The sequence below is a fragment of the Theobroma cacao genome, chromosome 7, assembly GCF_053813885.1.
Source record: "Theobroma cacao isolate CCN51 chromosome 7, ASM5381388v1, whole genome shotgun sequence".
Lineage (NCBI taxonomy): Eukaryota > Viridiplantae > Streptophyta > Magnoliopsida > Malvales > Malvaceae > Theobroma > Theobroma cacao.
In genome coordinates, this window is record NC_142645.1 from 11,818,302 (window position 1) to 11,887,161 (window position 68,860).

Genomic DNA, 68,860 nt, shown 5'->3' on the forward strand with positions numbered 1-68,860 from the left:
CTTATCCAGAAGATTTAGATAAGTGTAAAGGTGAGTCCCCAATAATGTTGGATTTTAGGGATAATCTATGTCCAGCAAATACCTTGGAGAAATTCATGACTATAAAGACTTGCCAAGGGTTGGGAAATTTTGTCTTAGGTATTATGACTTGTCAAATTTGTTAATTTATCTTGTATTTATTTATATATATATATATATATATTTGGTAAAATACCTTCATTTTTTTAAATTTTAATTAAAATTTCAAACGGATCCATTAATTTTTAAAATATATCTTTGAATTTTTTTTATTAATTTTAAAAAATTATTATTATATTTTTTGTGAACAAATAAAAAAATAGGCTCCTAAGAAAGGGGAGCACTAATCTCCCTCTATTTTTTTAAATTAATAAAAAAATTAATAAAAGTATATAATTTTAATTTTTAAAATTAATAAAAGGTAAAATTATTATTTCAATATTATCACGTTATCATATTAACGATTGAATAACGACTGAATTTATGTGTTTAACAGAAGATATTTTTTTTAGATGGAGTATCTATTTCAAAAACTAATAAATTTATTTAAAATTTCGATTAAAAGAGAGTATTTCAACCTATTCTCTTTCGTATCAAACACTACTAAGGTAAAGACCCTCAAGCTTGCAATAAAATAATAAAAGAAAAAAGTATCAACAAAACATAGTAAGGTAAAGCAGGTGGATGTGAGTCCTTTCTCGTCCTCTATCACATGCTCTTTCTCTTTTTAAGATTAGTTGGAATTAATTATTCTATTGCTTTCCTTTTTATCATTTCATTTATTTTTTTCTTTTATAATTTTTCTTTGGTTCTCTCTTTTTTACCCATATTTTTTGAATTACTTACTCATATTAATTATTATTCCACCTATTTCCACCGACAAATTAAAGATGAAGGCATGATTGGGCAGAATGCAGGCAAATTGAGGACGACAACGTTCGGATCCATTATCTATCTGTTGCAATTATATATTTATTTAGTATTTAAGATCTCCCATGCAAGATTGATGCATCTTAAATTTATCATAAACATATTTCCTCTTGATAATTAATACTCCCATCTTTCCTAGTAAATACTTGTGTCAAAATTCAATGAAAGAAACCTTAGCAGCCATTATTCAAAAGCTTTTAATTTGAGATGATTAATTCTCTTTTTTGCATTTTTAACACTTTGCTAAACACTATTATTTTTCTATTTCTCTATTTGGGTGATCATTTCTTCATTTTTTTTTTATCAATAATATCCTTTGTCTTGTGGCAAATCCCAAATCCTATATTATACTGCAAACTCTTACATTCAAAGCCCTTTTGAGACTAGTGGCTTTGCACAAAGTTTTAACTTAGATTTTTATCCATTGCCCATAAATTGCAATAAATCTTCTTTGGCACCAGAATCAAGCCTTATGCTTACCAAGTCTAGTTTAACATGAAGAATCTAATCTAAATCATAGAATATATCTAAAGAAGGTTAGACACTGCATGTCTTCTTTATCCATTATTGTCAATGTACCCGTCTACATTTGTTAGTGCTTTTTTCCCCCTATATTTGAGTACTTCATGCGTGATTATTATACTTAAGAAGTTTTAGTTGAACTAACACTGACTAAATATATTGATCAGGTAAATAGTCCATGTGGTGGGAAATTTACAAATATAATTGTTTATGTGAATATTAAATATAAAATCACTCTTTATAAAATTATAATTCATAATTTATTTATATTTATTAATAAATATAAGTTTATTAAGAAAAAAAATTATGCTCATTAAATTCTTGAATGTCTCCCGTTGGGGTTGTACAGGTGGTCTAGGAAATCAGTTGTGCTTTCATTATTTGTTTAATTTAATTTTTTTTTGGGAATATTTGATAATGGGTATCTTTCAAATATGTACTTGTGAATATTCGATCTAGTTATATAAAGCATGAGTACCTTATATCTCAGATTGAGACAAATTCAAATAGCAAGTTTAGTATTCCTTTTGAGTTTGAGTAGGGTATAAGTATAAACCCTTATAGTTTGTTCCTTTCTAATTTTGTGCTTCACATAAAGGAAATAACTTACTGTATTCTTATTCTAATTACTTACCAAACTAAACAAACCTTAATTATTGAATCATTGTTTTAATTGGGGGAAAAGAAGGAGGAATGCTTGATGGCACATTGGTGGCTTATGAAGAGACCATGTCATGCTTGTAATTGATGATGTTAGCAATGTTAGCAAGACCCCTTTAAAACAAGTGGGTCCTAAAGCCCTGTGGATCATCATCTTTCATCACCAACTCTCCCCATCATCATCATCTAACATTCCATAAAGCCATAAATATACTTTGAAAATGTACCCAAACGGTTCAAGATACTTTGATCTGTAATTAGTCAGAGTATTGGTGTGTAATTTTGATGTAAACAATGGCAAAACAATACTTGTGAAAAGAAAAAGGAAAACAAAAATTAATAAAATATGTGACTCCAAACTTGGCTTTGTCTAACGTCTCTGGCTTTCCAAGTTCGGTCAGTAAGAGGAGTAAGCTCACTCTCTCTTTTTGTCTTTAGAATAACTTTTTCAAACTTTCTTCAACTCAGTCATCTTTTTCACGAGTACTCGCTCAAAAAACCTAATAATTACTATTAAAAAAAAAAACCCAGAAAAGCTGTTTAGATTATTAGGGTTTTGTACTACCATTCCAAAAAAAAACCCAAAATTTTCAAACCGAAAATTTATCCCTTTTTTAATTTAGCTTTCACTCACCCGACCCAACTCAACTGACCTTATCATCTACTTTGCTTTGCTCTTTAGTCCTTTGGGTTTAGTTTCCGATTTTCAGAGTAAAAAAAGGGGAATAATTGGCTTCCATCTTTTTTTTTTGGCTTTTTTTTTTGGTTGGGTTTTAAACCTTTTTGGAAGCTTACATGTGAAGCAACATTTTAGCGTTGAACGAACCCAGCGTGATCGAATTTACTCTCTTAATTGCAATGCCTCAAATGGGTATTTTTTATTTTTCATAAATAAGCAAATGGGTATTTATTTTTTTCGATAAATGAGCAAATGGCATGTTTTAGTTCCTGTAAGCTTCAATTCTTGAAATGGGTATTTTTCTTTTCTCCATTTTCTTAGCGAAAAAATTTGATCTTTTTTGAGCTGGATCCAAGGCTAAAAGGGTGATGGAGGATATAGGGCTTGTTAAGCAAGGTTGGAAATGGTTACAATCTCAGAAACATGTTTATTCCAAGGCGAAAACGGCGGTTGGTTGTTGTAGGGATAAAATGGGGTTGTTAATTGAGAGGCATTGGCCTATGGTTTGTAGTGGATGTGCTAAATTCTGGAAGTTTTCGAGGTTGCTTTTGGTTTATTGGAAAGATTGTATGGTGAGAGGGTTTCAGTCATGTATCAGATTGGGTTCAGCTTCGTTGCTTGTTATAATGTGGAGTTGTTTCCTTAGCTTGACTTCCATGTCCTGCTTGCTTTATGTACTTCTAAGTATGGTAGGTCTTGTTTCGTGTTCTTATTAAAATCTGTTTGGCTTGTTTTTATATTTTGATTATGTGAGTTGTTGGACAATTTTCATGCTCATTGTAGATTTTATATGGCTTTGATTAGGCAGATGGACTTGGTAAATTTGGTTGGAATGAACTAAAACAAAGTTGGGATGATTGATTGCTTCGATTATATATATGTCAACCTTGTGATAGCTTTGAAATTGTCTTCGAGAAGAAAAATGAATTGGGATATCTTTGGAAAAATTTCCTGGCTTGATTGATCGAGTTGGAGTTTCGAAAATGAGAATGAATTTAATAACTTTGTTTCTCAGTTAATGCACTAGAGTCTAGATTGTGGCCTTTGGGCAAGAATATTTGCTTTTAGCTAAAAGTTTTAATTTTAGAAAGCTTATGGTTGTGCTGAATGGTGACTGTTGATTGGAGATCATATCTTGAAGTTCTTGTTGTAGATGTCAAAATGCTTTTTCTTGATGATATTGTTGATTCAAAAGATCCTTCGGCATCATGCTTATGCTGTTGTCAAGGAATTGCTGCCCTTGGTTTTTTGCCTTAATCTCCGTATGTAAACTGTCTGCCTACAAATTTGAGTGTTAGCGTCATTGAAGTTTTTCCGAACACTCAGTCTTGAATGAGCCATATCTGCACTACATCTCCCACGATTGTGATGTCAAAGGTTTAAATTTTGTCTTTTTCTAACTTATAATATATCTGTCTGATAGCATTTGCTCTCTACTGATGACTGTGGACATGAGATTAGAGGAGCAAAAGTTTCTAAGGGGTGTCAACGGTGGATTTGTTTATTTAGTTAAACAAAACTTAGTGAGGTTTTGTTTTACTGGGAGTTTTGGTGGATTTTGACTTTCTTAAACTAGCTTAAGGGTATGTTAGTTTTACTGAGTGGAATCAATTCTATTAACTTATAATTTGCAACTAGAAATTTGAGAATGATAATGACAATCTGGTCTCATATGTTTCAGGGAGCTGCTGGAGCTGCAGTTCAGTACTTAGGTTACACTCCTGGACTCTTTATTGTAGGACTCTTTGGCATTTTGATATTATGGATGTATGCTAACTTTTGGATAACGGGAACATTGTTTATAGTTGGAGGTACAGTTTGATTCTTGCCCTCTGACTATGAATTTTTCTTGTCAGTAACATTATGTTTGTGCTTTTTGTTTATTTCATGTTCTATCTGTAATGACACATCAGATAGGTCTATCAATGTTGTTGATTACACACATGACCTGTCATACATTTTCTGTTTGAGAAACAGTTGCAGAAACCAATGATGAGAAAGTTTATTTTTAAAAAATTATCTACCTTATTCTGTGTTAAAATTGATTATGGCTGTATTTTTCGAGTTTGTACATATTCATATTTACTAGAAAATCTATAGGAAGATGTAAGGAAAGCACATATAAAATAGTTTGTTTTTGTCAATTGGTCTGGTTGTTTATGAAGTAAAGCTTGTCATGTTGGCTTTGGCAATGGAAACTGAAATGAAAAGTGTCAGATTGTGACAAGAGGAGTAAGACCAAGAAATTATGAAAGGAGTTTTGTCTCTTAATCTCTAACTGACACATTAAATTATGTTATAAGCTATGCAGCACTTCGTAGGCTCTCATGCTCCCTGCTTAAGAATGCAGAGAATTTGCATGCCTAGCAAGTGCAAACACAATTGATTGTGGGATTAATTCTATCAGACATAATAGGATTCTACATGATTAGGAGCAGACCCAAAAGGAAAAAAATGTGGAATCCTTTGACAGTATTTGTTTTTAATGTTATTAATTGTTTCAAATATAAAGGTTCTGTTTTTTTGGTTAAATTATTAGCATCATCTTTAGGCTGAGTTCAATCTATCTGTAGTTATTTCCCTCAATACCAGTGCTTGACTAGTCGTGTCACTGTCCTATCAAATGCCTTGTCCAAACTGAGTGCCGGCAATCAGTACGCTAACCTTTGGTGATTGATTGAAATGACTTTGATGTTATCAAGTTTTATCATGCCTTTAATTATTTACTTCAGCCACTACCAGCCAAACAATTAACCTTCTGGAATATGAAGTTCCATGATAAATGATTTTGAGGAATTTCCATGACTTTTTATTTGAAAATTTGAGTGATCAACCAAAGCCCTTATCCAGCTTTTACTATATGTGAAGAAGTGTTACTTTATAAAAGTCCTCTGCATCATCTGAAACCTGGCTAGCATGTGAATTTACTCTCTAAACTTGTGCATGTTTCCTCTTTGTTGTCAATGTTGCATTATTAATTTGTTTGCCATGATAAACAAGGTATGAATTATATCTAATTTTGGATGGAAGATTTTTTTCTCTGAAACTTGTTTGATGGACTTAAATGTGTTTGCATTTCATCTTTTTTAACTATTCTGTATGTGTGTTTTTCTTCTTCTTTTTTTATTTTGAGGTCTCCATGTTGTTATCTCTCTCTGCAGGTTATTTGTTCTCCTTAAGTCATGCACGGTTGATAGTCTTGATAGCGACTACATACTCTGTTTATTGTGTCAAAGTTCGTGTTGGGTGGCTTGGTGTTTTTCTATCAATAAACCTTGCATTTTTCTCGAATGATGTATTGAATTATTTGCTCCAATGTATTGATAATGCGAGTGAAAACACACATTACGAAGAGCAGAAGGAATCCAAACCAGTTATGGAAGATGATTTATCTGGAGAATGTGATTACTCCATTCCCACTGATGAACCTGAGAAGGTGCAGTCATGCAAGTCATCCAGTAAATATTCTACTACGTCAGTTATTAGCCAAAAAGAGTTTTCTGCTAAAAGGGTGGTCAAAGAAGAAACGAGTTCGGCTGATGAAATGAAAAGAATATTGAATAGCACAGATCATTATGAAGCATTGGGGTTTCCTCGTCACATAAAAATTGACACTGCACTCTTGAAAAAGGAATATCGAAAGAAGGTAGATGCTATCCTGAAGGAAGGCATAATCATTTTTTTGCCTAAACATCTAACTTAGTCACTGGTTTTTGTTTCTGTAAAAGTGTAACTAGACCTTAGGAAGATTTCTCCATTTCTATTAAAGTGATATTGGGCCATGTTTCATTATTTTAGCCTTTGTTTCTTATAGATTATTTCCTTAATTCATAATTAAGGAAAGGGAAAAGATTTTAGGATTTGTGTAAAGGTAATGGATGGATTGGAGTTCAAGAGAAACATGGTAGGTGAGATAATGTTTTAGGATGCAAGGGAAGATAGCCTTCTTTCATATTCTTTTTCATAAGTTCCCTTCATTTAGCCATCTTTTGTTTTCCACTCTTTTTTTTTTTTGGCACATCAACTAATTTGTTGACTTATTTTCGCTCAATTCTTCTTTCAACAGGCCATGCTTGTACATCCTGATAAAAATATGGGAAGTCCTTTAGCAAGTGAATCATTTAAGAAAATTCAGTGTGCATATGAGGTGAGCAACTGTTTTCTTATTGCCATTTACTCCTAATATAATTTTTATTTTGAGTTCCTATTTTAGGTATATCTGAAATGAAAGTTGAACAATGTCAACGACTCGAGAACATTTTGGCTTTGTCTTTATGCAGCTTGAATTGGCATGGATTTGTAGGTTCTTTCTGATTCAATGAAAAAGAGGGACTATGACGAGCAATTGAAGAAGGAAGAATCCAGAACTAGGAGTGTCTGTCAAAAGTCTCATAGCTCTTCACGGCAGGTAGTTTTGATTTCCATAGCTCCTTTTTGTTTTGCTGGCATTATTATTTCTTTAGAGTGTGTTCTTGTAGTTCTTTTTTTGATGGAATTTATAGTAAACAGGCATGAAATGCAAAATTACTTTTGTGTAAGAGAGATAATGTGCAACTCTTAGAATTTGGAAATCTAGATTCAGGGTTCTCATTACTTGGTTTTGCTTATCTAGGAGTTTCTTACAGATAATATTGTAGAAAGCTCTGGAATTTTAGGCAAATTGGAAAAATTTTCAATCTATTTCTCCAATAACTTTGTCCTCTTGAGTGAAGATCAATTTGAGTTATGGTGTTGAGATTTCCTGATCTCACTATTGGCTAATGAGGGTAAGGTTTGTCCAACATGACTGCAATATTTGCCTCTGGCAATCAATTTTCAGTCATTTATGGTCTTATGGTTAGTGGCTGCATGTGCAAACTTTTTTTTTTCGTGCTGATTCATGTGATTTTGAGTCAGTTCATTCATGCGGAGTGATAATATGAAAAAATAATATCTTTCAACCGTTTTCTCCTTTCAGCAGGCTAGTCCAGATAATTGCTCTGAAGAATCAAGGCGTATCCAGTGCACTAAGTGTGGTAATTCACATATATGGGTGTGCACAAATAGGAACAAGGCCAAGGCGAGATGGTGTCAGGTCAGGCTTCGTTTCTTTCTGTTTGAAAAAAATTCAATGTAATAAAAGGTCTAGCATTTTACATTTATTATAAAATGAGGCTTAACCATGAAATGTTGAGGCATAAGCCTTTTGAAGTGAAGAGTTTAATTGAAATTATAATAACTATTTCAATGAATTTAAACTTTAAAAAGCTAGAAAAGAATGATAAAATAGATGTGCAATATCTGTAACATAAATATTACTAACTAATGATATTTTAATGTGTTATTTCCCTTTTCTTTTTTGGGTCAAAGTATTGACGTGTTGATGGCTTGAAATGCGATTACACAAGTGGATGCATAAAAGGAAAAAGATGCCTGTCCATGGTGGGTCACCAATTATTCTATCATTAAGAAAATGATGTGAAACTGTTCAATCTAATGCTTGCAGCTCAAAACGCAAAAGCTACTTGTCAACAACAAAAAAAAAAAAGTAATAATGGCTGCAAACCTCTTAAGAAAATTGAAAATGTCAAAGCAAACAAATAGAGTGAGGAGAAATTCTTCCAAGTTGTGCCTAAGGCGATTTTATGATTCCTCATCCTAGAGTGTCTCTCAAGGCAGGATTCAATAATGCTTTTTAAAGCACTAGTCAATGTTTGTTCTCGTGCACACACACACACACACACACTTGCATGCTGGTGTGAGCATACACACAGACATGCACACATTTACAAACTCATAAAGAATTCATTTGCCCTAAATGCATTTCATAAATTTCTTATATTAGCTCTGACTACAGGATTGCTGTCAATATCATCAAGCCAAGGATGGAGATGGATGGGTTGAGTACAAAGGTTCATTGGTGTTTGATAGGCCTCAAAAGGTAGGTTACTTCTGACAAAAAGGTTCAGTCCATTTGATTTACAGCATTGATTGTTTCAACTGATATTGGTATGACCATCAAGTTGTGAGTGTCTTTTGTCAACAGTTTTTTATTATCAAATTAGCAATTTGCTTAGTCATATTGTTCTTGCTGTGGTGTGTGAAGTTAAAAACAGGAAATAATGTTTATCAGATGCAAAACTTAAGATTGGAGCTGGAACAAGATAGTAGATTTGAGTTTTAAATCTCTAATGTTTTATTTTGGAATAAGAAAGGTGCTTACAATTGATCTAAAGGATTATTTGGATGAAGGTTATGAGAGCACTCTTATTCTAGCCTTTCATTACAAATAAACCCATCTAATCATAGCCATGTTAATAGTCACAACTCACATGCTAGTTAAATGGCTACTTCATTAATGGAAGACTACTGAAAATGGCATGTTGATTCTTTGTAAAGAAGCAACTCGACTTATTAGTTTCTGAGTTGCTCTTAACCAAAGCACTTCGTGCACTTAGGTATTTGCAACTTTATCAGCAATATGGAAAGCAAAACACTTATCAAATTAGATGATATTGCGGGAGAATAGTGATGTCTTGCAACTATTTTATTTATTCTTGTGTATGAAAACAAAGCAGTGTTGTTCATGAAAATCTATAAGAATTTAAAACAAAATGCGAGGAAAAACAGAAAAGAGATGATATTTGAAAATTTTTGGGAGGATATTGGTTTTCCAGGGCCTTTTTCATAAGTACTTTATATGCAATAACAAAAAATTATGAAGATGTACAGGAGGCTAAAATACCATTTAAAGGATGTAAGCCTTGGATAGCATCTTTTCTCCCTTTTCATGCAGTTTGCTTGATTATATGTGTGATTTAGTTATTCAAGTAAACATCTGCTATTGTTCTTTGTCTGCTTATCAGAAATTTTAGTCCCCTTCTTTCAATTTTATGCTGTTTAAAAGGCTTAAGTATTTATTACACTTAGCAGTTTGGTACTGTACCTGTTTTTTAGGTGGAAATACCACGTGCTTTTGTTTGTGCTGAGAGCAAGATCTTTGATGTTTCAGAATGGGCTATTTGCCAGGTCAGTGGTTCATGTTTTGTGCACACATGCATGTACATGTATTTGTTTGGGTGTGTGTGTGTGTGTTAGCTTTATTGGTTAATTTCATCGTAGGAATAAGTGACAGAAACAAATAAGAAGATAAAACAGAATCTTAAATACTCAAATTAAAAGCAATAGGGTGTTCATTATTTGGTTCAAACTGAAAAACAAAGTACAATTGATTTGATGTTCTTGTAAAAGTCTTGGTTCAGTTTGAGTTTGATATCCAAATCAACATAATTATTTTGTTAATTTGGCTATCCTTTGTTCCTAATGATTTGACAAAGTTTTAAATCGGCTTCCTGCCTTTCTTTTATGAATCTTACCTAGAAAAATTGTCTTGAATAGAGTATAATGACAAAAATAGATCCATGTAGCTGACCTTATAGAGTTGGAAATGGCTTTCTTTTCTTGTTATCATTGTTGGTTCAGTTTCCTTTGGTCTAAAGACCAAATCAAACCAAAGGTGTAAGCCACAAATGCTCTGTATATGGTAAGTACAAGCATAATCATATGTGTGTTTCATTTGAATTATCTAGTTTTTTGCTGTAAAAAAACATTTTTACACTTATATTGGATATTTTACGTAAAAAATATATAAAAAAACATTTTTTATTGCTGGGTTCTACTGTACCCGTGTTCTAATTTATTAGAAATTGCCATGTTGTTGTGTCCGTATCATGTCGTACATGTATTGCTTGTCTGTGTCTGTGCTTCATGGTAATGCACCAACTACTGGATGAGATCCAAGAGAAGATTACCAGAACCCTTTTAGTTTGTATGAACAGAACTCTTACTCCACATAATTATAAAAAATATACACTTTCTTTATGACACTAAGAATCCTTGTCATATCTCTTAAGCAAAGAGCCTGTTTGGTCTGGTTTTTTTCTAGTTTAAAAGCTATTATGAAGCTCTTGTGAAAAATAATAGCTTTTAAAAATAAGCTAAAGTTGTTTGGTAAATTTCTTTTTATAAGTTCTTTTTTATAAGTTATAATTTTGGTTAAAATTATCATAAAAGGTATTTCCTTTTTCGAGAGGGTAATATTGTAATTATATTTAACAGATAAGGATATTTTTGAAACAAAAATAAAAATTCTCTTGCATTTTTAAAAGAAGAGAAGAAAAATCTCCTCACAGGAGCTTTTCCAAAAGCTCTGTTTTTGAAAATTTTATTTTTTTAAAAAAAAGCTACTTTTTTTTTTAAGAGCTTTTCAAAATTTATGTTTGACTTGGCTTTTGCTTTTAAGAGGTAGATAAGCTGAAAAAAAGTCAGGCCAAACAAGCACTAAATCTCTTTTGCACACTTATTTCCCTACTAATTTAGGTTGTTGAGGGACAGATGGATTTAAAGTGGGGGCAACTGTCCCCACTCAAATTCTGCATATAAAATATTAGTATGAAAGTTGAAAAATGTTGAGGGGAATCCTTTCTTGCCTCTATTCTATTGGAGAAATGTAGATAAGTCAACCATAAATTGCATGAATTATGAAGTGTGTAAGTCAACCATACATGTCAAATTTCTTTGAAGAAAGAAAAGAAGTTAGGTTAATCAAAATTTAAAACCATTTGAGGATCAGGAATTTGGAAAGCAGAATTTGGTTGTGCAGGGTTTTGAAATTCCAAAATTCCAATTACACCATTTGTGTAAATATTGAGGGATATAAACGAGTTAATCTAACAATCTAAAATCAGGGACTGAAAATAATGGCTAAACAGATTTTTTTTTTTTACAATTTCTTCTGTTTGTTGAAAGCACACTCTCTAAAGTCTGAACTAGATAACTTTTCTCACTCAACCATTCTGCTATTAATTCTTGTGATGGTGAAAAGCATCAGCTTTTACTAGGTCATGCCACATCCCCACCCCCCTTCCTCTCTCCAATTCTTCCTTTCTTTTTCTTGTTCTTTTGTTCTTGTTCCTCTCTGATTGTTATTTTTCTTTTAACATGAGATAAAAATTTTGATTTACTAATAGAAATGGCAAATGAATTTTTTTAATCTCAAGAAACATAAAAATTTTACTCTCAACCAAATAAAATTATTATTGTTACTTACATTCAAATGTGTAACTTCCAATTACAGATTAAAGCAAAAATGATAAAATGAAGTGAAATAAATGAAAGAAGATATGAAAATTGGAAGATGTGAAATTTTGTTGAAACTTTTTGGTTTCTTACAGAAGAATCAATATGGATGGTAAAAAAAAAAAAAAAAGGTGGAAATCCCTTCTTATTTATGGAGGAATAAAGATAAAATTATTTGATTTTCATTTAAAAATCAAATTTGTATCTTTATCACTGGACTCCATTTGAATTTCCATACTTTCTATTAGATATCCCTTTTTATCAGATATAATCATTTGAACTTTATTTATTTATTTTTTGAGATAATGACCAGAGAAAATTATTTTAAATTACTTTTTTAATTTTTTAAGCCAAATTTTGAAATGGCTCAAAATGTTATGTTTGGACTTGATTTACCATATTTAAATAGTCCAAACCCATACTCACTTAATTGGTCTTAACACCAAAATTACATTTGTCATAAGCATTTATATAATTACCCATAAATAAATTTTGTTGTGAAAATGATGTTAACTTTCTCACTGTCTTCTTGGATGTTTCCCGCCTCTCTGAGTTGCTGTTGCTGACAAAGAACTAATTAAGGTGGTTTTTCATGTTTTTCTTTTATCCTTTTATTATCCAGTCTTCCCTGCCACTTCAGATCTAGCCAACTCCTGATTCCTAGAGGCTAGAAAAATAGCTGTTAGATCTCATAGCACGTCTTTGAGGAGGGATGTGATATGAAATGAAGGATTTCAGCTTAGCAATGTACTTAGAAATTGAAGAGGAATCCTATCAAAAAAAAAAAAAAAAACCCCAAAGAAATAAAGAAATAAATAATTGAAGAGGTATACTGGTACACACAATAGTATTGCAGGTAGTAATCTAGTAAAGTTTTTATGTGTAAGTTGGGGTTTTCTTTGCTTGGAAGATTGGCTTAACTTTCTAATGGTGTGTAGGCTCTTTCTAGTGAGTGGTTTCTGATTTGTACTTAGGTGAATTTCACAGACAAATTTCCTCTTTCAAGGACAATGTCCGATGTCCCACGTATCTAGAAATTTATTTTGGACACTTGACACTACACAGGAAATTTTTAAATTTTTAAAATTTTAAATTACTTCATTTTGTAATTCTAGAATTTCAATTGCATCATTTTCAGATGATGTGTTGTTAAACTTCATAGTCTTGTAATACCCTATAGAAGCCTATATTTTCAATTATTATATGAAGAAGAAAACCTTCTTACTGGCAATATTACAGTGTTTGGAATGTTTTGTGATCAAACTGGTCAAAGGTATTTTCTTATTTTTATGAAATTTAATATTATTTAATAAATCCGATCAGATTGACCGCATTGAACAAAAAGCTTCCGTTTGTCCCTGTCAAGGGATATCCGTATAGTTTTGAAATGCAAGGGAAAAATATCGTATTTGATTTGATCTCGAAGACGAGGGGAACCTTATTTTCTAACCAAAAATTATTTACCCTCTGCTTTTTCACTTTAGGGAGCTTCCCTTGAGATAAGACATGTTCAAGCTGCACTTTTGGTATCGCTTATGACAGTTTTAAGGGTTGTGTAAAAGAGAGACAGATTGTTGTCAATATCCAAAGTGAACCTAATTGAATGCACTTCTACTAGTTTCTGTCCAATGATCCATTCCAATAATTTGAAAAGAGAATGCTTCCCTGCTTGGTTGATGACTCATCTGGTTCTGAATCCTATCTTCCTCTTTAAAAGGAATTCTGAAGACCAGGTGGGTTTTGAAATTTAACTTTTAAAACAATTAAAAAACCTTTTTTTTTATCCCGTAAAAATCTTCTTAAAATTTTGTGATTGTTGGATTGCAAGCTTTCATCTGTTGGATTCAGAGCACTTTAATGGGTATGATGTTGCTTACTTTTAAGTTTTAAATATTATTATCATAAATAACTATATTTTTTTGGCCAAAAAAATAAATATCTATATTTTTAGCAATTTTACTTATTCATTATGAATTAAAAAATGACAAATTAAGTTGAGCTCATTTTCATGAAACTCTAAATGCTATGTAATTGGTAATCAGTACCATACAACCATGATTTATCAAGTAGTACTCAAATGATTTGGCAGCCTACCACAATTAGCACTTGGAAGCTGATTAATCCTGGTGATAGTGATGCATTTTCTAGCGCTAACTTTACAGATTTTGTATTGCATACTTCATTTTCTATTACTAACTTTACAAATTTTGTATTGTATTGATGCATTTTCTAGTGCTAACTTTACAGATTTTGTATTGCATTGATGCATTTTCTAGTGCTAACTTTACAGATTTTGTATTGCACACTTCATTTTCTATCGCTAACTTTACAGATTTTGTATTGCATACTTCTACACGGTAATTTACTGCCTGAAAATGATTCTTGTAGGGAATGGCATGTCGGCCAAACACCCATCGACCTAGCTTCCATGTAAACATGGTTGGATTGGAGAAGACACAAAGATCCAACTCAAGCAGATTTCCTTGGGATTTGGATGCTGAAATGATTGATGAAGATGAAGAAGAATTCGAGTTATGGCTTCAGCAGGCCTTGGCCTCTGGCCTCTTTTGTGAAACCTCTAAACGCAGAAAGAGCTGGAGTCCATTTAAATTGCCTCAGAAGAAAAGTAAAAAGCAATGGAGAAGATCTTCCACCTGAATTCTTGATGAAAGGCATCTGTGAAGAGTTTCTGCTTTCCAACCAAAGAGAAGAATGATCATTCTTCAACAAAGGGGGAGACAGCGTATGAGGGGGGAAGCAAAAGAAAATGAAGAGGAAAGGCAAGGAGGGGAAAGCTTTAAAAAAAAAATGGAAAAGAAAAGATGGGGTTCTGGTACGGGATATTGTCACCGAAGAGCAGAGATGCATACATCTCATCAAATTTTTTTCAAGATGAAAGCAAGGAAAAGAAAGTGAGGAGATACATGGATGACTTTGTCTTTTCTGGCAATAGATCGAGGCTGCTTCTGGTACAAATCAGTTTCTCTTAAAGCTCCTTTTCCGGGCATTTTTCATTTCGAAATCAGGGATCAAAATTGATCTCATTGTATATTTGTCCCAATGTCGGAAACATTCTACTGCTATGTAGTTGTAATGAAATTAATCTCTTCTTTTCGGTTCCCTGTTTCTTCTCACTCTTTTTTTTGTGGTCTAGTAAATTTCTGGTGTAGTGCAGCAGTTACTATTCACTCAACCCAGGATGGTATGATCCTTGAACCAGCAAAAAGAAAAGAGTTAAAATAGTGAAGTATCCAGTTTATGATGAACTAGGTACTCTTATTTGGAATATATAAATGCAGTTGAAGTTTGGTTCAGAGGGGATTTATCACTAGTCAAACTTTGCAGTTTGCAGTATACCCTGGAAATACCATAATGTGCTTTTATTACGAATAAATGAGATTGTTTAGGGGATGATTGAAAGCTAAAAACTTCCACAAGTTATATCTGAAACATGGGAATGGTACAAGATGAGCCTGGCCACTTTGAATTTCTTAGTAGGTTCAATATGTGCAACCATGAATCAGAGAAGTTGAACTAGGTCCAAAATCCTAAACGCTAAAATCTCATATAGGGCTGAAGATGCAACCTTCCTCTTGTGCATGTCTGTCAATGGAGTCCAATAGAAATTGGCCTTCTTTAACTCAACTTAAACCCGAGTTAATACTAACCAACATTTTCCTCATGAAGATGTCTATGAATGTTTTAATGGGGTTGGAATCAAATGATCCTACCTATATTCCAACACCAAGAAAAAGGGAGGGTGGGGGGATGGTAGGGGCTGCTCAAGTCCCAGCCCCCAGGTGGCATTATCCTTGATAAAAGAAAAAAGAGAAGGAACAAATTTGTTTTTGAATATTCCAGGTGGCATCTCAACTAGCTAATCAAGTTACATTTTAAGCAGCCAAAAATGGAGGAACATTACAGCTGAGCTGGGCTTTAACTTTGTTATTATTCCATGATAAGGAGGTTGTGCTTTTTTTTCTTCCTTGTTTATTCTGAAAATGCTCTCTTCTGCTGCTGCTGCTGCAACTGAAAATAACTATAATTAACCAAGTTGGGGGCATCCAGTTCTATATAAAATCCTTGTACTTATGCTAATTCAACGCCCTCAGACATCTTCCTCTTTCTCATTTTGACATTTCAACCAATTCCCATTTTTGGTGGGCCACCACTCACCGGACACATACAACAGAAGCCAGAGCCACAGGCATATTTTATAGTTGAATTTTTTAAACTTGATAAATTATTTTTAATTATAAAAATGTTGCTGATTGGTTCCATGTATTTGCACCACTGCTTCTTCCCCTCTAATTATTTACAATTTATGGGATCTAAGTTAATGATTAGGAGTCTCTGACTAGGATGCTTAAAACTTTGGAAGTTAATTGCATGTGACACTATGACAATGTGGTGAGCCACTAGAAAAGACCTTGATATATAGCTAAATAAACATTGAATATAAAAAAAATATGCTAGGGTATTATTATTTGATTTAATGTTAGGCTTACATAAAGTATGGGATTATATAGTCTTAGGAATGGATAGATACATTGTACCTATTAAAGAGAGATGAAGGTTGGGTGTCTGCCCTTTATTGTTATTTTTGTCCTTGCTTGCAACAAACCGTCCCTTAATAAATGAATGTTGAGACGTTTGTGGTTTCTACAAGCTATTTATGGGTGAATGAATGAATGGTATAGCCAAGTGGGAACAATAGACTTTCTTGTGCTTTGGACTGGATCAAAGTTCAATGCCCATTTTGCAATCCTTATCTAGTTTTCATTTTACATATTTAATTAATTTTAAAATAAATCATAAAAATAATTTTTCTCGTTTTATAAATCATATCTTTATCGAATTATGTATTTTAAAATTACGCGTATAAGAATAATAGAATTAAACCTAGCTTCGGGATTTGATAGTAATGGAATTCTCAAGATTTCGCTTTAAAAGTCATATTCTAAAAATGAAGGTACAAAAATGGTTCAGGTGTAAATGTCGTTATAGGCAAGATATGTAGGTAATTTTGTGTAGAATGTTATGAAATCCGATATGTTGGTGATGGAGACAGCCAGTCCAATTGGGTCACATGGCTCAGTCTTTAAACAAAGGGGAACACCAATGACTCTCACTCTCACTCTCACCATCATTCATCTTTGATATTTTCTCCAACAGCTTTCTTCTACCTTTTGAAGCCAGAATATCCCATTCATGTCTTCATCATAACAGATTCCCCATGTTGCCAATATCCCTTTTTGCAAATAACTTTGTTGTCAAATAAGTTCCTTCAACCCTGCAATTTTCTTACTCATAGCATTCGAGCATTTAACTCATTAATTAATGTGTAATCTTTTTATCTAAAGAGCAGAGTTTAAATCCTCACTCCTTCAATTATAAAAAAAAAAAAAAAATCTTACAACTTTCTTACTGCATCCGAATATTTGACTCATTGATTGATGTATGATTTCAAATTTAAATAATAAACTTTAAATCTCTTTCTCCTAAATTCTAAAAAAAAAAAAAAATACCCTGCAACTTTCTTACTCATATCGTGCCAATGAATTTACATTATGGTCCATAATACCAATGGAAGCTGTCAGGTTTGAATGGAGATCACAACCCTTTTGTTGATGCAAATAATCAAATTTTGATGAGCATAAAATGAAAAATTTAGGTCTACCCACCATAATAAAATGAAAGGGCCCAGAAATTGGTTGCTTGCAAAACGGTGGGCCTCACTCCTTAATATGGACCCACTCATATGCAGAAGCAGCAGCAGAACATTACACATTTCAAAGCCAACATCCCATTTTCTATGGACATACGCTAACAATTTGCCATTTCTTAACTTATAATCCTATCATATTAGTACTAAACATAAGCAGGCTGGAGGCACATGCACTTGCCATCTCGCCCTACCATGACCATCTCTCTATGAACAATGAAGAAGAACCTTAATCTAGGCTTATTTCTTGACAACTATTATCACTATTTTGACTAGATCATCAGTTATCACCATTTTGGTTGTGGTGAGATGAGTCAATCATGTTTCTCGAGAGTTTTCTGTATATGGGATTCTACATTTGATTGTGTATTCTGTGTTGTGGTGTCTGATTCCATTGCGATTGAAATAGTTTGTTTCTACTTTTATTTAACACGTTAAGAAAAAAGAAAGATTTTATTCTCTTTCTTATACTATCTTGATAAGGTATCGTTTTATATAATAGTTTCGTAATTTTTTTAAATAAATGAAAATTCTAATTTATCTTAAAAAAAAATCAAGAATGTAACATGTCATAAAAGAACAATTTTATTTATTGACGTATGTAAAGATTTGAATGTCGACAATTGATTCGAGTGATATATTATTCGGCTCTTTTTACGTGATCAAAGGTGTTAAAAGTTATACAAAATGCATTGCGATTGAGTGGGCATAGGAGGAGTTGTGATAGAATTAGTCAGGATATAACATGTTGGTGAAATTAGAAGGGTCATATGGCATTGGTGGAGGACATCAACTTGGCTGATTATTACACAAGTACATATGATAAAGATCACCTGATGATCCAAGTTGGGCATATTGCACGACCTGTCCACATTAATTTTTTTTTATGGTTATGAAATTTGATTCAATTTTGATTATGAAATGCAACTTCTTCCCTTCTTTAATTTATTCTCTAATTGAAAGTTCCAAAATTAAACCATTGAAGTTTCCTGTTTAAGAAAAAGAGGGTTAATTATAACATGGTCATTGAGCAATTCCAACATGCATTAATTAATATATATGCACCATTAGTATTAACCTTTTTACTCTCATTGGGGAAATGTTGTTAGGGTTGGCACATCTTGGACAGCTCATCTATTCATTATTTTTCTTTTATTATTGTCATTGATCCTCACAATATTACACTATTATTATTATCATAGATAAATTTTTTGAGATGTTTTATTTTGATAATTTAATTTTAAAAAATTAACATTTTGTTCACTAATATTTATAAGTGTTACTCTTTTAATTACTTAATCATTAAAAAATAACGATTTTTCAGGTGACATTTCATATCAGTATTCACATTAATTACTTTTTGTTACATGAACTTACCCATTTGATAATTAAAAATAAAAATTATTAAATTTTTTTTGGAATTAAAAAAAGTTTAAATATTAAATTCTATTATTATGTGGACATGATTAGTGTGGATGGTTATATGAAATGTCACTTGGAAATTAATCTATTATCTTTTAACGATTGAGTAATTAAAAATAATAGCATATAGACTTATAATCAGTCATTCTCATAAATATGAAAAAATGGTAGTAAGTTTATTAAATGGGAAGGATAATGAAAATAGGGATATCTGAACCTAGTGTTATCTGTTCTTGCTGTCATGAGCTGCTTCAGCTTATTCTTAGTTTAGTTGTGGTGTTGTTGTTGTTGGAGGTGAAGTTGTATTCTTTTTGTATATTAAATTCATTCTCTTCTTGGAGAAGAAAAAGGAAGAATAATCTTGAGATACATAGTTTATGCCATTAATATAAAATCAGGCTTCATGGTTTCATGTAAGTGAAAACCTTGCACAATAACTATCATATAGAAGTAGAAGTAGAAGCAATTTAAAAAAAAAAAAAAACTATCATATAGAAGATTTTGTAGTCCAAGAAACAATATGGACAGCAATTAAAGCAATGGGTATTATGAGCACTTGAGCAATGAATTTAATGATGGGTGTGTACCTCCTTTATTTGTGTTCCAATCTTTCCTTTCCCTTCTCAAAAAATAAAAATATATAAACAATATTTATATTTTGAATATACATGATTTTTGGATTGTATGACCGACAGTAAATTCTCTTATATTTTATTATAATCTTACATTTTTTCACAAGAACATACAAATTTGATATTTTAACAATTAAGATATCTTTTTGAAGCAAATAAGCATTCTAATAAGTATATAATTATCTTATTATTATTATTTTTTCTTTTATATTTGAGGAGAGAAATTCAAACCCTACTCTCTTTAAGAGAGATCATGTATTAATCAATGAATTGAGATATTATTTTTCTTTTTGAATTGGAATAATATAATTTAAGCTTAAATTTCTTTTTTAAGTGATAAATTGTGACGTCACTAAAAAAACCTCCCGAAAGCTCTCGTTCTCTTTTTCTCTTTTTTATGATTTCATAACACCTTTTTAATTTGGGAACTGTTCTATCCCTCAAATCTTAAGTAAATATATTTTAATTGACAAATAGATAAGTAAATATAATTGGAAGTTGGAAGTAAAGAGAGCCAATTGAATAGACAAGTGCAAGAAATAGATACGCCTTTGGGAGCAGGAGGAAAAGGACATGCTCATAATTTCTTTGCCTGCATTATTAGTGTGGACTTGGCTACTTAGGAAGTTGAGATGATGATAATTATTGATGAATTATTATTATTAAAGATTAGAGATTTTTTTTGGGGGTTCAAATTAATAGTTTATTCAATATATTCATAAATGAATGAATTATTCATTTTGAATGAGTTAAGGGTGGCGGCATGGAGGGCCCACTGGTTGATCACGGGGCAGACAGCATCCTGTGGCCTCTTTTTTACGTGGGTCCCAACCCTAGCGAGATGCGGTAATGTTGGCGCCTCCACATGCCCTCCACCGTCGCTCTTCATCATTTCTAAATTGCTTTTCATTTTTTATTCTCTCCTGTCTTAACATAACGTTTTTCTTTTTTTTTGAAATTTTACCAAAACTAAGGTAAAAAGTTTTTATTATGTTGTATTTAATATTAAAATTTGAAAAAAATGTATATAATAGATTTTCAATGTTTTTATGTAAAGAAGTAAAAAAAAAAAGAAAAATATATATTAGATGTTAGTTTCTAAGTTTCTTTGTCAATATTATTAATGGTAAAAAAAAAGGTATTTGTATGTAAATAGGTGTTTGGCCCAATATATGCAAGAGTTATTATTCTACTCTAAAACCGAAAGTAAGGCATTGGACTCTTATAATTTTAAACTTATGGAGGAAGCTCACCTGGGTTTTTAGAGGAAACTACAAATACAATTTTTATTTTGTCCTTCAATAATCCCTAAAATTTTAGTTAGACACATTTATCTTTTTAATTTGGTTCAAATATTCAATCTTTGTTTAATTGTTTTATTATTTTTAATTAATACAAAATTATACTATTTATTTCATTTTGAATTTCATGATTTAATTTAATAAAGTTGAGTCTTTTTATTTTTTATTTATTAAATTACCATATTTTCAAATATTTTTTTTATATATTTTACATCACTTCTGTATTAAGTTTGTCAACTGCTATTTTAATTTTTTTATAACACTTTTAGAACAACTCTACTCACTCAACACTTCCTACAGGAATGATTTTAGTTATGTACTAGATTGTATGCTATTTTATCAAATGTTATATATGTATTTATATATATATATATATAGTTTAATGTATATGGATATATCAAGTGTTACAAATCGATATTGAACAAAATAAATGAAGTTTATTCTACACTAAAATCAAAATTTTTATGTAATGTGTGAAGAAGTATACTTGAATTCAATACATATACATAGATAGAGTTAATGTAGAAAAGGGATAAGCTATGAAAGAGTTGCATGTGGCCATTAATTGTCATGGAAAGTAAATCCGTCCTTTAAAGGCTTTAGCTGGAGGTAGCTGCCTTGGTTTACAAGCTACAACAACATCAATTCCTTGTATATGTTTCCTCTCTCACATTGCCAAGATACAATGAATGTTGGGAAAGCAAAAATCAAACGAAAACCCCATTTTTATTTACATTTTTTGACACATAATCCAACTATTTATAATAATATTTGCTTTCACTTGGTTATGCTTATTGCAAAGCTGATGTCTATATATCAAAATCGACCTTCAATGTAATTTTCATAGTCGGTAAGTATAATGAATTTGCCGACTTTGTGCTAGTTGTTATACCATTGATTCCGACATAGAGTTATTAATTACTAATATGAAAAGAAACTTAAATGTAGAGTCAAATTGTAGGTGGTAGCTATGCCGCACCGCCGCACACTGAATTCTTAATTTCTCATCCATTTTTAACTACCATAATCGAACTTCTTGTCTTGGGATTAATGTAAACTGCTTGATACACAGCTTTGTCTGCACACAACTGTGGATAATAAAAAGGCCATGAGCTGCGCATACAGGCGGCCGACTAGCCGTTGCCTCTCTCATTTATTTTGGACGCTAACTCTCGCAGCTAATGAGCTCCTAGTCCTAGAGGTTAAACAAATGAAGGGGTTGCTTCCTTTTTGGAGCTCACTCAACTGCCCCTCTCTCTCATATTCTATTCATTTATTCCTTGCATTCCTCCATCTCCCATGCAATTCTTTTCTTTTATTACGTAGAAAAACCCTAAACCCAATACCTTCCTTTGTCTCCTCTCTCTTTCTTTCTGTTTATACAAATTTTTTAGAGTATAGTTGGGTCAACCAAACGGCTTCTAATCAATTCCTTTGTACCCCACAGGTTCTCTCTCAGTTTCCTTTTTCGCTTTTATATATAGGGAATCAGACCCGAAAACTCTTTTAACTCTCGACTCTAAACGAATTAGTTATGGACGAAGAAACCTATTTCCCAGACACCGATCTGGACTTCAGCTTCACCTCCACCACCACCGACAGGACCGTCCCTTCCTCTAGTGCTCGTTCCAGTTTAGCGCGCTCTAGCCTTACCCTCAGCTTCAACGAATCCCGCCTTTCCTGTTCCACTACCACCACCACCCCCAGTAATATCACCACCCTCCACCACCGCAAATGGGATCCACGATGGTCAGCCATCAAGGCAGCCACCAACCTCTCCTCCGACAGGAACCTCCACCTTCGTCACCTCAAGCTCATTCGCCATTTGGGAACCGGGAACCTTGGAAGAGTCTTCCTCTGTCAGCTTACGGACTGCAACAGCGCCACCTTCGCTCTAAAAGTAATCGACAGGGATACATTAAGCAACAAGAAACTCTCCCACGTTCAAATGGAAGCAGAAATCTTATCCATGCTGGACCATCCTTTTCTTCCAACGCTTTACGCCCACATTCAAGCTTCTCATTACACCTGTCTCCTCATTGACTTTTGCCCTAACGGGGACCTCCATTCTCTTCTACGTAAACAACCAGGAAATCGCTTCCCTTTAGCGGCGGTCCGGTTTTTTGCGGCGGAAGTGTTAGTTGCCTTAGAGTATTTACATGCTTTAGGGATAGTTTACAGGGATCTTAAGCCTGAAAACATTTTGTTACGTGAAGATGGGCATATTATGTTGTCGGATTTCGATTTGTGTTTCAAGGCTGATGTGGTCCCCACCTTTAAATTCCAGAGCCGCAAAAGTCGAAAGTCAAGGCAGAACTGTTTCACCGGCGGTTGTTTTGGTTCCGTCGCCGATTCAGTAGAAGAAGAAGAAGTTGATCCAGAGTTCGTAGCTGAACCGGTAACGGCGTTTTCCCGGTCATGCGTCGGGACCCACGAGTATTTAGCACCGGAGCTCGTTTCCGGAAACGGCCACGGTAACGGCGTTGACTGGTGGGCGTTTGGGGTGTTCGTTTACGAGTTATTATACGGAACGACACCGTTCAAGGGAGGCAGTAAGGACAGCACACTTCGTAACATAGCTTCTAGCAGGCAAGTAAGATTCCTCCACGTGACGGAGACAGAAGAGGCGGGAACTGCGGAGGCAAACGATTTGATCGGGAAATTGTTGGTAAAAGACCCGAGGAGGAGGCTAGGGTGCACCAGGGGTGCGCAGGATATAAAACGACACCCGTTCTTTGATGGGATCAAATGGCCCTTGATCAGGCACTACAAGCCGCCGGAGGTGGTGGGTGGGGTGGCGAGGAAGAGGGGGCACGTGGGCCATGTGAAGAGGAGGCGTTGGCTTTGGAAAGGACTTGATTATTTGATGACGAGAAATAGGAATAATAAAAATAGTAATGGCAATTACTATGATTATGTTCATAATAGTAACAATAATAAACCTAGGAAGCATGCTTAGTGTTGTTTTGTCAAACGTTTTTGTTAGGAGTATATTGTCAAATTAAAGAGGAGAGAGATGATGAGGTTTTGATATTAGTAGTTTTATGGAGTTTGTCATTTAGTTTTCATACACATGATTTGCTGTACATGAATCCAATTAGTATAAATCAAAAGATTCACAACTTTTCCCTTTCTTTTCTTTTTCTTTTTAATAAAAGTTTTTAATATAATAATCAATCAACCCATTTACGATTAGCAAGCAAAAGAGTCAAGGCAGATGATTAGCATCATCCAGGAAGATACACACACTTGTTTTTGTTTTTGTTGTTTTTCTTTTTACCTGTTGCCTGTGCAACAAAAGGAGTACATCCTACTACTGTACATGGAAAGATATAAAGAAGAGTCTTGAGCTGTTAGATTGCAGTCCTCCCAACTGTTCCAATATTCCACCCTCTCTCCTTTTCTTTGTGGTTTTGTTTGTGCTGAATTTCCTTGGTTCCTGCTCCTCTTCTACCATTGCCTAGCAGTACTCTACTGGCCATCCTCCCTCGACTTCCGATTGAAACTCTAACCCTGTCCATCCCCACGTTAACACCTCTTCTCAGATGTTGCTGCATTGGGGACTTTAGCTGAACTTTCTTCTGAAGGCTTCGTCTCAAAATGCTGCTCAGCTTCTTACTCGCGCTTTTCATTCCTTTGGGACTGTTGCATACCGTTTGTTCAGGAATAAACTCATCTTCCTCTTCCTTTATATCTGGTTGGGGTGGCAATGGTAGAAATGGTGGTGCCAGCTGCGCTAAGCTAGGTGCACTTGGCAGTGGTATTAAAGAGTTGCGCCTTGGAGCTGAGGATACTGACATTCGTCTTGCGGTTGGGCAGATTGAGGCTCTTCCTGTCTTCTTTGGTAGTAGTCGCAGTTGTTCAGCCGCCTCAGGATTGTTTTCTTTTTCTGCTGCATCAATGTGCTGGATGCAGCCATCTGTTAAAGAAAGAGGTAAAGGCCTGAAGCTATTTTCCATAAGCGGACGAGTGAGATTTACTTGCTCTTTCATCAATGCTCCATTTGAAACTTCATTCAAATTCTTGTTAGCTCCCAAGAGTCGAAGTGCCAGTGGTGGCCTCATTGCTGAATTACTGAGCTCCTCATTCTGCTGTTTAATTTGTTGCTGTTGCTGCTGCTGCTCAGCTATCTTTGTATCGACATGCTGACGTGCTAGCTTCCTCTCAATGAGTAGCTGCGACTCCAGTTCTTTCACCTGGAGAAATGAAACCTGTTAGGACTATAATGTCAAGTAAAAGGGAATTTGGAATTACAAATCAATTGCAGACTTGCAGCTCCACGAGCAAAAAGATATTGAATAATTTCAAGATTGTTTGATAAGTTTACACTATGCAATACCTTGTCTTGCAGGTTCTTGTTTTTTAGGTCTTTATCCTTCATCTTCAAGTCTAAACAATGAATTGTTTCCTCCATCTTCCTGATTTGCAAATCTTTGATCTTCATTTCTTGCTTTGATTTCTCAACCTTTTAGGTCCAGAAGAGAATTGTCATTGGTAACATCAAAATGATAAATTAGGCTTAAGAAATGTTGCCAATAAGTTGCTGGTTGTACCATCTGTTTGCATCTCAGAAGTTCTGAGCAGTCCATTTGCTTCTTTGCCGGACCCAACTCTATCCCTCTCACTCTACTTGCAAAGTTCAGAGAGCATAGAGTCTCACCAAGGTCATTCTCCTGAGGACTGATTTGTACAAACATGAGTGTCTTTGAATCTCCTCCTAACAAACATAAACCTAATTATCAGGCTTTTTACTTCTATCTCTGTGGAAATCCAATGAAAGAAATAGCAGAAGTTTAACCATGAAAGTAAAAAATAAAGGAAATTTAAACTTGACTTGTTTTTATCATTTATGTCAGAGTAATTTCCTTGTTAGGGGGTATAAAGATAAAAATGTACCGAGAGAGTCTTGAAGCAAGTGTGTCAGCTTTGAATTCCTGCATGATTAAAGTACAGTTAAGTTTAAAACCTATGAAACACTACTGATTTCTACGCTCTTAATTATTTAGAAGTACTCATCTCTGTATTTTTATGACCTGAAAGGAATGTGAGGGCTTTTTGTAGCAAGAGCAGATATGACATCACCGAGTGCAGACAAAGATCTGTTAATATTTTGAGTTTCCTTAAGTCTTTCTCCATGCACTTCTGTTTTTGCTACTCGTTCACTTCCAGCTAGGTCCACCAACCATAGCTTGCTTTTTGTGCATTCCCCATTCAACAAATTCTCTCCCTTAACCATCACACAATGTATGCTGCATCAAGAGTGACCCATAAGCTGGCATTTAGCTGTGTTTAAACACACTTTGTGCAACGAGTACTGAATTTAAAATCAACTTTGACAGACAGACCAGTGGGATCTACTGCTATGCTCGTTGGCATTGGTTGAGCCAACAGCCCTTGCATTACTGCCAGTCTGTAGGACTTCCCAGACCTCATTCATGTTGTTTACATGTGCTTCAACGAGCCCTGGGACATGATGCATTCCTTCACCCACTTGCCTTATTTCAAGCCTACAAGTAGCCACATTGATATGAAAAGTGTTAGCTATTTGAAATTTCATAAGAATAGATAATCGTTTATCAATGCTGAAGTCTCAGTCAACAAAAGTTGCAAAGTTTAGATCACCAATATTACAGACTGAATTTTGCTAGGGACAAGCACAAAATTTTATAGTTTATGATTGAGTGTTCATGGAAAATTCCTCCTCTAACACCTGAAATAAATCCAAAAAGAAAACTCTGTTCCAGAAACATTTTCGCATGAGGATAATAAAAAGTACTGATACTATTTGACACAGTTAATCGCTCATCAGGATGAAATAAGCAACAAAATGATGTATGAAACTCATGTAGCAAAAGTTGGCATAACCATTCTGGAAAAGTAAAAAATGTCGAAGAAAAAGGCTAAAACAAAATTACTCCACCTTTTTGGCCCCGTGCCTTGCTGAGAGCCTGAAACCAGTAAATCTCTTATCTGTTCATTGTATACTTCTAAGACACTGACTGATATCTCATATCGATATAACTTCTGCTGCTCATTAATTATGCGAAACAATTCCTCAAGAGTCCTAAAATTTACTCCACGGGCTTCTTTTGTACCCTCCATTGTAAAAGTTTTTCCTGTCCCCGTCTGTCCATAAGCAAAAATGCAGACATTGTAGCCATCTAGAACTGAGGTAGCAAATGGAGCTGTGTCTTGGAAAACATCAGCTAAACAAAACAAGCAACAGAAGCAAATTATTAAAAATATTCACTGAAAGGAGCATTAGAAATATTTTGCAGTGAGCCCAAAACAGCTACAAGAAATGGCATTACCTTGGTCTGCTTGAGGGCCAAAAACAGCATCAAACTTAAAGGTTTTCCTAGGAGCACCATTTGATAGTACAGTGAGTTCACCATCTTTTGCGGATTCAAAATCAACAGCCATTGAAGCTCCTGCTGCTATTTCTTCAGAATTTAGAGGCCTACACCGGCAAAAGACTCTTATGTTTCCTGCAACAAATGAAAATTTTGAGTCTCAAAATTTTGAACCTATTTTAGATTTTAATATGGAATATTGAATGTGGCTAACCTTTCAATTCTAGAACCTTGTTGTAGAGTTCTTTCCTTTCTTTGGCCCCTCTGAGAAATTTAATCTTGAGATCTTCATGCAAATCTGCCTGCTGGTTTACTTTTGGAAATATGGCAATGGGATTATAAAAGAGACTAAAGAAAATGGATTCGTGAGGTGATTAAAAACTATAAATTATGATTAACTGTGTAGGCTAGATGCTAACTTACTTCTGGACAGAATTGAAGAGCCAATTTCATTGATATCCTTGAAGCAATTATTATACATGGATACCTCCTCTGATAGCTTGATGTGTTCCATTTTCATTATCTGCAAATTGGAACCTCTTAAAATTTTGAAATTAAAGTTCTAGCTTTGTATTAATTATAGATGCATCATTCTGTTGCAATTTTATACCTTCAATTTTCTGGTCATGTCCCTCAATGATGAGAACCATCTGCTCTTTTCTTTCACTTGTCCCTCAATTGCAAAGGCTATAAATGGATATAACAGCATTTGTTCCATATGCAAGCAAGTGTTAGGCAGTTACAGGTTAACAAAAGGGAAAAAGACAAAAAGAAGTTCATACCTAATGAGCCAACATGCATTGATTTGCGCATAAGCTCATTTTGAAGCTCCTGTAAAGATTTGCACGCTTCTTGACACTCTTTACTCTTAAGTTGGTTCTCCCTCTTAAGCCCTTCAAAGGCTCTCCTCATTTCTGCTAATTCCTTACTTTGGCGCTCATTATCTCTTTGCAGCTGTTCGTATTTTACTTCCACCCCACAATCACTCATATCCTGCAAGCAATCAATTTTAAATGATCTCAAATTTTGTTTACTTCCTATTTTCAGCTCTCCTTTCAAACCTTGAAAAAGTTATAGAGAGTTCCATTACTCTTAGTGACTCATGATCTCTCAATTCAGCAATTCCCATGACTTCCTGTGATTCAGCTTCTTTAAAACCTGTTGCACAAATTTTTTCAGTAAAAGTTTGAGTTCTTGACTTCAAGCCGAGGGCTACTGTTTTTTCTGAAAAACAATAAATAAATGGTTTGCAGGGAACTATTTTCTATCAAGAATGTTGCAAACACTTCTGGCTTTTAATATGAGGTTTGTCCCGTAGAACCTTAAATAAGTATGCCTACATTTTTAGTTTTAGACAATATGAATAAGCAGAGAGATCAAAGATAAGTATCCAAGCTACAAACTTACTTGCACGAGAATCTTTCCTTACAGTAATACCACATACAGTTGGACTCCTCATTAATCCTTCAAATCTAATGAGTAAGCCCCCACCGCTATCAACAAAAGTTTTAATGTTAGATATAACCAGAGGCTTGTTTGCACCTACCTGGCCATATATGTCTAGGCCGGACACAACCTACAATCCGTTCAATCAAACTTGATCAGAAAACAATACTAATCATTTAGTGTAATGTAGATCAGAAGCATAAAATCCGGTTTTCTTACCTTCTCTTGTTGTATAAATACATCAAATACTCTAATTCCAGGTGGACCGGTGGTGAAAACTATTTCAGCAAAATGCAGATCAATGTTGTAAAAACCAGGCTCCAATGATGAAAACTTGTATGAGAAGTCACCATATCGTGCTGTGTTGTACAATGAATTTCCCACTCCATCTCCAACCATAGTATCAGTCCTTATAACATCACCACCCACATAACAATCGTCATCCGAATAAATGACACCATCTAATTCCACTGCTCCATTTATGCACCCTGCATTGATGCTTATAACAGGAAGGTGTTCATGCTCCTTGTGTAGATAGTCTGCACTTTCTGGTAATGGAAGCAGCTCAAAGGAAGAGTCCGGGGACATTTCTTTTTCGAAGGTTTGGCACACGGTGGAGAACTTTACAGTGGGAGTTTTGTGCTTTGCTTTAGCATCAGATCCATCAATGCCATTCTCTAAAGAAAGCTCAATTGAACACCTATTTTTCTCCAAGAATTCAGGGGAATCTCCATAGTTTTTTACTGGAATATCAGGAGATCCAGTGCATATAACAAGGTCTGGCGATGTTAGAGAAAATCCCAACAAGGACCGGCCTGAAACCAAACATAAGTCCATTTACATCCTTAGAACACTTGGATGCAAAGAAGAAGAAAATCATCTCTAAGCAAAGAGTGTTTACCATCAATTTCTCCAATTGGCGTACTAATTTCATTTAAGCTTTGATTTTTCCAAGGATCATCGACATCTACATCAGCAAACACAAACCGAGTTTAATTTGGATCAAGACGAGGACGGGAAATTCTAACCCATTTTCTTTTTAATTGGGAGATACATGCACCTAATATCGAATTAAAAAAACCGAAATACATCAAAAAGAAAAGAAATTACCAGAATTTGGTTGAGGGGAAGAATCTGAATCCAGCACAGACGGATTAATTGAGCGCCGTGACATGGCTGCATCAGTATCTGCCAAGGTGAAGAATAAGACAAGAATGAAATAAAATGAAGAGGGGAAAGAACTGATGGGTTGGATTTAGTGAAATCTTACAGTTGTAGCTGTGTTGTTGGGAAGAAACGTCAGTGAGGAGAAGTGGGTCAGTCCACAGCGGAACGTTGATATGTTCCATGGCCAAAGAAAAGAGAGGAACTCTGTGATTTGAAATGACAAGTAAACAAAGAGTTTTGAGAATAAAGAGAAAAAGGGAAATGCTTTTTGAATTGAATCAATTAGGAAAAGAGAAAAGAGAAATGAAAGCTTTATTGGATTCGGGCGTTGATTTCTGGATTAAGGTAAGAGAAAGAGAGAAGGAGTTTGAAGTTTGCGTTACCGTTGGATGTTTTCAAATTCGAATTTGGGCAGCGGACTTTGGCCTCATGCCTTTCTCACGTGCCCTAGCCTCCTTTCTTCTTTCTCATCAATTTTTGTATCTGCAACCAGTAACCCACAACGCCCTCCCTCCATTCTTAATATATTATTTCTTTCTTATAATATATTATCATTAATTAAAATATATTTCTCTTACTATTATTTTATTATCTAAATAATTTATAATTATTTTCATTGACTTCTTAGAATTTCTATTATCAAATATGTTATAATATTTTATAATATAGTCAATGTCAACTTTGCATCTTTAATATTTTATAACTTTACATCTTTAAACTGTCTTTAGTAAAGCTAAGTAAGATTTTCTTATGAAATAATTACAATTATAAGTAAAAATTTTAATCTCAATTAAAATTATTTTCATATGTATCACATATTACATTCATATAATAAATTAATAAATAAATCAGCATAGAATAAGATTTGAACTTGAGACGTAAAGATTTTAAGACTTTCTTTTTTTGTTAAGATAAAACCTCATTTATTAAAAGCAAATAATATTAATCAATAGAAAATGGATAAACAAACACACTTACGTTGGCTTAATTCACGTTAATTTCATTTAAATTCAATAAATGTAAGTTTTAATGAGTTTTCAATACTTGACCCTAAAATTAGAAAATATTATTTTACTGACTTGGCTTAGTCCACACTTAACTTTATTTCTTAGAAACCTTTAATATAATATTTTTTGAAATAATTTATTAAGATTTTTAATATAAAGTACAAGATCCTTAGGTTTAAAATAAATTTAATTTATTGAGAAGTGATTTATATTGCAGCTAACTAATCTAAAGACTGAAAGAATAAGATTACAGCCACCCTAAACATCTGTTGTTTTTGACCAAACGAAAAGAAAAACTAATCTAAACACCATGCTTTGTAAAAAAAAAAAAAGAAAAAAGAAAAGAAAAGAAAAGCACACATATTGTGGGGTTATCAATAATTCCAGCAGCTTTTGTGATTTCTTCATCTTCTTCTTCATTAATTTCAACAAAACCTGTATTTTGATGGTATTCATCAATTACCCACAAAGGTTGCAAAATAATTGCAATGAAAAGGATAATACAAATCATAGTAAAAAATATGGGACTAAGTATTATAATAATTAACATGGACTAAGTATTTAATTAATGAACATGCAAAGACCAGATTAATTAGTAAAAACTTTGAAACTGTCGTATATATTTGTCTTTAAATAATATATATAGGCCAAAGTTAACACATATATTGTTACTAACCTTTGTTTTTCCTTAACCAAAAGAAACTAGCAACAGCTAAATAAAAAGCGCATTTGATGAACAACAATTAACATACCTGCAGTCTCATTGATGATTACTAACTCCTTGTCCGACTAGTGTAAGCATTCCTGTTTGACTTTTTTGGCCTTCGATGATGTTTGGCTTCAACCAAGCTCACAATCCATTCGGGTTTACCGGTCCGAAAAACAGCATACCCCATAGCCACTCCAAACATAAATCCGGACATGTATCCAATTAGCACAACTTTCCACCCAAATCTAATTTCAGATTTTGAGCCATCTTCTTCTTGTAAATTTGAAGGTGGTGGCTGTTGTGCTTCATTACTGCTGCAATCTCTAGAGAGTGGAAAACCGCATAATCCAGTATTCCCTTCATAGGAACTGTTCTCAAATGTGTTGAATTGTTTGCCTTCAGGTATGTGCCCAACAAGTTCATTCGTGGAAAGGTTTAGGGAAGAAAGCATTGTCAGATTCAGCAATTCCTCAGCAATTCGTGGAAAAGTCCTTGTGCGGTAGGGAGGAATCTAGTATCCTCTGAGTTATTGAGATTCTTGGGAAAAACTCAATGGTAACTAGCTGGCTAATGAAGTCCGTTGCAAATGTGCTTTCATCTACTATTCTGAAATAAGTCTTTTGGTTTTTCCACAGTGATGAGGGTAAGACAATTGGGTTAGCAATCGCCTGTGCTACGCTTGTGTCGAAGAAAGTTGTAACTTGAATTGGAGGCGATTCATCATCGATGTATATTCGAATAGGGGCTACTGGAGAGATCAGCTGTTGTGCTGTGAGATATTCCTGGATCGTCATGCAATCCATGGATGTATCTATTGAGTCATCATCATAATAGCTTGAATCGATTGATTCATCTGAGTTTGAGCCTAAATCTTGAGTTTTGATAACAAGCAAAGTTTATGGACTCTGTTCATCATTGAAGGAGAAGACTAATTCTAGATTATCGTCATCAGATAAATTGTATAATGTCACATATAAGGGAATTTGGAATTACAAATCAATTGCAGACTTGCAGCTCCACGAGCAAAAAGATATTGAATATTTTCAAGATTGTTTGATAAGTTTACACTGCAAACCTTGTCTTGCAGGTTCTTGTTTTTTAGGTCTTTATCCTTCATCTTCGAGTCTAAACCATGAATTGTTTCCTCCATCTTCCTGATTTGCAAATCGTTGACCTTCATTTCTTGCTTTGATTTCTCAACCTTTTAGGTTCAGAAAAGAATTGTCATTGGTAACGTCAAAATGATAAATTACGCTTAAGAAATGTTGCCAATAAGTTGCCGGTTGTACCATCTGTTTGCATCTTAGAAGTTCTGAGTAGTCCATTGCTTCTTCGCCGGACCCAAGTCTATCCCTCTCACTCTACTTCCAAAGTTCAGAGAGCATAGGGCCTCACCAAGGTCATTCTCGTGAGGACTGATTTGTACAAACATGAGTGTCTCTGAATCTCCTCCTAACAGACATAAACCTAATTATCAGGCTTTTTACTTCTATCTCTGTAGAAATTCTATGAAAGAAATAACAGACGTTTGGCCATGAAAGTAAAAAATAAAGGAAATTTTAAACTTGACTTGTTTTTATCATATATGTCAGAGTAATTTCCTTGTAGGGGGTATAAAGATAAAAATGTACCTAGAGAGTCTTGAAGCAAGTGTAAGCTTCGAATTCCTGCATGATTAAAGTACAGTTAAGTTTTAAACCTATGAAACACTACTGATTTCTATGTTCTTAGTAATTTAGAAGTACTCATCTCCGTATTTTTATAACCTGAAAGGAATATGAGGGCTTTTAGTAGCAAGAGCAGACATGACATCAAGTGCAGTCAAGGATCTGTTAATATTTTGAGTTTCCTGGAGTCTTTCTCCATGCACTTCAGTTTTTGCTACTCGTTCACTTCCAGCTAGGTCCACCAACCATAGCTTGCTCTTTGTGCATTCCCCATTCAACAAATTCTCTCCCTGAACCATCACACGATGTATGCTGCATAAAGACTGACCCATAAGCTGGCATTTAGCTGTGTTTAAACACATTTTGTGCGACAAGTACTGAATTTAAAATCAACTGTGACAGACAGATCAGTGGGATCTATTGCTATGCTAATTGGCATTGGTTGAGCCAACAGCCCTTGCATTACTGCCAGTCTGTAGGACTTCCCAGACCTCGTTCATGTTGTTTACATGCGCTTCAACGAGCCCTGGGACATCATGCATTCCTTCACCCACTTGCCTTATTTCAAGCCTACAAGTAGCCACACCAATGTGAAAAGAGTTAGCTATTTGAAATTTCATAAGAATGAATAATCATTTATCAATGCTGAAGTCTCAGTCAGCAAAAGTTGCAAAGTTTAGATCACCAATATTACACAATGAATTTTGCTAGGGACAAGCACAAAATTTTATTAGTTTATGATTGAGTGTTCAAGGAAAATTCTTTCTCTAACACCTGAAATAAAACCAAAAAGAAAATTCTGTTCTAAAAACATTTTAGCATGAGGATAATAAAAAGTATTGATACGATTTGACACAGTTAATTCCTCATCAGGATGAAATAGCAACAAAACAATGTATGAAACTCATCTAACAAAAGTTGGCATAACCAATCCGGAAAAGTAAAAAAATGTCAAAGAAAAAAGGCTAAAACAAAATTACCCAACCTTTTGGGCACTGTGCCTTGCTGAGAGCCTGAAACCAGTTAATCTTTTATTTGTTCATTGTGTACTTCTAAGACACCGACTGATATATCATATCGATATAACTTCTGCCGCACATTAATTATGCGAAACAATTCCTCAAGAGTCCTAAAATTTACTCCACGGGCTTCTTTTGTACCCTCCATTGTAAAAGTTTTTCCTGTCCCTGTCTGTCCATAAGCAAAATGCAGACATTGTAGCCATCTAGAACTGAGGTAGCAAATGGGGCTATGTCTTGGAAAGCATCAGCTAAACAAAACAAGCAACAGAAGTAAATTATTAAAAATATTGACTGAAACGAGTATTAGAAATATTTTGCAGTGAGCCTAAACCGGCTATTAGAAATGGCCTTACCTTGGTCTGCTTGAGGGCCAAAAACAGCATCAAACTTAAAGGTTTCCCTGGGAGCACCATTTGATAGTACAGTGCGTTCAACATCTTTCGCAATTACTATAAAGTATGATTAACTGTGCAGGCTAAGTGCTAACTTGCTTCTGGACAGAATTGAAGAGCCAATTTCATTGATATCCTTGAAGCAATTATTAGACATGGATACCTCCTCTGATAGCTTGATGTGTTCCATTTTCATTATCTGCAAGTTGGAACTTCTTAAAATTTTGAAATTAAAGTTCTGGCTTTGTAGATGCATCATTCAGTTCCAATTTTATACCCTCAATGATGAGAGCCATCTGCGCTTTCACTTGTCCCTCAATTGCAAAGGCTATAAATGGATATAACAGCATTTGTTCCCTATGCAAGCAAGTGTTAGGCAGTTACAGGTTAACAAAAGGGAAAAAGAAAAAAAAAGGGTTCATACCTAATGAGCCAACATGCATTGATTTGCGCATAAGCTCATTTTGAAGCTCCTGTAAAGATTTGCACGCTTCTTGACACTCTTTGCTCTTAAGTTAGTTCTCCCTCTTAAGCCCTTCAAAGGCTCTCCTCATTTCTGCTAATTCCTTACTTTGGCGCTCATAATCTCTTTGATCACTCATACTCTTTGCTCATAATTCCTCATTTCTGTTAATTTCTGCTAATTCCTTACTTTCACCTCACAATCACTCATATCCTGCAAGCAATCAATTTTAAATGATCTCAAATTTTCTTTACTTCCTATTTTCAGCTCTCCTTTCAAACCTTGAAAAAGTTATAGAGAGTTCCATTACTCTTAGTGACTCATGATCTCTCAATTCAGCTATTCCCATGACTTCCTGTGATTCAGCTTCTTTAAAACCTGTTGTCCAAATTTGTTCAGTAAAAGTTTGAGTTTTTGACTTCAAGCCGAGGGCAACTATTTTTTCTGAAAAACAATAAATAAATGGTTTGCAGGGAACTATTTTCTATCAAGAATGTTGCAAACACTTCTGGCTTTTAATATGAGGTTTGTCCCGTAGAACCTTAAATAAGTATGCCTACATTTTAAGTTTTAGACAATATCAATAAGCAGAGAGAACAAAGACAAGTATCCAAGCTACAAACTTACTTGCAGGAGAATCTTTCCTTACAGTAATACCACATACAATTGGACTCCTCATTAATCCTTCAAATCTAATGAGTAAGCCCCCACCGCTATCAAAAAAAGTGTTAATGTTAGATATAACCAGAGGCTTGTTTGCACCGACCAGGCCATATATGTCTAGGCCGGACACAACCTACAATACGTTCAATCAAACTTGATCAAAAAACAATATTAATCATTTAGTGTAATGTAGATCAGAAGCATAAAATCTGGTTTTCTCACCTTCTCTTGTTGTATAAATACATCAAATACTCTAATTCCAGGTGGACCGCTAGTGAAAACTATTTCTGCAAAATGCAGATCAATGTTGTAAAAACCAGGCTCCAATGATGAAAACTCGTATGAGAAGTCACCAAATTGTGCTGTGTTGTACAATGAATTTCCCACTCCATCTCCAACCATGGTATCAGTCCTTATAACATCACCACCCACATAACAATCATCTTCCGAATAAACGACACCATCTAATTCCACTGCTCCATTTATGCACCCTGCATTGATGCTTATAACAAGAAGGTGTTCATGCTCCTTGTGTAGATAGTCTGCACTTTATGGTAATGGCCAAACAAAAGAGAGGAACTCTGTGATTTGAAATGACAAGTAATCAAAGCTAAGACAATTATAAGTAAAAATTTTAATCTCAATTAAAATTATTTTCATATGTATCACATATTACATTCATATAATAAATTAATAAATAAATCAGCATACAATAAGACTTGAACTTGGAACGTAAAGATTTCAAGACTTTCTTTTTTTATTAAGATAAAACCTCATTTATTAAAAGCAAAAAATATTAATCAATAGAAAATGGATAAACAAACACACTTACGTTGGCTTAATTCACGTTAATTTCATTTAAATTCAATAAATGTAAGTTTTAATGAGTTTTCAATACTTGACCCTAAAATTAGAAAATATTATTTTACTGACTTGGCTTAGTCCACACTTAACTTTATTTCTTAGAAACCTTTAATATAATATTTTTTGAAATAATTTATTAAGATTTTTAATATAAAGTACAAGATCCTTAGGTTTAAAATAAATTTAATTTATTGAGAAGTGATTTATATTGCAGCTAACTAATCTAAAGACTGAAAGAAGAAGATTACAGCCACCCTAAACATCTGTTGTTTTTGACCAAACGAAAAGAAAAACATCTTTTATTCTTGAAAAAAAAAGAAAAAAGAAAAGAAAAGCACACATATCATAATTCCAGCAGCTTTTGTGATTTCTTCATCTTCTTCTTCATTAATTTCAACAAAACCTGTATTTTGATCGTATTCATCAATTCCCCACAAAGGTTGCAAAATAATTGCAATGAAAAGGATAATACAAATCATAGTAAAAAATATAGGACTAAGTATTATAATAATTAACATGGACTAAGTATTTAATTAATGAACATGCAAAGACCAGATTAATTAGTAAAAACTTTGAAGCTGTCGTATATATTTGTCTTTAAATAATATATATAGGCCAAAGTTAACACATATATTGTTACTAACCTTTGTTTTTCCTTAACCAAAAGAAACTAGCAACAGCTAAATAAAAAGCGCATTTGATGAACAACAATTAACATACCTGCAGTCTCATTGATGATTACTAACTCCTTGTCCGACTAGTGCAAGCATTCCTGTTTGACTTTTTTGGCCTTCGATGATGTTTGGCTTCAACCAAGCTCACAATCCATTTGGGTTTACCGGTCCGAAAAACAGCATATCCCATACCCACTCCAAACATAAATCCGGACATGTATCCAATTAGCACAACTTTCCACCCAAATCTAATTTCAGATTTTGAGCCATCTTCTTCTTGTAAATTTGAAGGTGGTGGCTGTTGTGCTTCATTACTGCTGCAATCTCTAGAGAGTGGAAAACCGCATAATCCATCATTCCCTTCATAGGAACTGTTCTCAAACGTGTTGAATTGTTTGCCTTCAGGTATGTGCCCAACAAGTTCATTCTTGGAAAGGTTTAGGGAAGAAAGCATTGTCAGATTCAGCAATTGCTCAGGAATCTTTCCATCCAGCTTGTTTGAGGATAAGTCTAACCATTCAAGATTGATCAAATTTCCAAATGATGGTGGAATATGACCAATAAGGTGATTATGAGAAACGTTAAGCCCAATGACTGAATGAAGCTTTCCAATAACTCTTGGAATCTCTCCTTCAAACTTGTTATTTGATAGATCAATGATTGTTAATGTGGCAAAAATTTTCATTAATTCAACCTCTTGCCCTTTTTCTATCAAATGAACAGAATAAGTGTAGAATTGATACGTTCTGTTATCAGAACCCCCAATATACGGCATGACATCTCTATTTTCTTCCACATTCATCATAGCATTGAAATTTTCTATATACCTAGTTGGCAACTGTCCAGTAAAACTGTTGTTGGAGAGGTCTAAAATTTGGAGCTTACGAAAATAATGCGTATGCCTTTTGCCATTTACGGAACCATGCATTTGATTTGATTTCATTACAAGAACTTTTAGCTCTTGGAGAGTTCCTAGCCAATGAGGGAATGTAGCATTGATCTTATTGTTGCCAAGATCTAGTACTTGTAGACTTCTACAATTAAGGATGGATCGTGTCAAAGGCCCTTCCAATTGATTAGCATTCAAATTAAGATTCTCCAATTGACATCCCTTTGCAAATGTTGCAGGAATGGTTCCATGAAGTTTGTTCGTCCCTAGATTCAACATACGAAGGCTTTTGCTTAATTTTCCAAAACATTGCGGAATAATCCCACTCAAATGGTTGTGAGATATGTCTAAAATTTCAAGATAACTCACATTGCATATGAGATCAGACATCTCTCCATTCAAATTGTTATTTGAGATCAAAAAAATAGATGTTGTCAAAGGTGGAATTAGAGGATCTCCTTGAATCAAATTCGAACTGAGATCAAGAATTTCAATATTCTTCCATGGAAGTTGCTCTAATTCTGTCATAAAGTTGTGAGATAGATTTAAGTAAAACAAAGAGTCTTTCCCAACATCCCACATCCATTTGGGAATCTTGCCGTAGATTCTATTATTGGAAAGGTCTAACGTTTCCAAAACTTTTGAGCCTATTAAAAATTGGGGGAATTGATTGACATTGCAAGATGACAAATACAAAGATTGAAGATTAGGCAATGTATAATCAGCACTGGTATGATTAGAGTTGAAGTATATATTGTTATGCGAAAGATCAAGGTATTGGAGATTTTGGAGTTTCGAAAACAGGACAGATTCTACAATTCCACTAAGATTATTTGATGATAAATCAAGCAAAGTAAGGTTCACAAGTTGAGATATTGAAGATGGATCCAGACCTTGAAGTTTATTATTATGTAAAAATATCTCTTCTAGTGATATGCGTTGAAATTGCTTGATATAACCACTGAGCTGGTTATGTTGGAGATATATGGACTTTAATGAGGAAGTGGTATACAACCATGAAGGAAATGTACCGTTGAGAAAATTAAAAGATAAGTCTAGATGGATTAGATTAGGAAAAGCAGTTACCTCATTTGGAATGGAACCTTCTAGTTGATTCTTAGAGATGTCCAACAATTCAAGTTGAGATAGGTTTGTGAGTGAGGGTGGAATCTGTCCACTGAAATAATTCCTTGAGAGGCTCAAAACATTAAGTTGCAAGAGATTCACTAATGATCTCGGAATTATTCCTGAAAAGTCACATCCTTCAAGACTCAATTCTTCCAAGTAAACTAGGTTACCAATTGAGTTAGGCAATGCTCCAGAAAAATTCGTAGAACTTAAATCCAAAACTTTCAATGAAACTAAATTGCCAATGGAATTAGGCAATGCTCCAGAGAGGGATGTGCCACTTAGAACCAAATATGTCAATGAAACTAAATTGCCAATGGAATTAGGCAATGCTCCAGAAAGGGACGTGCCACTTAGATCTAATAGCTCAAGATGGTTGCTCTGGTTGAACTTTGGAAGATAGATATTGAGCTCCCCATTGCCTTCTAAATTAAGCAACATGAGGTTTGGCAGGTGAAAAATGTTTTTTGGGAATTTTCCTTTCAAACCACAATCTCCAAGACTAAGAGAGCTTAAAGAAGAGGATATATTCATCAAGACTTTAGGATTAATAGAAGACATGTTGATTCCATCAAGAAACAATTGTCTCACCTCTGTTAGGTTCTGAACAAGTCCTCCCAAAATACGTTTGTCAAGTGTTTGATAATTATTCCAAGAGAGATCAAGTGAAACCAACTTTGACAAGTGGGAGATTTGGAGTGGAATTTGTCCTGCGAAGACTGACTCCGTGAGGTTGAGTAGCTTTAGACTTGTAAACTGAGCAAACTCAGATGACATCTTGGAACCGTTAAAATCATTATATGCGAGGTTAAGGTTCTGCAGGTGTGGAAGATGGAAAAGACTGCTGTTGGAAGGAATGACACCATATAACCAACTGCAACTGAGGTCAAGGCCAATCACATGGCCTGCTATATTGTCGCAAGTGACTCCATCCCATGAGCAGCAATCAATCCCTTTCTTCCATGAATCAGTCTTGGGATAAGATGGGGTGCTACTATCTTTGCATTCCCCAGAAGCAGTTTGTTTGATGGAAAAGGAGCTTTTAAATTTCATCAAAGCAGAAGCCTCGTTGTGAGAGCATAGGGGTGTTGTTGAAGGGGCAAATGAAGAGGATGAAAGAGTAGGCTGAGAACTCAAGCAAAACAGCAGAAGACAGAGAAGCTGATAAAGCATTAGTAAGCAACCCATATTTCTGGTTATAGTTATGAGAAGAGAAACATGTAGTATACTTATAGGTTGCCAAGTCAAACCAGAGTCTTTGCAATGCTATAAGGATGCCAAAATGTTTGTTGAGCAAGACATAAACAGAGGGGTCCATCCATTGCCAAAGATGAAAAGCTGTATGGACATATATATGTTGTCATTGTTACTTTATGAATCTCGTGTATTGCTTTTATTCTATATATGTGGGGCAGTGAAAAATAATGCAGAGGAGGGGACTAATACAACACTTTTGGCATTGAAATTATTTATTCAAATAGAAAATCATTAAAACTAACAAGGGAGTTACATTTTCCACCCAAACCCCTAAAATTATCAAATTTAAAAAAATGGAAGAAATAAACATTAATATTCTTAGAATCACTACTCTCTCTTTTCTCCCTTATTGGTAGTGCTATAATTAATTGATAATGAAGGAAATTTTAAGATACCAGTCAGTCTAAGAATAAAATTTAGTTGAAACTATAGCATTCTATTTTAATTTCAAATATGCGGTTGAGCATCAATTACCCAAAGACTTGTTATGCAATAGATGAGAAGACTTGTTGACCTCAAAAGTCTTGAGCAAGGATCACATTTTGCTCCTGAATTGAAAAATGAAAGTGGAAAAGCCAGAGAAATGAGAGTGCACCTTCCGCCCTCTTTTCCTTAAAAAAAAAAAAATGGGAAAAAGAATAAATAAAGTGGCTAAAAGGGGATTCTTCATTCAACGACTATGATTTTAATTGTTGTGGATTGTAAGAAAAGTTAGAAAGGAATGTCTAGTGAAATGGGGATCGACCTTCCACCATCTTTTCTATAATTTATAATTATATATTAAAGAAGTCCCAATGAGACTCTCAAAAGTCGACAAGTGGTTTTAAGTTAAGTCTTTCTAATCAGATTCAAGTTTGTCAATTATAGAAAAAGAGAACTATTGTAATATATCAAGAAGCATAATTTGTTACTTACAAATATGTGTATTTATATTATGATTGTAATTAATATGTATTTGTTACCATTATTTTAATATCTGAATAATTTGTAATTATATTCATTGATTTTTTAGAATTTCAAATATCACATATATTATATTTATTTTCAATATATCTAGTTTTATTTTAATGTCCTTAATCATTATTTATCTTCTTACCACATCTTTAGTCATGTTTTACCAAACACATATTGTCTCACCGTTGCAGTTCCATTCTTCACTACTATTACTACCAATCTCTTTAATACTGCTTTTCCTCTTATTATTTAAATTATTAATTAATAAAAATTAAATATGATTTTTTTAAATAAAAATTAATTCATCTCAATGTGTTATGTCATCACCAAAATATTAGGTCATATAAGTTAAAGATAAAATTTTAACACCGATAATCATGATCATTAAATTGACATTTGATGCAAGTATAATGATTAAATTCATTAAAATAAAAGTAAATATTCTTTTTTTTTGAATTTTTATTATTAATCGGTAATTTTTTAGTTTTCTTTTATAATAAATTATTTTTACCTATAATGACTTAAATTAATTGGAGTGGTTGAGCTAAAACCGTTGAGAGACTTGGAAAGCGAACCAAACCAACTACAACTTTTTTCAGCTTTAAACTGAAAATGATAATTAAATTTCTCTCATATAAGTAGAAATTCCTTTGTTGACTTGGGGAAAACGTTGCTCTTTGTGCTTCTAACGTGTTCAAGGGGGGGCATGGTGCCTTCTTCTTTGTAATTATTTTGGGGCCTCCATTTCCTACCCAATTTAAGCTAGTGGCTCTTTTAACATATAATAAGGTTTAAGACAAAAGAATGTGAACCCGAGACTTGACTCATGCCCTTGTTTTCCACAACATTGAATACTTAATTAACTAGCCTTTCTCACACCTACTATTAGGATGGAAGCAAAATTTTTTTTAACTATACATTTGAATTTTAAAAAATTTAAAGGATATGTTAGATATAAAATTTATAATCTCATTCGTAAGACAAGCAAAAACAATATATTTATTTATATTTATATATATTTTGTCATTACATATGTTTTATAAAATTTTACTGATTGAATTGATGTCTTTTAATTCGTGACCCCAATTTTATTTTATATGTGGGGCAGTGAAATTATTTATTCAAAAAGAAAAAAAATTAAAACTAACAAGGGAGTTACATTTTCCACCCAAACCATTAAAATTATCAAATAAAAAAAAATAAAAAAAAATAAAAAGTAATATTCTTAGAATCACTACTCTCTCTTTCCTCTGTTACTGGTAGTGCTATAATTAATTTGTAATGAAGGAAAGTTTAGTTAATCAATCAATCTAAGAATAAAATTCAGTTGAAACTGTAGCATTCTATTTTAATTTCAAATCTGGGGTTGAACATCAATTACTCCCAGACTTTGTTATGGCATAGAATAGAAGACTTGTTGACCTCAAAAGTCTTGAGCAAGGATCACATTTTGCCTCTGAATTGAAAGAAGCAAGTGGAAAAGGTAGAAAGGATTGTTCAGAGAAATGAGAGTACGCTTTCCGCCATCTTTTCTTACAATCTTTTCCTTAAAAAAAAAAAGGAAAAAGAATAAATAAAGTGGCTAAAAGGTAGAGAAAGGTCAAAAGTATTGTTCAGTGAAATGGGAGTAGATTTTTTTTTTTTTTTTAAAAAGGCAAATGAGAGTAGACCTTCCGGGATTTTTCCTGCAACCTTTTCCTTAAAAGAGAGAATAAATATAAAAGGGGACTCTTCATTCATAGATGATGGTTACAATGATTAATTGTTTTTATATCAAAAAGTACAATTTGTTACTTATAAATATGTGTAGTTATATTATGATTATAATTAATATGTATTTATTACCATTATTTTAATATCAGAATAATTTAAAATTATTTTCATTCATTTTTTAGAATTTTAAATATCACATATATTATAATATTTTTCAACATATCTAATTTTAACTTAATGTCCTTAATCATCATTTTATCTTCTCACCACATCTCTAGTAGTGTTTTACCAAACACATCGTCTCACCATTTCAGTTCCATTCTTCGATACTATTACTACCAATCTCTTAGCTCCACCATTACTACTACTTTTCCTCCCATTATTTAAATTATTAATTAATAAAATTAAAATGTTAAATATTATTTAATTAAAATAAAAATATAATTTTTATAAACTAACATGGGAAATTGATAAAAACTTAATCCACATCATCATGTCATGTCATCACCAAAATGATACATCATATAAATTAAAGATAAAATTTTAAAACAGTTAATAACTGACTTTTATAAACATAAGGATTAAATTCCTTAAAATCAAAGTAAAGGAACTAAAACATGCCAAATAAAAATAGGAGGGGAACTAAATTCAAAAACGCTTAAACTATTTCTTTTTTATATTATATATAATTTCTTTTTTAAGTTTTTATGATTAATCGGTAATTCTTTAGTTTTCTTTTATAATAATTTACTTTTAAGTCTTAAGGGGAACTTATAATGACTGAAATCAATTAGAGTTATTGGAGGATCTTTTATTTATGGAGATTATTCTTTTACATAATCTTTCGTTATTAACTTTTTTCTTTTCTTGCATTCTAAAGAAGTTTAAAATTAAAAAACTTCTTTTTATACTATTTATTTTACTTACACTCAAAACAATCCTGATTTTTTTAAAATGACACGAGCACTTATAATGACTGAAATCAAGTAGAGTCGTTGGGCTAAAACCATGAGAGACTTGGAAAGCCAATCACACCAACTACAACATTTTTCACCTTCAAACTGAAAATGATGATTAAATTTCTACTTACAAATCTCATATAAGTAGAAATTCCTTTGTTGACTTGGGGAAAACGTTGCTCTGTTTGCTTCTAACGTGTCCAAGGGGCGTGTGCTGCCTTCTTCTTTGTCATTATTTTGGGGCCTCCATTGCCTACCCAATTTATGCTAGTGGCTCTTTTAACATATAAGGTTTAAGACATAAGAATGTGAACCCGAGACTTGACTCGTGCCCTGATTTCCACAACATTGAATACTTAATTAACTAGCCTTTCTCACACCTACTATTCGGATGGAAGCACAATTTTTTTTAACTATGCATTTGAATTTTAAAAAATTTAAAAGATAAAATAACTTATATTAGATATAGAATTTACAATCTCATTCATAGGAAAAGTAAAAACAATATATTTATTTTTATTTTTATATATATTTTATCATTACATATATTTTATGAAATTTTACTGATTAAATGGATGTCTTTTAGTTCGTGACCTCAATTTAGTCACTCTTGTTACAATAGTATAAATTATTCAAAATTTTCAATTACTGTGAATTTATGTTAGAAAACAATTGAAAATCCAATTTTCCAAATGAAAACTATGGCCTTGATGGTAAGAAATTGATGAATTAGTGGCTCGATGCTACTACTTTGTGTTTCCCTATTGTGAAGTGCTTGAGGCCCTAGTCTTGGAAATTCTTTAAAAAAATGAGAATTGGAGTAATTTGCATCATTAGCATCTTTGACCTCTCATGATGTTGATTTTCATTCATAATATAAAAATTTTAATTTTTTTATCCTCAACATTTTGAATTTATTTTAAATATATCAATTAGAAAAATCTTGAATAAAAAAAATGTTCAATAGTGAAATAGAATAAGAAAGAATAGATTCTCTTTATGGGTGTTATGTTGAAACCAAATAAGTCCTAACACCATTATTAATGAGAAGAAACATGATGGTGCTTTAGAGGTTGGGATAGAGAAGGGGGTAGGAAATTGCTATAGAAGATCTCTATTCAGGTTTAAGTGACATTATCTGTCCCACTATTATAGCAAGAATCTTGACTAAGACTTAATGTTTCATTTTGGTCCATGAATCATTCTTCGTTTAACATGGCTCGAATGCAATTGGAAGGGGCATTCTCCATTTACAAAATGTGGCATTCCAAGTTCAATAAATGAGTAGCCAGGATTGAAATTTTTTCATATATCCAAATCTTGTAATAGTGATCACTAAAAGATAGGATGGAAATAGATAATTGTTTTTTTTTTTAAATTTATGTTAAGGTTAAATATTAATTATATGAAAAATTTATATTCACAATTAAATAACTTACATTATATACATCGATAATTTTTTTAATATATTACAGTTATTTAATTAATATTGATTCAGTTGTCAAATCACATATTAAGAATCAAATACATTTTCTAATTATAAATTCCTGTTATGGTAAATCTTAAATTAGTATAAATTAATTATACATAAAATTAAGCAAATAACTCTTTAAACTTTTAAATTTACGTTTGAGTTCCATCTTATGTGGGTTTTTTTTATATTGGATTATAATTGTAAAGGTTATTACCTCTTATTGGTTAAATACTTGATTTCCATAAGATTTAATTTTTTTTGTCAATCAGAATAAAAATTTAATAATAGTGAAAGCTAAAAATTATTAAAATCTTTATAACAAAAATCAATCACAGAAATACAGACAAAACACCTTGAGAGCAAAAAAAAAAAAAAAAAAAAAACAAAGTCCAAATCAGTGACAAGCCACTAGAAAAACCATCTCGAAACATTTCATCTGGATCAACACCACATTTAGCAAGAGAGTCCATGAAAGCGTTAACTTTTCTATAGTTATGCAGAAAAACAATGTCACCAATAATTTTCCTCAAGTTGTCAATTTCATTAAAAAAAAAATAACATTTGCCCCATAGTCTAAACTTCTCATTGCACATCCAGGAAATTGCCACTGTGAATCAAACTCAACTATCATAGTTTTCGAACCGACCTAAGCTGATGAAATAAACAGCTAAACTGCATAATTAATGGTCACCAATTCCACAAAATTATAATCCTATACTCCAAGGGGTCCAAAAAGTTGTCCAATAGTAATCTCTTAACACTTCTCCACACCCCACAGGACCAAGTTTACCTTTAATAGATCTATCAACATTAAATTTAAGTTCACTCTAAGAAGGTGGAGTCCAAACCATTCCAAGTCTAGGATCAAAAAGAAAGCCTATCATAATTAGCATTCATTTCTCTTAATTGAAAGCAACGATAGCAGCCACACCAGCATTGACACTACTCCCTTACCCTCTAACATTCCAATAAACAATCCTCATATTTGAAAACAACAATGAAACTCAAAAATAGAACAGATTCTAAGTCCACTCCTTAATCCCACACAATCAGGGATAACCGAACAAAACAACTAAAAAAACAAAGAAACAATCCACCCAAAATTAATAACAGCAAAAATCCCTCAACCACCCTACACATAGAATTTGACAAAAAAAAAGGAGAAAAGAAAAACTTTACAAAATTATTGAACATCAGCTTCTTCCATCCGCATCAATTTATTAACTATGATTTGGTCATCACAAAGTGGAGAGATAACTACAAGAAACCCAACATTTCCTTCTTGAAAGAGAGAAATTTCATTACAAAAAAAGGGAAGAGATATCCCTTAGAATACAACCTGACAGAGAAGTTGTTCACAACCCATAAACAGAACAACCAATAAACAAAAACATCAGCTTCAGGGCACAGCTGACAGAGCAAGAAAGAAAGAAAACCCAACATTTCCTACTAACTACAATAACATTTTCAAAGTATCCCTGATCTTTATCGAACCACCAAAGAAGCCAAATCCAGTTGTCTCCCTTCATGCTTTCCATCATTTCTTCATCTTCAAACGTGATAAGAAATAATTTTGCGGTAATTGTTTTCTGTCTTCTTCAATCATCCGACCCAGGATGGAATCTCCCTTAAACTTCTTTCAAGTCAATGAAGAATTTCAGCATCCACTTGCCCTAGACATGTTCTACTTTCATCTCCACCCTGTATTGCCTTATTTCTATCCTCAAATGATTCAATTCCCGTACCAAAAAGAGTCTACAACAGTCTTACTCTACTCATCTAAATTTGCTTCATCAAGACCATTTTCAATATGACAAGATCTCGTTCTCCAGGGGGCATTTGGATAAAATCTAGTAATATTGACATAGATCTTGTGATCCAAAAATCAAGACCGTTTAGATTCCAGCTTGCTCTTCTAGCATTGTCATAGAACTGCTAACAAATCCAAACTTTCTACCCCTTTTGGATCTTATTGGTTGAATACTTGATTTTCATAAGATTTAATTACCTTATTGTTCTACATACATACGAGTAAAGGGGATTGGAATGATATTTACTTTTATTCTGATTTTTGGTATATAAAGAGATCTATTAGTATTTCAAGTTAGGCTTCTTTAAAAAAATTGAAGATAGGAATACCTTGGCTTGATTTTTAAACATTAAATGCCACTATAAAAACCTTTTGAAAAAAGAAATGCCACTATCATATGGAAACTATATATCCTGTACCAGTTGCTTTATTTAATACGATTGACAAGATTGCAACTTTAACTTGATTCTTGGGCTGGATTTTGTTTATAATTTTGATTAAATGATTCTCAAGTCAGCTAAAGTTTTTCTAACTTAATAATTGGTGTCTGTTTCATATATAAAGAGCGTAAGGACCGGGGTCAATTGACATGATCTGCCCAACTCCTAATAAATTAGCAGAAATCTGGACCAAGACATTTAACAGATAAGGTCTATGGACATATATATATATATGTCCTCATCGTCACAACTCCCAAAATTTGTATTCCTATAAGTCAATCAAGTCTTTCGAAGGTTAATTTATAAATCTCTGCGCATTGGTTTTATTCCATTTGTGGGGCTGTGAAGAATAATGCAGTCCGTTCTCGGCAGTTTGATTTCCTTTTTCTGATGTTTTGTGGTCCTAAATGGAGTCCATGTATTATGTGTCTCCATTCTTCGTCAATAAATTCCTGCTATTCAAAAAAAAAAAAAAAACAAAAGACTAATACTACACTTTTGGCATTGAAATTATTTATTAAAAAAAAAAGCATTAAAACCAACAGGGGATTTCCATTTTCCACCCAAACTCCTAAAATTATCAAATTAAAAAAAATAAAAGAAATAAAAACTGGTATTCTTAGAATTATAGTCACTACCCTGTCCTTTCAATATCTCTTTCCTCTTTTATTTGTAGTGCTATAATTAATTGATAATGCAGGAACTTTTAATTCACCCGTCAATCTAAGAATAAATTTGCTATGTCAATTACTCAAAGAATGGACGACTTGATGACGAGGGGAGAGGACGAGACTTTTGAGTACCCTAAGCATCTGTTTGATTCCTTTTACCTTGAGAGACAAGATTTTTTTGTTACTTTTGTTGAGGGATAACACTTTTGTTCAATTCAATTTGTGAAATTTTTTATTAAAAATAAATAATAAAAATTCAAATTCGTAGACGTCGAATACAAATCCTCTACTCTCGCAACAAGAAGTCACAATTGCATTGAAACTTTTAGCAAAACCAAATGGTGGAAGCATTTTTGAAGAAAATTTCCCATGACCTTGCAATAAAAAGAAAAAGGCTTTTATTTTTTTTGCTTTTACGGTTGAAGAGAAGGCAAAAATATTGAATTAAGAAAGATGTTTCAATAGCAAAATTAATAGAATAAGAAAGAATAGATTTTCTTTTTGGGTGTCATGTTGAAAACCAAATAAGTCCTAACACCGTTATTAATGAGAAAAAACATGGTGCACTTTAGAAGGTGGGATAGGTATCAAAGAGGGTAGGAAATTGCTATCGAAGATCTCTATTCGGGTTTAAGTGACATGATCTGTCCCAGTATTATATAGCAAGAATCTTGACTAAGACTTAATGTTTTATTTTGGTCCATGAATCATTCTTCGTTTGACGTGGCTAGAACGTAATTGGAAATGGTATGCTCCATTTAGAAAATGTGGTATTCCAAGTTCAATAACTGAATAGATAAGATTGAAATTTCTTCATATATCTCAATCTTGTGATACAGACCACATAAGATGGAAATAGATAATTGCTTTTTTTCTTCTTAATTTTTTTAATAAAGGTACATATTAATTATAACAAAAGTTTATATTAACAATTAAATAACTTATGTTACATACATTCATAATTTTTTTAATATCAAAAGGATATTTTTTTTGTATGATTCACAAATCTAGACGATCAATCTATACTTGTATAGAGTTGAGGTTTTTCACCATTGTAAAGTTAATTGATCAAGAAAGAAGAAGATCTTAGTAGATTGAATCTCAACAGTTAATTTGGTTAATATTGTTTCTGTTGTCAAATCATGTATTAAGAATCAGTTACATTTCTAATTTTAAATTTCTGTTATGATTGATCCTGAATTAGTTAAATTAATTCTACATAAATTTAACAAATAACTCTTTAAATTTTTAAATTTAGGTTTGAGTCTCATCTTATGCAAGTCTCAGCATGGTATTAATTTGTTAATCTATTTAGTTTTATTTATTGGTTTTTTATATTGGATATAATTGTAATATTAACTTGTAAATGTCACGAACAAAAGGATGGTTGTGAATTTACAATTCTTTTGTTTTTTTTAAAGAAAAAGAGGATTTTTAGTACGTGTCTTGTCGCTAGACCTTTCATGCGTGCCAATAAACACTAGGTATGTGCCAAAAATATGACGTTTATTTAAAGGTGAATGTTGAATATATATCAAACAGTTAGTCTCTGGACCTTATCTTAGATGCCATTAAAGTCATTTTGTTGATTGAGAATCTGTACTAAATTAATTACAAGGACGACTTGCAACACTTCAATTATGTGACATTCTTATTAACGTAGAAAGTTGAGTGCCAAATATTTAGGTTGCTGCTTGAATGGCACTATAACTCCAAACGGACACTAAGAGATTAACAAGTAAAATACACTACAACATTTTTTACCTATGGCTGTAGAAAAAATTGCAGCTATAAGTGAAAATTTTACTGCCTTAGCTTAAAGTTGCACTTAAAAAAAGTGTCATTTTAACCAATGTATAGAAAAATTTAATGGCACTTTTTATAAGATTTTGTAGCAAAATTAAAATGTAGCCATGTACTGCAGCATTTAAAATAGGCAGCTAAAAGCATAGCAACACATACAACATTCTAATATGCAATAAAAAGGTGTAAATTTTATAAATTTTACAAATTTTAAAGCAACTTATAAAATATAAACCATGCAAATTTTACAATAAATATTGATCATTTAAGAAATTATTAAGTAAAATTACAGAGCACATTGGAAATATATCAGAGCTCTTCATATAAATTTGCGAAGGAGTTAGCTTTTACTTGCCAGACCTCAACAGGTTTTAAAAGCCAAGATGTCCAACAATCCCAAGGTTTATGGAGGCCAAGTGTATAGTGAACAACACAAAGTTCACTCTCATCTACCATCGACTGCACAATTCATAAAGAGATGAGGATACTTAACCAGAATATAAAAATATCATAAGCCAAGAAAAAAAAAAAGAATGTTGTTCCTTTTTTGTTTTTGCATAAATTCCATCGATGTATAGTTGAAAGAAGAAAGTCCTGACAACCAAAGAAAAGAACTGAAACAAATCGTCATGATTTGAAAACAAGAGAAAGTCTATAAAATTCTGTTATCATAATGCATAAAGTGAGGATTCAAATAAATGAAAAGCAAATTGCCAAAAAGAATTTAAAATTATACATAATCAGTTAACTATACTTTGAGTTTTAAAAAATTTAAAGGATAAAAATAACTTATATTATATATAGAATTTACAATCTCTGTCACGACTCGAAACTCTCATCGAGCCAGTGACAATCGCCGCGACGTCCCGATAAGCACTCATTACCCCGAATGCCGATCGAAACCCCGCAAGGCTTAGCATCAACTTCCGCATCTCCCCCGTGAGCAACAGTTATTAAATCTCGCATTTCAAGAAAACATAAGTTGGTTCCAACTCAAAACAATAAAATATTATTTTCTAGCTCACAGGGGCATTCTCGTCAATTTTTTTTTTTTAAATTTCAAAATCCGAAAAATGTAATATGTAAGTGGAAACACATATTTCATGATTTAAATTAAATTTTGAAGTCTACAACATTCGTTTAAAGTAAAATTATAGCTATTTGAATATAATAAAAACATTAAATAAAATATTCTATTTTCTTAAAACACAATATTTTCAAAGTCTTCCTAAAATAACTTTTGTAGCGTAAGAGTAAAATAAATTTATTCATATAGTAATAAAGATAATTAAAGTATGAAATTTCGTTTACAGTGACACGTGGGCCCCTAACTAACCAAGAAAGTGTAGAGCTACGAACCCTTACTTCCTATGATGCAACTTCGAGATTAATTCTCGTCTTAATCAACTATCAACAAACTGTCCTGAGCCTGAAAAATGGATAGGAAGAGGGGTGAGATTAAATAATCCCAGTGAGTAAACAATTACCATCAAAAGCATCTAAAGCAGAGTAAATGGAGATAATATAAAAACGTTATATCTCAATAATGTTCATAACACAAATTTCGTTTCAATCTATACCAAACAATTTATTTTCATCAAAATTTCCCGGCTTATGAATTTCTTAAACTTGGCCCCTGCCATAATCATTCTCGCGGGTACCTTTGTCAAGGTATCCCACTGAGACCGCCAAGGCTGTTCAATGACCCATACCCATAAACATGTTTCCACATTTGACACACAGCCGTTCCTTGGCGTTGGCTGAGTCTCACTCTCACGTGGTGGCCCGAACGTGAGGTGCACTCAAATCATACCTCAAGAAATACTTCACCCAACATCTCCCCCCGGAGGTAAGTATATAATTGAGTTACCGTGCCCCTCTCATAGGCAGTCCACGGAAACCCCCACCACTGCAGTGACCGTTTAATATACCACCAGACCCATAAAATTTCCAGTAGCTTAATATGGTGAATAAAATTTAATCCAGTCTACCGAGACCAATCCAAAATTGTTCATATATTTCATGCCAACCCCAAAAATTTAGCCATCATGCTACCATAGTGTCATAAGCCACAATTTCAATAACAGATAAGATCATAAATTTTAACACAGTCTCCATATACTCAATTTTTCCAAAACAATATTTGATTTCAAAACCAGTATAAATCTCATTTTTATTAAAAAAAAACATTTGAATTGGAAAATATAATATTTTATAATTTAAACTCACCATTCAATAAAAGCATCAAACAAGTATAATTACTCTAGATATTTAAGATGATAAATTATCCACTCACAGTTTTAGGAGTCGATGTACTCCTAATCTCAGTCTTCAAGCACAATTTCTGTACTTTGACCAGTGTAATTTGCTCACCACCTATCCACAATGTACAATACATAATTCGCCACATCAATGCTTGACCATTATAAAATCAATTCAGGCTCGGTATATATGCATGATATGACATGCAACTTATCCGACTACCGCTTAAATGCAGTGCTAACCTAATTCGGCCTATTACCCGATTAAATTACTAACGCGTCCAATTTAATCTCAAATTAATTTTTTTCAGTTTCTATACCTCAATTGCACCCAAATTGACTTAATGTCCCTCAGTGTGGTGCAAATTATCAGTCCCTATAGCAAATTACGAAAATACCCCTAATGGGTAAAAATTCATATTTTTGCTCCGAAAATTCCCATTATTTTTCTAGACTCATAATTCATCATTATTCATCATAATTCCTCAAATAAACATCAAGATCATCAGCCAATATTCCCCTAGAAAATTCGGCCAATAATGGTAATGGAGGAAAATAAATTCTTTTCTTGTTGTTTTGTTCCTAAATATGCTAAACTAACTTAAAACACTAACATAACTTAAAATTAAATTAATCTAACAAGTTTATCTCTCCTAACCCATTTTTCCAGAATTGAATTCATCCTCAAATCACATGATTCAACCATGGAAAATGATGGGAAATGCATGGGAAAGGTAAAGCACAAGTCAAAACCAAGAAATTTTACCTTTTGTCACTTGTTTCCTTGAATTTTCACCAAATTTTCCTTGAATTTCTCCCCCTAGGTTTTTGTTTTTCTTTTCCCCTTTGTTTTCTTGCTATGGCCGGCCATAATGAAGAGAAAATGGTGGTGTGGGCTGATTTTTATAGTTAAATAATATAATAATCTAAACTTGCCACATGTCACTACATTATTGGTCCATTTTTTAAATTCTTATCTTTTAAGCTTTAAATCTCCACCACACATTATTCCTTAAAATATCCATAACTTAGATAAAATTCTCAAACTTATCCAAAGTCTTGGTGAAGTAATTTTTGAAATTTACACTTTTGCCCCCGTAAAAATAAAAAATTACATTTTTGCCCTAAAAACTGAAAAATTACCCATAGACATATTTTTTATCCCTTATACTCATATCATTCTCCAATTTGTCAAACGTGATCTAAATTCTCTCAAAATCTCAAATTTTGTCCGCAAGTGGAAAAATTACAATTTTACCCCTAGATAGTGAAAATTTCGGTTTGATTCCGAATTGATTCTCGAACTCCTAATTACCATTTTGAGTCATCCCTGAACTGTGAAACTCTTAATTTCACCTTAAAATTCCTATTTGAATTAGTTCGAGGCTTAATCGACTTAATGATACCATTAGGGGCAATATCGTCTTTTAACGATTTTTCGAACTTCCTAAATATACAAACATTCTATCGAGCATGTGAATGACATTATAATTATTTTACAAAGCAGGGTTTGACAATCTCATTCATAAGAAAAGCAAAAACAACATATTTATTTTTATTTATAGATATTTTGTCATTACATATATTTTATAAAATTTTACTGATTGAATTGATATCTTTTCATTCATGATCCCAACTTGATCACTTTCATTACAGTAGTACAAATCATTCAAAATTTTCAACTATTGTGAATTTATGTTAGAAAACAATTGAAAATCCAATTTTTTGAATGAAAACTATGACCCTGATGATAAGAAATTGATTAATTAATGGCTTGATGCTAGTACTTTGCGTTTCCTTTTTGTGAAATACAGTGTGTATTTTACTATACCTGATAACTGCATTATTTATCACAGTTCAGCACCATCTGGATATTATTAAAACTACTTTATCATTATTATTGGACAAAACTATTTAGAGAAAGCTTTCATTCCTAAGACCATACGAAGCTATTTAGAGAAGCTTTTATTGCTAAGACTATACAAAACTATTTAGAGATTTGGAAGGAACACTGGATATTAAGAAGGAAGAAGGTATGACATTAAGCTCTCCCTTGGTCTCACTTTCACCCATGACTTTAAAATGATTCCTCGTTATGTGTTTTATCAAGGTTAAGCAAATAGCAGATAATATTAATCAAACGATGTTTAAATAAATTCTAAATCCAAAAGTATATTATGATGTGAAAAGATATATATCCGAGACACCAAAGTTTAATCACCTCCATTACAAACATATATATTGAAAAGTCCATAATTAAGTCATCAATGTGAATATCTGTAAAACAGTGTAGCTTAATTACTAGCTTATTTGTTAATCTCTTAGTGTACATTTGAAGTCACGGTGCCGTTCAAGAAGTGCAGTGTTTGGTACTTAAGTTTCCACGTTAATAAGGATGTCACATAATTAAAGTGTAGCAGGTCCTCCTTGTAATCAATTTACTATAGATTTCTGAATCAACAAAATGACTTTAGTGGCATCTAAGATAAGGTTTGGAGACTAATTGTCTGATATATATTCCATTCACCATTTGGCATATACATAGACTCTATTGGTATGTAAGCAGGGGCGGAACTAGTCAACTTTTGTTAAGGTGGTCAAAAATAGAAATATAAGGGTTAAAAATTTTAAAAACTAATATGTTGAACTTAACCAGCAATCAAAAGATTGATAATAAAAAATAATTTTATATAACATGTTAATCAACAAAAAAAAAAACTTACAATAGTCCGAAAGTTGTGTGGACCATGTTTCTTAAATTCAAATTTATCAATTATTAATTATGTATTGAAAAATATTCATTTCTTTAGGATTGAGTCTTAGATGTTTTGATTCACATTACTCTTGTTCATGAGTTGAAACATTAAGGCTTGGTGGCTCAAGTGTAGAAGAATAATTTGGACGATTTTCATCTTTTCTTTTAAAGAATTTGTGAATTATTTTCAACTTACTCATATTTTAATAAGACCTGAAAAAAATATTAATGTACTCAACCTCTTATATTCTTATTTTATTTTTATTTAAGCTTATAATAATAAATATAAAACTATAATACATAAAACATAAATAGTTAAATACAATAAACAAGGTTGATAATTTCCTCTTATATTGTAAAACCTGACCCTATAAATACATGTCATGACATACATGCACTGAGTAGTATGTTATTATGCTAGGAAAAGCACCTAAGAATAGACGAAACTCGGTATTGTAACTAATGGTACACTTGAGTTGATTTAACCTCGAACTAGTTCAAATAGGAATTTTAGGATGAAATTTAATATTTTATAGTCCAGAAAAGCTAAAAATGATTGTTCGGAGTTCGAGGGTTCATTTAGGGTAAAATTAGAAATTTTGATATTCCAGGGTAAAATCGTCATTTTGCCACCTAAGATAATAATTTGATCATGGAGTGAAATTTTTGACCAAGATTAACTATCTGGAGTATAATTTAATGATAGGAAGTGAAAAAGTTTAATTTTGGTGATTTTTGGAGTGTAGGGGCAAAATCGTTATTTTGCCACCTACGGACAAAATTTGAGATTTTGAGAGAATTTAGATCAAATTTGACAAATTGGAGAATGGTATGAGTATAAGGGATGAAAAATATGTCTATGGGTAATTTTTCAATTTTTGGGGCAAAAATGTAATTTTTGACTTTTACGGGGGTAAAAGTGTAAATTTCAAAAATTACTCTACCGAGACTTTGGATGAGTCTGAGAATTTTATCTAAGCTATGAATATATGAGACAAGTGTATGGTGAAAATTTGGAAACAAATGGATGAAATTTTAAAAATGGGCCAATGGGAAAGTGACATGTGGCATTTTTTTAATGATATAATATTATTTTAATGAAAAGTCAGCCCATTTAAACCCAAATTTTAACTGCTGGCCGTCCATAAGGAAGAACAAGAGAGGAAATAGAGAGGAAAGGAAGAAAAAAAGAAAAACCAAAGAGAAACAAGAAAATTCAAAAGGAAATTCACGGTTTTCGACCGTTTACACGTCTAATGGTAAGATTTTTCGATTTTAGCTTGATTTCTACCTTTCCTATGCCTTTATTTCCATTTAGCATGCTTGAGGAGAGAGATCAAAAAGTGATATCAAGGGCTGGACGAAATTCTAGGGGAGAGAAATTGAAATTTTTAGGTTTTGATTTTTAGTTAAATTGATAGTTTTAGTTAGTTAATGTGTTTAAAAATTAAATTGGGCAAGAAATCATTAAATTTTCACAATACCCACTCTTGGCTGGATGCTCAATGCTGTACAATGATGATGAATTGATTTTATTCTAAGGAAAATGAAGAGAAATGATGAAAAACGATTAAACGTGATAGAAAAACAAAGTAGAAAATTAACCGAGTTATTGTCCCATTTTTGGCCGAATTTTCCAAGGAAGGAAGTGAGCTGATTTTGTTGTTTTTAGAAGGTTATTGGCTGATATTTAATGGTTAGAAATGTTGGAGAGAGAATGGGATGATTTAGAGCTAAAATGGAGAGCGTTAGCAATTTATCAAGCAAAGTGCCAAAAATAGGTTAATACCGCGTTTAAGCCGTTTTAGGCTATTGCATTTCATACCATGCATTAGTATAGGATTTAAGTTAATTATATAGTGATTTAGCATCAATGTGATGAATTGTGTAAATTTTTGTAATGTGTCAAAGAGGAGAGCCTTCCGGAAAAGGCAAAGATGTCGTACCCGACGAGTAGTAATCGGGGCGCTTAGAAAGCTTTTAGTTTGTACAAACTGTGAGTAAACTTATTATTATTGTAAATTATCTAGAGTTTATTTTTAAATGCCTTTTATATATTTTATGAAATGAAAACGAGATTAAAACGAGATTTTTGATGTTTTAGGAATAAATGTGATAAATAAAAATATATTGTATTGATTATGAAATTGAGTAATTGGAGGCTGCAAATTGACTTGAAAAATATATATTTTCCTAGGAATGGCTTATGAGAAATGAGTATATGTGGCTATATTCTGTGAGTGCATTGGGAAATTTATGTAAGTTGTTTTTACTATGGAGACTGGATAAATAAATAAAAGCCACGTTATACTGTCGAAATTTTATCAAAATTGGTGGGTTAGTCACTGCAGTGACGGGTTTCCGTGGACTGCCTATTAGAGGGGCATGGTAAACCCAGTTATATAGTTACTCCGATTGTAGAGGCGAGGAGGGTAACTCCCGGGGTAGTATTAGAGCTCACTTCACGTCGAACCCCCACGTGAATGTGTAACTCGGCCAATGCCAAGGAACGGCTGGTTTTAAAAATAAAAATGTGTTTCACGTGTGAATATTTTAACACCCTTGGCAGACTCGGTTAGATGCCTCGGCCAAGGTATCCCCGAGGATTAGTTTTGGCTTGAGCCTTGTTTTAATAAAAGACATAAGCCTTAACGACTGGTTTGGTAAATTACAAATATTTTATGGTTTAAGAAATAAATTGGAAACATTATGAAATGGGTTGAAATTTGTTGTTTAAACTTGCCTCCATTTTACTCGCCTTTAGATATTTATGATAATGTCTGTTTACTCATTGGGATTGCAAAATCTCACCCAACTCCTTTCCACCCATTTCAGGTTCAGTATAGACTGTAGATAGCTGATCTCATCGATGACTACCATTGGATCTGCATTTTCCAAACCGTAGGTTCACAGTCCTCTTTACTTTTGTTTATTCGACGGCCCTCTTGTTATTGTAAATTAAATTAAATATTTTGGCTTACTGTATTTCAGTATGTATAAATTTATTTAGCTTTTACACTATAAAAATTATTCACGTATAACTCTATAAATATTGTTTTATAAGAAAATAGAATATTTTCCTTAATATTTCTTTTATTTTCTTATTATATTCAAATAACCGTAATTTCGTTTTAAATGAAGATTTTAGACTTTTAAACTCATTTTGAATATGAATTATGTGTTTTGTACTTGTATATTACGTTTTAGCCAGTTTCGAAATTTTTGAGAAAAAAATGACCAAAATACCCCTGTGTGGCGAAAATTTTATTTTGATTGTTTTTGATCTAAAATAGTATATATTCTCTAAAAACTCGATATTTAACAATGATTGCTCACAGGAAAGGAAAGAAACTGATATGTAAGCCTTGCGGGGTTTCGGTTGGCATTCCGGATAATGAGTGTCAATCGAGACGTCGCGGCCATTGTCATGGGCCTGATGGAGGTTCCGGGTCGTGACATATATGATCAAGATTGTTTCAAGGCTATATATTCAAGATAATTTCCTTTCAACTAAATATAAAACGTAAACCATATAAAAAAGATATATTCAAGATAATTTTCTTTTATATAATAAAGATTAATAAAAAAAATAATATATTGATGAAATTTTAAGCAACAGTACAACATTACAACTTATGTTTAAGAATTACATAATTATTTATTAATTTTTAAAAATTAAAATTATAAAACATAAAATCCATATAACAGAAAAAATAAGAACATGGTAAGTAAAAGATAGAATTCATATATGACATAATAAAAAAGAAAAAAATATGGTTGATGGTTCATAGAAATTTGAAAAAGAAAATCTATAGAAATTTAAAACATATGAACAAATAAAATAGAAATGAAAAAAATAAACAAATATAAATAAAAATAATAATATAAATTGAGAGAAGAAAACAAAAAAAAACCTTTAAAATTGAGGCTTGTGAAATCATTTTGTTATTCTTTATTTGTATTAATTATTAAATAAAAAATTATTTTGAGGGGACCAATAGAAAAATATATAAAAATTTTTTAAAAATTGTATATAATATAAAAAAATTTAAAAATTTTGGGAAGCCATGGTAAAGGAGGCTCCGCCACTGCATGCAAGGTCTGGTGACGTCTAACAAAAAACAAGCAGTAAATTCATAGCCATCTTTCTGTTTATGACATTTACAATTATAATCCAATATAAAAAACCAATGAACAAAGCTAAATAGCTTAAGATGTCATAAATTGATTGTCTAATTTGTAAATCATACAAAAAAAATACAAAAAAAATAAAACTTTTAATATTGTTAGGAATTTTCAGTTAACATGTCATAACTCTTTTTTTTTTTTGTCATGGATAAGATCATAATATTAATTTTAATGTCATGTACAAGTGGAGTTAGACTATTGTCACATGTCTATTTAATTATTATTATTACATAACCTATATAACCTTGCTATAATACTTGGAATTCCACTTGTCACATGTTATACTCAGTTAATGTTTTAACGACATTAAAACATCAAGTTTTAGTCAAGATTCTTGCTATAATAGTGGGACAGATAATGTCGCTTAAACCCCAATAGATATGTACCTGTCCCGAATTCTAAAGATCACCATCATGTTTCTTGTCATTAATAATGGTGTTAGGACTTAAATTGGGTTCAACATAACACGGAAAAAGAAAATCTATTCTCTTATTCTATTAATTTCACTACTGAAACTATTTTCTTCATTCAAGGTTTTAAATTCTCTTCAACCGTAAAAGGACAAAAAAATAAAGTCTTCCTTCCATTGCACGATCAAGGAAAATTTTTTAAAAACTTACTCGGTTTTTAAATATGGCACTACCAATAATAATAAAGGGAAGATGTCAAACCCTGTTTTGTAAAATAATTATGATGTCATTCATATGCTCGATAGAATGTTTGTATATTAAGAAAGTTTGAGAAATTGACAAAAAACGGTATTGCCCCTAGAGGTGCTGTGAAGTTGATTTATACCTCGAGCTAGTTCAAATGAAAAATTTAAAAGGAATTTGAGAGTTCTGAAACCCCAAAATCTACTTAGAATGGTGATTCGGAGTTCGAGGATCAATTTGGAATCAATCAGGAAAATTGACCGGTAATGGGGCAAAATGGTAATTTTGCCACCCGAAGACGAAATTGAATTTTTCGAGAGAATTTAGATCAAATTTGATTAAATGGAGCATGATATGAGTATAAGGAGTGAAAATTATGCATTTTGGTAATTTTTCAATTTTTGAGGCAAAAATGTAATTTTTCACTTTTACGGGGCAAAAGTGTAATTTTTAAAAATTTACTCCACCAAAACTTTGGAAAAGTCTAGAAATTTCATGGAAGACATGGATAAGTGAAGAGGATTGAGTGGTAGAAAAAGAAAGTAAAAAAGATAGCTAGAAAAAAATAAAATAATAAAATATTCAAAAGGTCAATAAAATAATAATATTTTATTAAACCTATTAAAAGGCTTAAAAATTTCAGAATTCTTCATTAGGAGGGTCAGCCAAAACCAGTAGGAGAGAGAGAGAAATAAGAACAAACCCTAGAGTGAGAAAATTCAAAGAAAAAGTGTGATTTTTCAAGGAATCAAGTGTTTAAAGGTATGATTTTTCAAGCTTAACTTAAGATCTATCATTTCCATGCATTTCTCCTTATTTTTCATAGTTAAATTATGTGTTTTGATGATGGATTCAAATATGATCATATGGGTTTAGAGAGAGAAAGTTGTTAGATTAATTTGATTTTGAACTATGTTAGTGTTTAGTGTTAGTTTAACATGTTTATGAGTAAAACAACAAGAAAAATATTCATTTTCTCCATGAATTTCTCTAGGCCGAATCTAGCCAATGGTGTGTGAGGATGATGTTGACTTTATTTTAAGAGAATTAGATGGAAAAATGATGAATTATGAGGTTGGAAATTAAATGAGAATTTTTGGTGCAAAAATTGAAATTTTTACCCACTAGGGGTAAAAGCGTAATTTGTGATCCGAACTGATAAATTGGACCACATTCACAGTCATTGAGGTATTGTGGATATAATTGGATAATTGAAATTGAAATGGATGGAATTGGAGTTGAATTGGAGATTTTAGAAATTTACACCGTGTATAGGCGAGTTAGGTCGGATACCGTAATTAAGCGATTGTCCAAACATTTCACACCCTATCTAGTGCATACGCATGGATAAGAGCCTGAAATAATATATATTGATTTGACACAAATTATTGAATTTTTTGTGTCATGTATTGTGGATAGGTGGTGAGCTATCTGATACGGGTAAAAGACTACACCCGAGGACCGAGAATAGGAGTTTATCTACTCCTAGTATAGTGAGTAAACTTACTATCGTCTTAATTATCTAGAGTAGATTTATTTAATTGTGTGGTTTTATGGAAAAATGGTTTAGTTGGAAAATTATTGTGTTTTATGGAAAAATGAGATTTTATAAAATAAATTTATAAAATTTTTGAAAATTTAATAATGATTTCAAAAATAGATTAATTGGAGACCTATACTATGATTGTGTTGTTTATCCATGATTTTATGATTGGTTATTTTTATGATTTAAAGAATATGTGAACTGCTTTAATTTGCCTTGAATGTGTTAAGTGAGCCATGTCATACTATTGTGATTTTATTGGTTGGTGGATTATAAAGTGGGCACTGCAGTGATGGGGGTTCCGTGGGCCAGCCTAATTAGAGGGGCACGGTTCCCAATTATTGAGCTTACCTCGATTGAGGAGGCGCGGAGGATAACTCCCGAGGTAGGATTTGAGTACACTTCACGCTAGCCACCACATGAAACTGAGACTCAGCCAACGCCAAGGAACGACTGTGTTGTCAGAGGAGAGATGTGTTTGTGTGTGTGACAATAAACAGCCTTGGCGGTATCGGTAAGATCCCTCCGCGTGGTATCCCCGAGAATGGATTTTTGGTAAGGGCTAAGTTTTTGAAAAGTGCATAACCCATGTTGAATAATTGGATGAAATCCAATTATTTATATGGGTTGGGATGAACTTCCAAGTTGTGAAACTCATGCTGGGATGAATTATTTTAATTGTCTCCTATTACTCGGCTTTAGATTATTTTGATGATGTTTGTTTACTCACTAAGATTTTATAATCTCACCCCTTTTTCCTATACATTTTTCAGGCTCAGAATAGGCAGTAGACTGTCAATTGCATCGAGAAGTAAATTTCAGAGTTGCATCCTAGAAAGTAAGGTTATAGACTTAAACCTTCTCAATTATTTGGGGGCCCACGTGTCATTGTAATTTAAATTGCATACTCCAGTTTTCTATATTACAGTATGTATAAATTTATTTTGTTTTTATGTGTAGTAAATTAATTTTTGATGTTTCAAAATATATATATATATATATTGTTTTACATTAAAATAGATTATTTTAATTAATATTTTTATTTTATTTTATTATTCAAAAAAGAAAAAAGAAAAAAGAGAGAGGAATGGAAAAACTGGTACAAAAGCCTTGCGAGGTCTCGAAGGGCATTCGGGGGAAGAATGTCTGTCGAGGCTTCGTAGCGGTTGTCACGGGCTCGATGGGAGTTTCTGGTCGTGACAAAGGAGATATTGAAAAGGAGAGGTATTTATTTCTTTTATTTTTTTAAGGTGATAATTTTAGGGTTTGGGTGAAAACTGTAAATCCCTTGTTAGTTTTAATGCTTTTCTTTTTGAATAAATAGTTTTGTTTTGAGTAGCTGGAATTCACTGGTGAAGAATGGAGACACATAATACATGGACTCCCTCCAGAACCACAAAACATCAGAAAAAGGAAATCAAATTGCCCAAAATGGACTGCATTGTTCTTCACAACCCCACAAATGGTGTCACGATCCAGTACTCCCCTCGAGCCCGTGACAATCGCCGCGGTGTCCCAATAGACACTCATTACCCGGAATGTCAACCCAAAAACCCGCAAGGCTTTAATATCAGTTTCTCATTTCCCTTGTGAGCAACCATTGCCAAATATCGTGTTCTAAAAGATTTTAAGCTGTTTCCAACTTTAAACAAATAAAATATTAATTTTCATCTCACAGGGGTATTTTGATTATTTTTTCAAAAATTTTAAAACCAGCTAATAATGTAGTATATAAGTGCAGAACACATATTTCAAAATCAAAAATAAATTTAGATGTCTAAAACATTCGTTTAAAACGAAATTATCATTATTTGGATATAATAAGAAAATAAAAAAAATATTAAGTAAAATATTCTATTTTCTTATAAAACAATATTTATAGAGTTATACGTAAATAATTTTTATAGCGTAAAAGCTAAATAAATTCATACATACTGTAATACAGTAAGTCAGAGTATTTAATTTAATTTACAATAATAAGTGGGTCCCCGAATAACCAAAAGTAAATAGGATTGTGAACCTACAGTTTGAAGGAATGCAAATCAAAGGGCAGTCATCGATGAACTCAGCTATCTACAGCCTAATCTGAACCTGAAATGGATGGAAATGAGGGTGGTGAGATTTTATAATCTCAGTGAGTAAACAAACATCATCCGAAATATCTAAAGTCGAGTAAAAGGAGACAATTAAAATATTTCATCTCAATATGTATTTCATAACATAAATATTCATTTCATTTAAATATTCATCATGGCTTATGAGTATCTTAAAAGTTTGGCTCCTACCAAACTCATTCTCGGGGATACCTTGGCTGAGGCATCTAACTGAGTCCGTCAAGGCTATTAAAAAGTTCGTATACACGTAAACATATTTTTAGTTTGAAAAACACAACCATTCCTTGGCGTTAGCGGAGTTCATCATCACGAGGTGGTTCGACGTGACGTGAACTCTGTCCATACCTCAGGAGATACCCTACGCGCCTCTTCGACCGAGGTACATATATATATATATCCGGATTTCGTGCCCCTCTAATAGGCTGGTCCACAAAATTCGCCTACTGCAACAAGCTAAACCCACCATATAATAAAATTTTTGACAGCATGACAAGGCTAATATTTTACTACCCAGCCTGGAAGGGTAAAATAAAAAAATTCATACAATTCATAAAACACAGCCCAACTAGTTATGCCAACACAATAACAATATAATATAAGCCATCAATTTTCAATCATAAATTTACAACATACCGGTGGTCTCCAATTACTCTATTTTCAAAATCGTTATTTCGTTTCAAGGCAATTTATAAAATCTTTTCATTTAAACACATTTTTATTTGCAAAACCTAAAATTAGCCATTTAACTCATTTTCATAAAATTTCACCAAAACCAAGTTAAAATATACTTTAGATAACTAAAATGATGATAAGGGTACTCACTATTTCGAGAGTCAAATTTCTAGAGTACTCTGACTATCGATCCTGGGGTACAATTTTCTTACCTTTATCGGAGGATTCACCACCTAGACATAGTACAAAATCGAGAAACTTACTTCATTGGTACTAAATTGAATTTAAACTAATTTAGACTATTAATGAATGATATGGAATGCAAAATGCACTAGTAACCATCTAATCCCCGGTATTGGCCTAATTCGACTTATCACCCGATTAATTGGCCAACACGTCCAATTTAGTTCCAAATTGCTCCATTTCTTTTTTAATACCTCAATTCACCAAACATTATTCAAATAACACCAATTTCAGCATCAAAACCCTCCCATTTCTTCATGGAAAAATTCAGCCATTATAGTGCACTAACACCGTGATTTTTCCTACTTAATTTTTCTCACCATTATTCATCATTTTCTAAGCCATTTCTCTTGAAATAATAACAATCCGTCACCCACACACATCAAGGAAGATTCGGCCAATGAAGACTCATGGGGAAAATGGATTCTTTTCTTGTTGTTTTTCTTCTAAATATGCTAAACTAACTAAAAACACTAACATATCTTAAAATCAAATCAATCCAACATCTTTCTCTCTCCATACCCATTTTGACCAGCCATGAATTCATCATGAAAACATGTAATTTAACCATGGAAAATAAGGAGAAATGCTTAAGGAATATAGGTTTCAAGTTTAAATTGAAAAAACCTACCTTTTTCACTTGTTTTCCTTGATTTTCCACACTTTTTCTCTTGAAATTCTCCACCTAGGGTCTGTTCTTCTTTTGTTTCCCTCTTTTCCTTGCTTGGCCGAATATTTGGAGAGATAATAGGCCGATTTATGCTGATTTTTAAGCTAAATAATAAAATATTCTAGGCTTGACACTTGTCATCACATTATTGGTCCATTTGTAATTTCTTAACTATTAAGCTTTCTCTCTCCTCCACACATTATTCAAGGGTCAAAAAGGATGATGGGTGAAGACCTTGTGCTGAAAAAATGCTCTGGGGTGCAAAATTATCGATTTGCCCCCGGGGTGACAAAATTATCATTTCGCACTTGTACTCCAATTTATACCGAAATTAAAATTTTCACTTCTAAACCTCAAATCATACTCCAATACTTAAATCATACTCCAATAAGTCAAATGGGGCCAAAAAATCTTTTCTAAAAATTTCCATTTTGTTCCCAAGTGGCAAATGACCATTTTGCCCCTAGATAGTGAAAATTCTGGTTTGACTCCAAATTGATCCTCAAACTCCGAATTACAATTTTGAGTCATCCCTGGGCTGTGAAGCTCTTAATTTCACCTTAAAATTCCTATTTGATCTAGTTCGAGGCTTAAATCAACTTTGTTGTACCTCTAGGTACAATACCTACTTTTGTAAATTTTTCAAGACTCTTATAGTATGCAATCATGCTATCATCACATGTATGTCATGACAAGTATTTTATAAGGTCAGTCTTTACAAATGGACTAAAACCAATACACAAAGATTTATAAATTAACCTTTGAAAGACTTGATTGACTTAGAGGAATACAAATTTTTTGAGTTGTGACAATGAGGACATACATGTCCATAGACCTTATCGTCTTTGGCAATGGATGGACAAAGATAAGCTCTGTTAAATGTCTTGGTCAAGATTTCTGCTAATGACTTGGGAATTGGGTCAATTAACCCCGGTCTTTACGCTCTTTATATATTACAAATGATGATTAAAGTTTCAACCCTAAACAAACATGCTAACATGACTTCATTAGAGTTGAGGAGAAAAATCTCTAGATCCATGCTAACAAATCTCCATCAGCTTCAGAGTAAAACCTTTAAAATTATTAATCATCTCCAACCCCGGAGTATAGAAAGTAAGTGATATATCAACACTATAGGAATATGTAACTCATTCTATAAGTTTAAGAATACGCTTTCAAGAGACTAAATTCATTGCCCTGTATTTTAGAAAGGTTTTAGGGTTTTTTTTTCTGTTATTATTTTTTTATTGTGGATGAATGCAGATCCGAACCTAACTCATTGAGTAGAGTGAAACAGACACCAATTATTAAGTTAGAAAAACTTTAGCTGACTTAAGAATCATTTAATCAAAATTCTAAACAAAATCTAGCCCTAGAATCAAGTTAAAGTAGCAATCTTGTCAATCGTATTAAGTAAAGCAATTGGTACGGGTTATATAGTTGCCAAAATCAAACTTATATTTCCAGCAAACTACATAAAGTTCTGCTTTGAACAGGTACCGAAGAAATGCAAAGAAATTATTATTGAAAGGCATAAAGAGTAAGAGAACTCCAAAATTTGGACAACCAATCTCTAGATTTCCATGTTTCAACTATCATTATTTGTTTGACTTGGCAGCCTATAAGTATACATCTTTCTATTATCATAATAGAGATCTTCTATGGCAATTTCCTACCCCCTTCTCTATCCCAACTTCTAGAGAGCATAATGTTCCTTCTCATTAATAATGGTGTTAGGACTTATTTGGTTTCAACATAACACCTAAAAAGAGAATATATTCTTTCTTATTCTATTTCACTATTGAAACTTTTCTTTTATTCAAGATTTTTCTAATTGATATGTTTAAAATAAATTTAGAATGTGGCGGATGAAAAAATTAAAATTTTTATATTAGGAATGAAAATCAAACATCATGAAAGGTCAAAGATGCTAATGATGCAAATTACTCCAATTCTCATTTTTTTAAAAATTTCCAAGATTAAGGCCTCAAGTCTAGTACTCCTTTCTTTCATCAAGGGTTTTCCCACTAAGTTTTTAATGAGGCAGCATTTCAAAAGCATATTCTTGAAAAGAATTATATACTCTTTTTCTTTTATTCGAATTTTTTTCCATGTGGTTTTTTGCTAGTACGGTTTTAACAAAGTATACTTTTAATATAATGGATATTCAAAGGGAGTGTTATGAATATAAGTGCAAATATCCATTTTGTTATGTATATCTAGATTTGAATTTAGATTATATTGGATTAAGATTAAAATTTAATCTATCCAGCTAATCTCTGATTATTATTTTTATTTTGTAAATTTTATTTAGATAAGGGGTCATCACTCTATAAATAGGTCTCTCACTTCATTTGTATATACACACTTGAATATGATCTTCTTACTCTCTCTAAATACTTCCTTTATAGTTATTTTCTTTCTTTTATAGTTGTTCTTTTAGTTTATATTTCATAACATATATTAATATTTAAATACCACATGGAAAGACAAAAAAAATTTGCTTCTACAATTTAAGATTTTATTAAAAATGTCAAAACCTAAACTACTCTTCCTCTCTAAAAATTAAGTTCTACTCTTGAGACCCATGTAGAACACCATCATCTCCCACAAATAAGCAACAAATCTCCCATAAAACAGCAACAAATTACTAACCAAACCAGCAGCAAATCAGCAACAGATATGGAAGCAGATCAGCAGCAAGAATAGTAGCATGTGTTGCAATATTCTTGTAAAGAGACATTGTGTCATGACCCGAAACTCCCATCGGGCCCGTGACAACCGTCGCGACGTCCCGATAGGCACTCATTACCCCGAATGTCGATCGGAACCTCGCAAGGCTTAGCATCAGCTTCTGCATCTCCCCGGTGAGCGACAGTTATTAAATCTTACATTTCAAGAAATCATAAGTCGTTTTCAAATCAAAATAATAAAATATTATTTTCTGGCTCACAGGGGCATTTTCATCATTTTTCTTCGATAATATCGAAACTCACCAAAAACATGGTGTAAAAGCTAAATATGTTCATAAATATTTTAAATCAGATAACGAAAATATAAAATTACTTTTACTATGACACGTGGGTCCCTAACTAACCAATAAGATGCGAGTCTGTGAACCTATAATTTTGACAATGCAAGGCTAACTGAAGTCCTTGATGCAATCGGCTATCTACCGACTATCCCGAACCTGAAATGTGTGGAATTGAGGGTGGTGAGATTATAAAATC

At 32.7% G+C, this 68,860-nt stretch overlaps 4 protein-coding genes, 2 long non-coding RNA genes and 1 pseudogene across 12 annotated transcripts; 2 read left to right on the forward strand and 5 right to left on the reverse strand.

Annotated features, from left to right (window-relative positions):
* The first annotated feature begins 2,386 nt into the window (after nt 1-2,386).
* LOC18594632 (uncharacterized) lies at nt 2,387-15,048 on the forward strand. Of its 3 annotated transcripts, XM_088808180.1 has the most exons (10): nt 2,391-2,539; nt 3,131-3,498; nt 4,491-4,620; nt 5,971-6,455; nt 6,876-6,956; nt 7,113-7,217; nt 7,767-7,883; nt 8,646-8,729; nt 9,746-9,817; nt 14,315-15,048. In XM_088808180.1, exons 2-10 carry the CDS (start codon nt 3,178-3,180, stop codon nt 14,582-14,584), a joined length of 1,665 nt encoding a protein of 554 aa, XP_088664306.1. In that variant the 5' UTR covers nt 2,391-2,539; nt 3,131-3,177; the 3' UTR covers nt 14,585-15,048. The 3 variants fall into 3 exon arrangements, with proteins under 3 accessions (XP_017980599.2, XP_088664306.1, XP_017980598.2); XM_018125110.2 differs by having other exon boundaries at nt 2,387-3,498; nt 7,770-7,883; XM_018125109.2 differs by having other exon boundaries at nt 2,391-3,498.
* A 7,433-nt stretch (nt 15,049-22,481) lies between these two features.
* On the forward strand, nt 22,482-24,139 carry LOC18594633 (serine/threonine-protein kinase WAG1). The gene has a single exon (XM_007022256.3). The coding sequence runs from the start codon at nt 22,541-22,543 to the stop codon at nt 23,963-23,965; it is 1,425 nt and encodes a 474-aa protein (XP_007022318.3). The 5' UTR covers nt 22,482-22,540; the 3' UTR covers nt 23,966-24,139.
* A 34-nt stretch (nt 24,140-24,173) lies between these two features.
* LOC18594634 (Di-glucose binding protein with Kinesin motor domain-containing protein) lies at nt 24,174-30,233 on the reverse strand. Of its 3 annotated transcripts, none has more exons than XM_088808427.1 (18): nt 30,076-30,233; nt 29,916-29,993; nt 29,707-29,772; nt 29,025-29,620; nt 28,767-28,935; nt 28,450-28,517; nt 28,142-28,352; nt 27,970-28,046; nt 27,783-27,882; nt 27,574-27,672; nt 27,318-27,401; nt 26,927-27,212; nt 26,352-26,513; nt 26,040-26,255; nt 25,903-25,940; nt 25,560-25,723; nt 25,346-25,471; nt 24,174-25,217 (listed from the first exon to the last, which is right to left on the reverse strand). In XM_088808427.1, exons 1-18 carry the CDS (start codon nt 30,152-30,154, stop codon nt 24,360-24,362), a joined length of 3,477 nt encoding a protein of 1,158 aa, XP_088664553.1. In that variant the 5' UTR covers nt 30,155-30,233; the 3' UTR covers nt 24,174-24,359. The 3 variants fall into 3 exon arrangements, with proteins under 3 accessions (XP_088664553.1, XP_088664552.1, XP_017980130.2); XM_088808426.1 differs by having other exon boundaries at nt 27,318-27,494; XM_018124641.2 differs by having other exon boundaries at nt 24,174-25,202; nt 27,318-27,494; nt 30,076-30,232.
* Nucleotides 30,234-30,866: 633 nt separating this feature from the next.
* On the reverse strand, nt 30,867-32,146 carry LOC148761670 (uncharacterized). The gene is made up of 2 exons (XR_016027567.1): nt 31,732-32,146; nt 30,867-31,414 (listed from the first exon to the last, which is right to left on the reverse strand). It is a non-coding gene; the product is annotated as an uncharacterized LOC148761670 (long non-coding RNA).
* A 2,238-nt stretch (nt 32,147-34,384) lies between these two features.
* Nucleotides 34,385-36,431, reverse strand: LOC148761671 (kinesin-like protein KIN-14E). Its single transcript, XM_088808432.1, has 4 exons — nt 36,118-36,431; nt 35,860-36,028; nt 35,047-35,097; nt 34,385-34,625 (listed from the first exon to the last, which is right to left on the reverse strand). The coding sequence occupies exons 1-4, from the start codon at nt 36,295-36,297 to the stop codon at nt 34,492-34,494; spliced, it is 534 nt and encodes a 177-aa protein (XP_088664558.1). The 5' UTR covers nt 36,298-36,431; the 3' UTR covers nt 34,385-34,491.
* On the reverse strand, nt 35,493-39,028 carry LOC108663905 (receptor-like protein 9DC3 pseudogene; annotated as a pseudogene). 2 transcript variants are annotated; one of them, XR_016027529.1, is made up of 3 exons: nt 37,480-39,028; nt 37,100-37,162; nt 35,493-35,676 (listed from the first exon to the last, which is right to left on the reverse strand). The product of XR_016027529.1 is annotated as a receptor-like protein 9DC3 pseudogene, transcript variant X2 (transcript). The 2 variants fall into 2 exon arrangements; XR_016027528.1 differs by lacking the exon at nt 35,493-35,676 and having other exon boundaries at nt 36,931-37,162.
* A 12,741-nt stretch (nt 39,029-51,769) lies between these two features.
* Nucleotides 51,770-53,797, reverse strand: LOC148761672 (uncharacterized). The gene is made up of 2 exons (XR_016027532.1): nt 53,559-53,797; nt 51,770-51,960 (listed from the first exon to the last, which is right to left on the reverse strand). It is a non-coding gene; the product is annotated as an uncharacterized LOC148761672 (long non-coding RNA).
* Between the last annotated feature and the right edge of the window lie 15,063 nt (nt 53,798-68,860).

Coding starts and splice junctions, on each gene's coding strand:
- LOC18594633 (XM_007022256.3), top strand. CDS start 22,541: ATGGACGAAGAAACCTATTTCCCAGACACCGATCTGGACTTCAGCTTC.
- LOC18594632 (XM_018125109.2), top strand. CDS start 3,178: ATGGAGGATATAGGGCTTGTTAAGCAAGGTTGGAAATGGTTACAATCT. Junction 7,218..7,766: donor CTCATAGCTCTTCACGGCAG/GTAGTTTTGATT, acceptor TTCTCCTTTCAG/CAGGCTAGTCCAGATAATTG. Junction 7,884..8,645: donor CCAAGGCGAGATGGTGTCAG/GTCAGGCTTCGT, acceptor CTCTGACTACAG/GATTGCTGTCAATATCATCA.
- LOC18594634 (XM_088808426.1), bottom strand. CDS start 30,154: ATGGAACATATCAACGTTCCGCTGTGGACTGACCCACTTCTCCTCACT. Junction 29,621..29,706: donor GCCAATTGGAGAAATTGATG/GTAAACACTCTT, acceptor GTTTGGTTTCAG/GCCGGTCCTTGTTGGGATTT. Junction 28,936..29,024: donor TATTTATACAACAAGAGAAG/GTAAGAAAACCG, acceptor AACGGATTGTAG/GTTGTGTCCGGCCTAGACAT.
- LOC148761671 (XM_088808432.1), bottom strand. CDS start 36,297: ATGGTTGGAGATGGAGTGGGAAATTCATTGTACAACACAGCACAATTT. Junction 35,098..35,859: donor AAGGAAAGATTCTCCTGCAA/GTAAGTTTGTAG, acceptor ATCCATTTATAG/CCTTTGCAATTGAGGGACAA. Junction 34,626..35,046: donor GATGGCTCTCATCATTGAGG/GTATAAAATTGG, acceptor TGTTTTGTTTAG/CTGATGCTTTCCAAGACATA.